Below are 72089 nucleotides of genomic sequence, written 5' to 3'. Positions count from 1 at the left end.
GAAGCAAGCAGAAGGATGGAATGTCGCTTTAGCAAATCTAATTTGCAGAGAGCAGGATAGATGGAGAGTACCCACGAAGGCTTTAAATAGCCTCAGGTATTAAGACGGTTGAAAGCTAAGGACAACCAATGGCCCAGATCGAAATGAAGCTTCAAAATCCGCAGAAAGCAAGATCAATGGTCGGAGGGACGCCACATGGAAACATGTGGAGGCGAGCACTCGATGCAGGGATACCTCCAATCGTCGCACCGCCATGGTAATAATGGATGTATTTCTGATTCATTGGAAACAGTGAATGGTATAACAAAGCAAGGAAACGTTTGGACTTCGCAGATACGAGAAGGGAAACGTGTGGACTTTGCAGTAAATGAAGTAGTGGGGAAGATTAATGCATCTTTCCAAAACGCATCTTCACAATATCTCTACAAGATTATTATTTGTCGAAGAATGTGAAGTTAAGTGATAAGTTTTATCATTTATACTTTGATATTCAAGACAAGAGTTCAGCAGGAGACAAGGAAATGGAAAGGCCAACATGAAAAAGAAGTGTCTATTCATTAGCAAGGAGGTCAATCTTTACAAAAAAAAAAAAAAGATAACTCCGAGGGACCCTGGTCGGGAGGACTTTTCTCAGGATCTTGAGAAGAGCCTTCCTCAAGAATGACATTGTCAGAGTCCTCTTTAGCAGCAGCTTGAGACTCGGCTTGTGACTTCTCCTCGGGAAGCGCCGGCTCGTCAGCCAGGTATGCCTCATATTGAGGGTCACTGGAAAAGGATCATTTTCTTCCCGAGCCCAGTCTGGGAGATCCATGCCTAATTTCCCGAAGACCTCTTTATGGCACACCTCACGAAAGGGAGCAGTATCGAAGGAAGGGATTGATGCGAGAATTCGCTCCCAAACGTCATTCTGCCCCAAGCGATAAGCTTGAATGTTGTAGGCACCTAGCAGCTCGGAGAAAGGTACGTTGTTCGGGTATTTTCGAACACACTCCTTCCGAAGCTCTGGCTTGATATGCTCGGGCTTGCTAGGGACCGCCCACCTCAGATATTCTTCATTCTCCCTACATTGAAATTCAAGCCTATCACCGAACAACATGGCAGCTTCTTTTTGCTTCCTGGCCTCGCGCTCGGCAGCAGCGGCACGAGCCTTCGAAGCAACAAGGGCATCCTTGAGGGAGATCACTTCTTCCTCATACTTTCTCTGCAGCTCCTCAACAGCTGCAGTCAGCCGGTCTATCTCAGAATTGGCCTTGGCCAAATTCTCTTCACAAGTTTGCAGCAAGGAGCTGTTGCGGCCAACCCGGCTCAATGCTTCCGTGTGTTGATAGAAGCTCCACACAGCATTCCTGGGAAGGCGGAAAATATCAGAAGAAGTCATAATAAATTATGAAAAAATAAGTAAGCAAGAAGACCGGTACCTTGTGGATTGACTAACAAGGGCAACGTCATCCAGGTTTTCAAATTCCTGGCGATCAGAAGGAACAAGACTGAGGGAGCTCCACTCTGCAGCTTTCTCAAGGTCCCGAGTCACCCTGTCGGTCAACTTCAGGGTCCACTGGGGGGTGAAGACCTCCTCACAATCCGTTGAAGTTTTGGATTTTTTATGGGAGGAAGCATCAATTGTATCATGCCTCCTTTTGGTTCGGGTGGAGGAGGAGACATTAGACCTCTCCACCATTGGCTTCTTCCCTTTACCCGAAGCATCAACCACGGGCCTGATATTCCTGATACCCCTATAAGAGGGGTCGGGAGAGGGAACAGAAGCCTCTTGATCTACAGTCAAGGCTTTGGGTGATTGTTGCTCAGCTGTCACAACGGCCCTAGCGGCCTTCACTCGCAGGTTCTCGGGGTTCATTCTTGGAGGCACTGCAAAGAAGAGCAAGAGTCAGAATTAAAGACATATCACTTCAGTAAAATTAAAGGATGATGGTTGGAAGCTCACAATGAGCCAAGCCCCAGTACTAAAGAATGGAGTTATACTCCACCTCAAGTCCATGTATCTCTTGATACCATGGAATGGATTTGATCTTCCTAATGGCCGCCTCGTCTTCTTTGGATAAGAGAAGGCCTCGGTTATTCTCGGAAGAAGAAGTACACCGCCTCCAAGCGGTTGGGAAGTTAAGATCCGATGGAGGCGCTCGACAGAAAAAGTATCGTTCACGCCATCTTTTGTGGTTAGAAGGGCAAGTTCCTTTGGCAAGGATGCTGCCCCTCCAATCAAGTTCAACCTTATTGCGTTTGGATAGAAAAACCCATCCGGGAGGATGGGAGATAGAAAGAACATGAAAATGTACAAAGAGAGAAAGAGATGGCGTAATACCAAGTTCAAAACACAAACCCAAGAAGCCGACGATGAGACGCCAACTATTGGGAAGGAGCATTCTGGGACAAATGTCCCAATGATTCAGAACTGCAGAGAACAAAGGATCAAAAAAGGGAAAGCGAACCCCACTTTCCAGTGCATCTATGTACAGAGAAAATTCACCCGAAAGGGTTGAATAAACCCTCTCATTAGGATGGGGAGCCCTAACCTGACAAGAGGAAGGAAAATCAAAATCTTGGATGGCTAAAAGAAGGGTTTCCTCCTTGTAAATGGAGGGAACAAAGCCAGGTCCACCATCGGACCTGGAAGTTTGAGGCTGCCTAGAAGACTCGGCAATCTTGGAAGATCTAGACTCGAGGAGGACAGAAGGAGTTTCGGTTTTTCTCTCTAAACCTTTTTGAGAAACTTCAGCAAACTCGCGCCAGAAGACAGTTAGGGTTTTGTTATCACTATCTGACTGTTCGAAAGGAGGAGAAGCAAAAGCTTCATTACCATTACTATTACCAACACTAGGTACCAGAGAAGCCCTATTATCCGCCATTACTTGTTTCAGTAAACTACAAAAAGAAAAAGACTAGTAAACTTACTGATTCGGTGAGGCAAAAGCTTGAGAGCAAGAAGGCGGCGGAGAGGGACAACAAAGGTTCAAATTCCGGACAGGAAGAATGAAACCTACGAAGACAACGAACCGCTTTTAAAACACCCGCACGAGTGTTCGGGAATCTGAAAGATAGAGATTGATTCAAAATCGACGATCGAGATTGGAAGACGTTTTGAAAGTTTGAACTCACGAATCCAAAACAGGCGTTCGGAAACCGTCGCTTGGATTACGTGAGCCACGACAGATCGACTGCAAGGAGACACATGGCCTTACCCTCACAATGCTCGAGGAAAAGTGACCACCGCATTAAATGTGATATGACATTTAATGGAACACGTAGAGACTATCGTCTGACGAAGAACCCAGTTAAAAACCAAGCCCTCGGGATCGACTGAAAGCTTGGTCTCGGGGGCTCGTGATATGGAGAAATTATGATCAGACCGGGTTCATACCTGGTTCGACCCTCGACCCTCGACCCCAGTCGAGACAAAGGTAACCGACTCGCTCCCGAGCGAACCGGATCCAGAAGATGGCTTGCTGAGGAAGAAAGCTTATTCAGCTACAAGCATGCCCTAATCCTACTTATGAATTAGGTTAATTACCCTAATGATAGCAGACTCGAATTGACGGTTGCGGCTAATCATTATCGAAGGGATAATCACCGCATAACCGAAAGGTTATCTTAGGAGTCCTCTACTAGTCCAAACTAGTAGAAGTCTATTGCTCAACGGATCTAACTGTTAAGATCCAACGACTACCCGAAGAAGGCTCAAGTGCATCCAACGAAGGAGATTCGAAGGTACACTCTATATAAACCTCACTGCCATACGTGGTGAAGGACACACAATCTGAGACTCAAACTCAGATTCAGATAGATACGGATAGACGTAAACTATCAGCGGCTTACGATCTAGATCCCCTTTCCCAGTTCTTTATTCCTTAGCTCTGTGCTTCTAGCAGAGCCGTTTGTGATTAAGTTCATCAACTGACTTAGCCTTCGGAGTTGGACTCCCGACCCCCGCGGTCGGGCCACATCTGACGCTTTCGTTTTGCAGGTCATCACGAGGAGATCTAAGGGCTGAGCAGATTTTGGACGCATCAGGTGGTTAGGAAAATGTTGGAAAAGCTTGCACACATTGGAGTTTTCCTAAATCATCTCTCTCTGTGTTTTTTCTATTATTCTTTGTAGAAAACAAGGAGCTAATTGGATTTTTATTTTTTTTTAAGTTTAGTTATTGAATTAATTGTTTTTCTATCATTATATATTTGTATAGCTGTATTGAACTAATTATTGAAGTAATTGTTCTATTAAAAAATTATTGAGATAATTAAATTAAAATATAATAAAATAGACCACCTAAAGGAGATTGGTGTCCAACTTAATGCATGTCTACCATAGAGACTTCATAATAGAATTAGAAGCATAACATCATATTCACTCCTTAGTTTTATCATTATCATTATTAATCTTATATGTGTGATGTAGGAATTTGTGAATGAATGCAATGAATGCATGATATGTTGTTGAGTTGACCTCACTTGAGTTCGTTGAACTCATTCCTTTTTTATATATGTTCTTTTAAATTTTATTGTAGGTTATGAGAAATCCATTCAAATGGAAGATTTGTCGCCGACAAACTATTTTGAAGGAGCAACTTGCAAGGAGGTGGACTTGCATGGAGCTCTATGTCTATGCCAGGATTGCTCCTTTGGAGTTGGATTCCAATAGGGAGCTAGCGATGCTTTGGGATTCGATAGTGTCCTTTATGACACTATTTTACTTTCGAGAAGGGCGACGGCGTTTTCTACCAAGACACTTCCATTATTTCCATTGCAAACCATTCTTTCCTCCAAACTTTGATATTCAGTTTCAATTAACTTTAGTTAATGGATTATTGTAACATATTGATAAATTCAGATTTTATAACTTTAGTATTTGAACTTGATTTATTCTTGTCCTTGATTATGCTATGTCATATTTTGTATGGATTTGTCACTGAACCTTGGTATTGTAGTGTATCACCCCAACGGTATTTAAGTGTGACTGAATTTGGCTGGGTGAGATGTGACAATGAGAGTCTAGAGGTCTCCAATGAGACATTATGGAAGGTGGCCTTGCTCCAACTTCAAAGAGATTTAGTACAACATTTGATTTTCTGTTAGAGCTAGTAGGTTGGGGATCCTAATCTAGTGGTCATCCATCCTTGGTTGGCTTGACTAAAGAAGATCTTGATGGTCTTCCCATCTAGTTTCATAATGAAACCTCATGGGTCTTTTATTGTGCAGGTGAAGAGTTTCCTCTATAGGGGTATGATCAGACCCCACCACGGCAAACCGGTGTCCCTGGATAATCCCATATATATCAAGAAACTCTACATTGACAAAAGCCCTATCTAGACAGTCCTTCACTAGATCATTCCCATGCCTTTTATTAGACCTTGAGAACCTAGGCCTGATGCATTTAATTTCCATCAAGTTGCAATTTTCTATGGACGTTCTAAAGGCATCTATTTGGGATTGAGGTTTCCAGGGTCCCTTTAGTTTATCTTGATGGCATAATGTTTTATTAAAATCACCAAGTACAAACCGAGAAGAACTAATAGATGAGCCTAGTTGTGATAATTCATGCCGGATCCTATCACAATGCTCAACTTAGGGATGACCATAGACCAATGTTAGCCTGAAATCTGCACCAAAGGAGATAACATTAATATGTAAATCCACAATATGTGGAAGAAGAAGAAGAAAGAGTTGTGACTAAGAGACTACCATTCCAAAATATTCCAATTCCACTTGATAAACCTATATAGGTTAATGGAAAAGTGATCACTAAGGTGTAACTTCCTTGAGACTCTAAATTTCAGCATCCCCTTGCTTTGTCTCCATTAGTAGGCCCATGCTAGGCCGAGCTTTCCTTCAAACCTTCTACAGGTATTGCTGAGTTAGGGGTTGGCCAAGCCCCTAATAGTTCCAAAATAAGAACTTTATAGTGACCAAGGAGGCTGAATAAGGGCAGCTTGCCTCAACCAATGGGGAATGGTCCCCAACCCGCAGGAGGGCTCTATGTCCTCCTTCCTTACTTCCACCAAATTTAGAAAGTTGATCCCCATAATGGTATATGACCTCCTCATCTCCCAATTTAAGTCTCTTCAACATAATAGTCACAACCTCAGGAGATTGCAACGCTCTTCCTATTATTTTTGTGGAGGGTATCTCATGTTGCTCCTTAGAATGTTCAATAATTTCCTCAATCTATAGTCTTGGTGTCACACCCCACCCGCCGGTCTCAGTTACCCGCCCGACAACCCATGGGTGCAATCCCTCACAGGATCCACGATCTTACCCATCAATAATAATAAATGCAAGTATAGATAAATCAAGAGCACGAGCAAGTTCAATAATTAATAAAAGGATTACAGGAGTCCAAATACTCCAATAATATGATAAAGGAAAGAATCAATGTTCGAAAAGAATAATGAGTTTAGTGGAAGCAAAAAAAATAAACTAAATTATCTTCTTTCTTGTTTCTTTCTCTAAAGCTAAAAACTGCAATTCATGTTTAGCAAGGAAGGGGGTTCTACAGTTCTTCTCCAGATGGTCAGCAAAATGTCTGAAAATCTGTCTCATCCGTCCATCAATGGGTGCTATAAGTGCTCTCCGTGCATCCGCAAGAGCTCCCGCACAAGCTATCTCCATCTCCCATTGACGGTGCCACATCTTCTTCATACGGGAGGGGTCTTTCATACGGATCCACTCCAACTTCCGTCGTTGGGCAACCATCTATACAGTTTATATAATACATACAAGGAAAATGAATGAGTTCTGACGAACTCAGTAAGGATAACACATTTCTCATCCATATGTCAACACAATCAGCAATGCATATATGATGTGAATGATATGCAGTAGTATGAATGCTATTAAGATCTAATTATGCAAATCCCTAGACGGCTAACATGCTTTAAGATATGACACCAGCCCTCTTCTAGGTAGATCTAGTCACTCTGATCCCTCACTGTCACATCCCCCAAGCCGGTACCCTAACTGGCATACCCGGGAGTGTGATCCACAGCCCCGAAGATCAGGTATCGAGGAAATCATCCTCCCACATATACAATAACATAATCATAAACAAGAATAATCAAGGTTTAAATATTATAAACAAAAGATTAAAGTCAAGAAATGAATAAACAATATAATCAGAGTGCGGAAAATGATACTAGATATCCGAAGATATCAAAAGAAGTAGAGTGAGGCGGAAACTCACTCCATAGATACAGCGGAACGTAGCATAAGTCTAAAAGAAATAACAACTGAAACAAAAGAGAAACAAGAAAGACAACTAAACTAAAAGTCTTCTATTCTATAAATAACATCTTCAAAATAGTGGACTTCGTCAGTCCAACAGAGATGCTCCAACTCCACATTGCCTCTAATGGTAGTACGTAGCTTGATCACTTGAGGGTATCATCAACGTAATTTTGATTGTCGCCAACACCTTGCGTGTAGTACACTTCATCGGCTTGCGCTTCATTGTACTGTCCGTCATAGTAATCAAGTACTGTAGAATAGTCTAACAAAAGATTGTACAAAAAGGAATGAGTTTCGAAAGAAACTCAGTAAGGCAAGTTAACTCATAACAGTATAGATAACATATATCAAAACATAACAAGATGCAATGCAGTATGAAACAAATAATGTATGTATGCATCTAAACTCTATGTATGTTGGTCTCTATTGGCAGACATGCTTTAAGTCATAGCACCATACTTCTTTGGGTAGGTCAGTCACTCGGCTCCAGTTGGTAGTGGGTCCGGCATCCCTCGGGACAATCCATGGCTGGGGGTTAAGTCACCTCTCTCTCACATTACCATTTGGTCTAAGTACTAGCGCATGTCAGGGTAAAGCCTAGCCCAATGCAAGTCATCTACTCAATTACATCAACTTAGGTCTAGATACCTCCATTCTTCGCCCCAGGAGATCCTTTCCGGTATCCTTTCCACTAGAGTCCTAATAGTCCCGGACTACGGACTCATCAACCCTATTGGTTATCCACATATGGTAAACGGGAAGCTCTCACGTCCCCTCACGGATCATTTCACCGGTCTTGAGCGCCCATGAGCCCAAGTCTAGCCATATGCAACCCCACAATAAATGGCCCCCACAATATGATTCCCGTCCTCTCCCATGAGCCCAAGTCTATCCATATTCAACCTTTATGGCTCCCCAGGAAAGGTTGTGATCTCAGGATGAAAGGGAATGATTGCAATCAAGAACATAATAAGAACATCATAGAAAATCTAGTTTAGGTTAATAGAAACATTACCCATGAGGTTTCCCTCGCATGGGAGGTCACCAAAGTTTTCCAGAAATCAAACAAGGGTTAGGATTTCAAGAAAAATATTAGGCTAGGGTTGAGATCATGACGATGATCATGACGATGATCATAGATCTCAAAGAATCGAAGGAGATCATGGAATAGATAGTTGCAAGATTGTAGCATCTTCTTCCTGATCTCAATCAAGAATAAGATTAAAGAAAAGAAATTTGCAATGTGGAAGTGATTACTAACCTTGAATTGTCAGAACAGTGATTAGAGGCTTCAAATCTGCAGAGGAGTCTTCGAAATCACCAGAGAGAGTTTCGGAGAGGTGTTCTCACGTTCACAAAGTGTTTAGGAGGCAGCCGTAACAAAGAAACACGAAGTAGGGTTTAAATAAAAGTGAAAAACCCTAAAATTACAAATTCTCGGATTTCACACTCCTTTGGTCGAGTGCTTGGTCGAGTGGTCCACTCGACCAAGGAGTCGACCAAGTGAGACAGTAAGGCCAAAATAGGGAATTGGAGGATCAAATGGGCTCTAAACCTTATGGGCTTTTGCACACACATCAAGTGACATGTCAAGTGTAAGGAAATACCTTCAAACCAAGTCAGATAATACTCCAAGTCCTTCAACTAATCTCATCTTCAGACAGCTGCAGTTTCCTTTCCAAATCTGCACAGACTTCCAAGTATGGAACCCCATCATCAACATCCATGGGTTCAGAGTCAAACACCATGTCTTCTACTGAGATGGCCCATAGTTGGCTTCTTCCTTTACTCCGGGTCTTCGGACCTAAAAACAACCGGGTCACCGGGTCAAGGTTAGGGTCAGGTTAGGGTCGGGTTTCACACTCACGGACTGGTTACCTCTGTTGGGATCCTAGGTAAAGGGGTAAAGTCCACACCAGGCAATCCATGGTTGGGGATTAAGTCAACACTCTCTTACCACGACCATTGGCAATAAGTACTGGTGCATGCCGGGGTTTCTAATCCAATGCAAGTCATACTGGTAACACACTACATGAAGTCCAAATACTTCCCCTATGGCACCAACCAACTCGGTTCCATATCCTTCGTAACCTTGGAATAAGAACCCTCACGGACTAGTTACCACTGTTGGACTCCACTCCCTAACCCTATGGCCATCTACATATTATTGGGGCGGATGCTCTCATGACTCATCACGACACCCGGTCCGCTCCTTGGACATCCATAAGCCCAACCCTAACATATGCATCCCTACCATTACATGACCAACAGTGGACCACTGAATCTCCTCATGGACTGGTTACCGTTGTAGGATGAAATAGAGTCACGTCACCATCGTCACGAGTCATCCGGCTTTAATTCCCCTACCGAAAGGGTAGTAGTATGTGGGGTACCTAGCCATGTAATTCTAGACTCCCTAGGTATGTCATCCAGTAGTTATGATAATGCTGGAGGCATCAGTGAGCATGTGTCCCATACCACAGCCCTTTGATATCTCAAGCCAAGATATCCCAATGGAATACATTTTTCATCTCAACTACAATACACCAATCACCATCATATCACAACCAGTTGTTCAATATCATAAATGATAAAGTACATAAAAGAACATCACAAATAGCAAGTATACAGTAATATCATCATGCTTAATACCGTTATAGCAAGGTATATGATTAAAGAACAGTAAGGAAAACAACTGATCTAGCATGTTCAAGTCATTGCATAAAGACAAGAATGTATGTCCTTACCTATAATTAGGAAGAAGTTCTTTAGAATACAATCCAATAACAATTATAAGACTTTCCGTAGAAACAGAGAACACCTATAAATAGGGTTACAAGATTATATAAGACAAATGAGTCAAATCGAGTAAAAGCCAAAAGCCACATACTTACTGTGACCCAGCCAAGCGACCGCCTTGAGTAACCGCCCCAAAAACAGAATGTTTCCAATCCGAAACTCAGGCTTTTGATCATCCGATTCCAATCCGATTTTGGGATGATCTCAATTCAAATTTCGAACCTAACATGTCTATAACCAAGGGGTAAATCAGAACCCTAAATTAACACAGAACTGTCACCCAATTTCCTACCCTTGAATAGATCCATCCTTTGTACGAATGCAGGGATTCGTTTTTGGACAGGATCCTTTCAAGAACATTAAAAAGGGAATACAGCAACAAGGTTGGTTACCACAAACACAATGGGGATAGATATACACTATTCAAGAGTTGAAGAAAGAGAAAAAGGTGAATGAGAATTAACTTACCTCAACCAGAACAGCAAGAAACAGAGGGGGAAAGATTCAAGATCTCAATCCACACTTTGCTCACCTTCCTGCACGTCTCCACTGCCACCTAACCGTCCAAAACAGCAATCCCAAGTATAATAATATGTTAATAGGGAGAGGGTTGCTATTTATAGAAATTAGGGGCAAAATTAGGACAAAACCCCGCAATTAGGACTTGGGGGTCGCTTGGGGCAGTCGATTGGTTCAATCAACCGCCTTAAGCAACCGCCCCCTAGTACATTGCTATACTTGGGTGCTTTGCTCAAGGGGTTGACACCCAACCTCAACCTAACCCTAATTAACACATGGGGGAGGTCTTACCTTCATTCCGAACATCTCCAAATACCACTTGCCTTCCACCAAAGATCCAACTTCCCAGTAAGGCAGGTTCTTCATCAAGAGAATCCAGATCCATGATTTCGGAAATGGATCATGGACTTCTATCCGGACACTCCACAACTTAACTGTGAAACCCAACCCTAACCTAACCCTGACCTTGACCCGGTAACCCGGTTGTTTTTAGGTCCGAAGACCCGGAGTAAAGAAAGAAGCCAACTATGGGCCATCTCAGTAGAAGACATGGTGTTTGACTCTGAACCCATGGATGTTGTTGATGGAGTTCCATACTTGGATGTCTGTGTAGATTTGGAAAGGAAGATGCAGTTTTCTGAAGATGAGATTAGTTGAAGGACTTGGAGTATTATCTGACTTGGTTTGAAGGTATTTCTTCACACTTGACATGTTACTTGATGTGTATGCAAAAGCCCATAAGGCTTAAAGCCCATTTGATCCTCCAAATCCCTGATTATTCCTTACTGTCTGCCTTGGTCGACTGACTGGTCGAGTGGGCCACTCGACCAAGCACTCGACCAAAGGAAGGTGAAATCCGAGAAATTGTAATTTTAGGGTTTTTCACTTTTATTTAAACCCTACTTCGTATTTCTTTGTTACGGCTGCCTCCTAAACACTTTGTGAACGTGAGAACACCCCTCCGAAACTCTCTCTGGTGATTTCGAAGATTCCTCTGCAGATCTGAAGCCTCTCTTCTCTGTTCTTACAATTCAAGGTTAGTATCTCTTCTGAATTATTAATTTTCTTTTCTTGATCTTGTTCTTGATTGAGATCAAGAAGTTGATGCTGCATCCTTGCAACCATCCCTTCGTGATCTCCTTCGTTTCTTTGAGATCTATGATCATCATCATGATCTCAACCCTAGCCGAAGATTTTCTTGAAACCCTAAACCTTGCTTGAGTTCTGGAAACTCTTGGTAACCTCCCATGCGAGGGAAACCTCATGGGTAATATTTCTAGTAACCTAAACTATAATTCCTATGATTTTCTTATTGCTTTTGGCCAATTATTTATTTTTCTTTCATTCTGTGATCTCAACCTTTTTATGGGAACCATAAGGTTGAAACCCTAATTTCTTGGGTCAAATCAAGAACCCAAATTTTAACCATGACTTGATGATTTTATCTTCCCATATGATTCTAATACATCCTAGGAAGTTCCCCATCGAATTTCGGATCATTCTGACTTCAAACGAGGAAGTTATGGCCAAAGCAGTCTGTACAATTCCGTACTGACTTGCTTGGTCGACTGGGCTAGTCTACCAAGCACTAGACCAAAGGAGTCAGTAGCTTCGTTTTTCGCCCGATTTGATTCGTTTGCTCTCTGATCTTTTAGGCATCTTCCCTAATGTTGTATCTATGATTGTTAGGAGTATATTTGCTAAGTTTGGAGTTGCTCTCTTTGATCTTTGGATCATCTTCTTCGATAATCAAGGTAAGGACAGTTGATTCCTTAACTACATAGATTGCTTGTTCTCTGGTTTCTACTTTATGAAACTATGGTATTACCTACTGTTATTGTATTTTAATTCTGATCTCCTACTGTGAAAATAGTAGCACTTGTTTATGTTATCCTTTTTATTATTCATGTTATATGAGTTAATTATTACTGCTTAATCTGATTTTGCTTTTACATTCTCTTGTATATGATGAACTGTTGGTTGTGTATGTCATGACTGATTTGAGAATGTGTTTGCCTAGGTATGGTTTGGGATTGGGGAGTGTCCTTTTGACGCTTCTGTCCTTGGACATCGGAGGGAATAGTATGGGATGTTCTCCGAAGATGCCCAAAAACGCTTTCCCGAATCATTGGTTGTCATACCTAGGGATGTCTAGTAGTGTTTGGCTAGGATTTACCCCTGTTATATCAGACCCGAATCGGAAGGGTATTGAGACCGAACGACCCGTGGTAGCGAATGTGATTCACGGGCGCTCAAGACCGGTAACCAACCCGTGAGAGGACGGGAATCATATTGTGGGGACCATTTATTGGAGGGTTGCATATGGCTAGACTTGGGCTCATGGGTGCTCAAGACCGGTAACCAACCCGTGAGAGGACATGAGAGCTTCCCGTTTACCATATGTGGATAACCAATAGGGTTGATGAGTCCGTAGTCCGAGTTGGTCGGTGCCATAGGATACGCTGACTCTAGTGTGAAGTATACGGAACCGAGTTGGTCGGTGCCATAGGGAAAGTATCCGGATCTGACATGATATAACTGACTAGATGACTTGCATTGGGCTAGGCTTTTCCCTGACATGCGCCGGTACTTATGCCAAATGGTTGTGAGAGAATGTGTTGACTAAATCCCCTACCATGGTTTGATTAGGACTGTGAAACCCAGCCCTAACCTTGACCCGGAAACTTTGTTATTTATAGGTCCAGTGACCCGAAGTAAAGTAAGAAGTCAGCTTTGGGCCATCCCGGTGGAGGACTTGGTGCCGGCTTTGAATCCATGAGAGTTGATGATGAGGTTCTATTATGGAAAATGAATCTTGATGAAGATCGGATTAGTTGATGGACTTGGAGTGCTCTCTATCATGGTTTGAAGGCATTTATACCATTAGGTAAGTCACTGATATGTGTGCAAAACCCCTTAGGATTGGATTGATATGGGCCTTCAACCCGTTAGGAGTTCGAACCGATGGCGACCGATTGGTCGATTGGAACAGCGACCAATCCACCGACCAATGGGTTTCGCTTGGTAATTAGGTCTTGCTTGCTCTATTTAAGTCCAATCTCGAGTCTACCGATTTTCGCCTCCAAACTCTTTGGAACGAACCAAAGACCTCACAAGTCACTCCTGCATCCTTGGTGTTTATCTTGACGGATCTTCGTCAAAACTCTCCCTTGCATCAAAGGTATGCACACCCCTCTCCTCCACTCGCTCCTTTGAGTTGAGACAGAGAGGAGAGCGCACCGGCAAACATCTCCGGACTGCTCCAGATCTTCCTAAGGATTAAGGCAATGCAATGATCTTAACCATGATCATGCAAGCTGAAGGAATCATGATCAAACATGATCTTGCTCTGCTCATCTTTGATTTAAATATGATCTCTTAAGATCTACTATATTGATCATGTTAGTAGTCAATGTTGTGTTTCTTACATGATCCAGATCATCAATCTCTAGTTGCTCTCACCATACCATGCTTCTCATGAACAGACAGTACACATGGTAGGTTTGTTCCATTTAGATTATGCCTTAGGTCTATTTTCTGAAGATCTAAGTATGCCTCCATGATATCTTTATCTGAATCAATGATCATCTCCTATTGTTCTTGTTTATGATTTCAATCTTGAATTCTTCAAGAACCAGATTGATCTAATTATGGTAACGTTTCCTAATTTGAACTGAAGACTTGATTCGATTAGTGTTTTGAGGTCCCATATGTTAGGATACTACTAATGTAGTTTACCCCTTGTTTAGTACCCTGAACCACCAAATAGGATCTATCTAAAACCGATTTTGTAGGCCACGCATTGGTCGGGGCGAGAGACCAACAATCGACCAATGAGTACAGAACTCCGATTGGTCGCTTTGGATGTTTTGATATCTTTCGTAGGGATCTTCCTAATATGTTGTATACACTGTTTAGGACCCTCTCAAGTTTGTCAAGATCTTACTTGATTTCTAGGATTCCTTTGCAAGTTATAAAAGGTAAGGATGGTTACCTAACAACATAAATTGATATCTTAGTTCTATATTTGAATCTTGTTAATTTATCTTTAATTAGATCTTATAATGTTATACTACGTGGACGCTTGATATCAGTAGCATTACAATATTGAATTGACTCATGTATGATTTACACCAGTTATATACAAGTTGATTGTAATTATTGACCCTCCATGTATGAAGTTACCAATATGTGATGTTATGAATTGATGCTTGTGTATGCTAAGTATGGTTTGGAAAGGAGAGGGTCCTGACACCGTCCTGGACACTACGGGAATATATGGGATGCCGGAGATGCCCTCCGGACACCCCAAACCGTGGATGACAATAGGACTGCAGTAGTGTGGCAGGATGCCCGATGTCGACCCAATCGGAGGGGTATTGAGACCGAACGACCCGTGGTAGCAATGGGGATCAGGGCGCCAAGACCGGAACCAACCCGTGAGAGGACAGGAATACATGTGGGGCAATTGGTAGGGTGCAATGGATAGACTGGGCCACGGGCGCCAAGACCGGTAACCAACCCGGAGGGGACGGAGAGCCCGACCAATGTGGATAACCAAAGGGGATGAGTCCGAGCGGGGACATGAGGACCTAGTGTGAAGGATACCGGAAAGGATCGCCGGGGACGAGGAATGGACGATCCGGATCGACTTGATGTAACTAAGAGAAGACTGCAGGCAGGCAACCCCGACATGCGGGACAGACCAATGGTGATGGAGAGAGGGTGACATACGCCCAGCCAGGAATGTCCCGAGGGATGCCGGACCCAACCAACCGATGATGAGTGAATGAGACCCAAAGAAGACGGGCATGACTAAAGCATGTGCCAATAGAGACCAGCGAATAGAGTTAGATTCATACACAGTGTCTATACCATATGAAATGTTGTTGTAAACCGCCAATGTTATATGGATTTAACCACCGAGCGAAACAGTACAATGTTGTTAGACTACACGGGAAATCAGAGCCAAGAAGAAGCGCGAGGAGAAGAGGCAACGAAGGTGATGGGACGACAAACACGAAGATCGCAGGGAGCCGACGAGCAGCCGACCAAGAGTGGAAGGGTGCCAAGAAACAACAAGGGATATGCTATAAGATTGAGAAAAAGACCGACGAGGGATAGAAAGAGAACACCACGGGAGAGTGGGAGACACAGAAGAACGAAAAGACGAAATATGATCATCTCCATTGGATCAGGTTACTGAGAGATATTATTGTCATGATTATGTTATTGTTAGTGGGAGGTTGATTACCGATACCGACTGGGTGGATCACACTCTCGAGTATGCCAGTTAGGGTACCGGCTGGGAGGATGTGACAGACTTTACCCAATTACCCGGCAGACCCAAGATGCCAGGATGGCTGAGGGGGAGTGACTGACCTACCCAAAGAAGTACGGTGCTATGACTTAACGCATGTCTACCATAGAGACCAGCATACATAGAGTTTAGATGCATTCATACTTTATCTGTTCCATATTGCATTGCATCATGTTATGTTTTGCCATATGTTATCTATGATGTTATGGATTAACTTGCCTTACTGAGTTTTGAAGAAACTTCCTTTTTGTACATTTTCTTGTTAGATTATCCTGCAGTACAGTAGTATTATGACGAGCAAGACAATGAAGCACAAGCCGATGAAGCGTATTACACACAAGGTGCTGGGCGATCAACTTCTCGATGATCCCCCGGCGGAGCTGCGTACTACCTTTGAAGGCAGCGTAGAGTTGGAACAAATCCGTTGGATTGATGAAGTCCACACTTATGAAGACGTCATCTATAAACTTGAAGACTCATATTCTTAGTTTATTTATTAGTACATTGGTTTCAGTTGTATTTCATTTTAAACTTTCATTCTACGTTCCGCTATGTTTTTGTGAAGTGAGTTTCCGCCTCACTTTACTTATCTTGATATCTTCGGATATCTGGTATCTTTTCCGCACTCTGATTATATCATTTATTCTTTTTTGAGTTAAATATTTTGTTTATAATGTTTAAACCTTGATTATTTCTTGTTTATGATTATGTTATTGTATATGTGGGAGGATGATTTCCTCGATACTTGATCTTCGGGGCTGTGGATCACACTCCCGGGTATGCCAGTTAGGGTACCGGCTAGGGGGATGTGACATTAACCCTGCTAGACCTTTGGGTTATCGGACCTGCAGTACGGATTTTGGGTTAGAAATATGGGGGTTGTTACACTTGGTCCCAAATTGTTTGTATTCATGGAGGTTGTCCTGATGATTATAGACCGAGCCCTCGTAATAGTCTGAGATCTGTCTAAAAGCCCATCAATGCTTAAACCAACCTACAATCCCATGTTGTGCTACCTAGACAGATGAGTTTCATCGAAGGCCACCATAATCCCATAATTTCTCTAGTTTCTCTCCTAGACTAACAACATTTGCAAGAGTAGTCAAGAGGTCTAAGATGTTCAGCCTTGTCTCTTGTTCAATCGTCTGAGACATATTAGAAAGGGAAATGGGTGAGGAGAGAGTGTGGATCTTGCTAGATTCCCATTTAAAAACTCATCGGAGAGATCGGATTTTGTAGAGATAGTAGAAGAAATAACAAGCTTAGAAGTCACCTGATTTTGATTTGGAAGCAAAACACTAGGTGGGCCCATGGTATCAAATCCATGAGAAGTAAGTGAAGTAGTTGCGCGTAGCCCAATGTCTTGATTTGGCCCATGAAGCAACTATAAACCCCGCCCCATCCTGCTCCTCTCGTTGGGCTAGATATATTGGACCTAGAGCGCATGGTCACACCTTCTAGCACTTACCAACCATGAACCATGTTCTAATTCTTAGAACCATACATGTTTAATAAGGAAAAAAAATATTGATTGTTATGTTTGCCTTCAATTCTAGTATCTGACTTGGCATATTTTGTTGATGTCACATCCCCCCAGCCAGTACCATAATCGTGATACCCGATGGTGTGATTCCACAAGTCCCACGGTAAATTAGTCTAGGGAAACTATATAACCACATAACGCAATAATCATGAGCAAGGAATAATCAATGTTTACCTTTATTAATCAATCAAAGGAAATAATCTTGAAATATCATCAGAGTATAATCAGAGAAAACAACTATAGAGTGTAGCGGAAAATAACTCTATAGGTCCAAATGCAGAAGAGTAAATCAAAACTAAAGTAAGTATAAAGCTATTAGAATCGGAAAAAAACTAAGAGCACAAAGAAAATTGTTCTATTCATACAACTCTTTAAACTCAAATAAAGTGTTTTCATATTCATGAACTTCTGAAATCAAAATCAGTCGCACAAACTCCAAGATAGGACTAATCCTAGTACGCTTCATAATCACACAAGGCACCTTCATCGTTATCTTCGTAACAGCTAACACCCTACATAGAGTATCGGTCACTTGTCGTGGCTTCGCAGTCTTGACTTTCCAAGTCATTGGTACCTTCAATAAAATCTAAAAACATATCCCTCGAAGGGTGAGCTCAAAAGAACTCAGCATGTAGTTCAATTCACAATAAACAACTACAAGCAGTTCAAAGCAAACATGATGCAATGATATGAGACAATGAATGCAAATATGTTTCTAACTCTAAGTATGCTAGTCTTTATTGGCAAACACGCATTAAGATACAACACCATACTCCTCTGGGTGGGTCTCAAATCACTCTCCCTCATGGCTCTGATGCACGTCTTTTGGGTTCTCCAGTGGTAATTGGGTCCTGCATCCTTCTCAGACATTCCATGGCTGGGGTTTAGGTCAACACTATCGCTCACCACCATTGGTCTGAGTACTAGCGCATGTCAAGGTAAATACCTAGCCCAATGCAAGTCATCTACTGAGTCACATCTACTTGGAATCGGATATCTCCCTTTTGTGCACTAGACAGTCCATTCTGCTATGATAGCCTCCATTCCGTGTTTATGTAGTCCGTTCTGATATCTCCCTCCCTAGAGTCACCGTCTACCATGTAGACTCTCAACCCTATTGGTCATCCACATATGATAAACGAGAAGCTCTCATGTCCTCTCACGGGTTGGCTACCGATCTTGAGCGCCCATGAGCCCAGGCTTATCATGTGCAACCCTACCAATGAATGGCCCCCCCAATGTGATTGTGTCCTCTCAAGGGTTGGTTACCGGTCTTGAGCACCCACCAATCCCCATTGCTGCCACTGGTCACTCGGTCTCAATTCCCCTTCCGATAGGGTCAGATATGACAGGGTTTTCCCTAGCCAAACTCATCTAGACCATATCCTAGGAATGTTAACTATTAATTAGGGAAAGCGCCAAGGGGCATCATAGGAAAGTGTTCCATACCACCTCCACTAATGTCCAATGATAGAAACGCTAAAAGGGCATTCTCATTCCCCAATCACAACTTAGGCAATCACATCATATCATAATTTCATAGATATTACAACATAGTCCAACTCACAATCACATCATTCATAATCAATAACAGTATGTAAATCATATCATGGGTAGACTACTATAATTACAAGAAGTAAGACATTATAGAAAAAGTAAAACTACAGTAGCTAACACATGCATATAAGTCCTAACATATCAAAGCATGTATTTGTGCATATTGTGAGTGAACATACTCACCTTATATTCCAGCTTCGTAACTCCAAGAAAAAGATCAAAGGGCAAGTCCAAAATCAGCAAAATAATCCTAAACAAACATGTACAAAGTATAAGGAACAAACCCTAATGATCGGAGACGAAACAGAGTTCAAACGGAGCAAAGTTGTTGTTGGATACACCCTTGGTCGATGGCCTTGGTTGATGGTACTGACCAAGAGGATCGACCAAGCATTCTGTGTACGGACAGAAACTTCCAACTTTGGTCAGAAACTCTTCGAATCACATCCGAACACTCCAAAATTAATAGGAAAATTCGAAAAAAACATAGAGAGACAATCTATGATGATCTAAACATCAAACAAGGTCATTGGAATAGAATCCTAATAAATCACCTAATAGGCTTAATCCGCAGATTCTCACAGAAAGGCTAAAATGAATGGGGATTCATTCTAAAGGTAAGAGAACAGTAGATCATGCATAGAAAACAACTTAGGGATGGATCTAATACAGGTTGAAATCAAATAACTACAGTAAGAGTAAATCATAGTCTCATGCTAGATCAAAATATAGAATAACACCATATGGCTTAAAGAAAACATAGAGTGGATGAGGATTCACTCTAAGGCCATAAAGATCAGAGACTAGGCCATTACAGTAGTGTAATACCTTCCTCACAATCAAAACAAATAGTAAGAATAGTAGAGAGGATAGATCAATGAAGTATAGGATTGAATAATAACCTTGTAGAAGAATAATCAAAGGAGGAACTTCTCTTGGATGCTTGGAATCAACCTTGGGCTTGAAGAGGAGGTTCTAGGGTTCTTCTTACGTTCTCCAAAAGTTAAGAGGCAAAGTGTTTAGGTTTAGTCCGAAGTTACATATAAATAGGACTTCAAAACCGAAAACTTCCAAAAATACACTATTTTGTCCGGAGGCTGCCTTGGTCGATGGCCATAGTCTATGGAATCGACCAAGAGGACTGACCAAAGGGTTCTCCCTTTGAAAATTTGCTGAATTTTGGTTCCCAAAAGCCAAAACTAACACTTGGGTCTATTGGAAAATGTCATGTCAGCATTTTGCCACATCGGCCTCCATTGGTTTTGATGATAACAAACATGAAACTTGAATTCACCATGGAAAAACATGTAAATAACATGCATATGAATGAGTGTCTATTTTCTATTAATTATCATTCATATTTTCCAATCACTCATGTGTTTATCATCATCAAAAAGGGGGAGATTGTTGGGAAATGCCATATCAGCATTTGCCACATCAGCCTCTATTGGTTTTGATGATAATAAGCATGAATTACTAATGGCTATATTGAGTTGTGATGTTTTAGTTCAAGATGAGAACAAGTGGACCAACTCCAAGTCAAAGCTATATGCTCAAGTCAATGCCAAGATCATGCCAAGATGGACATGAAGTCTAAGTCAAGATGACCATGCCAAGATGGACATGAAGACCGTTGCACAAAATCAAATCGAAGATCAAGTCTAAGATCAAGACTTAGGCTGAATTAGGGCTTAGGACACTCTCGCATACACATTCATGTAAATGCATCAATTATATGTAATTCATATTACTAGAGTGACCTAGGACATGTTAGTGAGGTGTACAATGCTTAGGGTTAATCAAAAAGTCCAAAAACCCAAGCCATGTCCTAGCCCCAACTTAATTCAGCAAAACAGAGCTCAGACGGTCTCAGACGGCTGACCGTCTGGTTTGTGTTTCTGATTTTTTCAGAAACAGAAGCAGATGGATCTCAATCTAAGCTAGTCAAGCCAGAAAGATGACCGTCTAGGCAGACGGCTGATCGTCTGGCCCTGACTTAGCCAATAACGGCTAGTTTGCAACGGCTCTTTTCCAGACGGCTGACCGTTTGAGACAAAATTCAGTATGGGCAGACGGAATTCTGTCTGGGTTAATAAATGCCTACAACGGCTAGTTTAACGGATCTTTTCCAGACGGACGACCGTCCGACCAGATGGACAACCGTCTAGGCTGAAAATTGGACTTAAAATGTGTCCGTTTTCTATCCGTTGGGGATTGGGTTTTGGCACTCAAAAGTGCTCTATATAAACCCAATTCACCTCATTTGAGAGCAAGAGCACTCACACTTGATCACCCACTCCCCAAGTGATCCTAAGCTCTCAAATTGCAAGAAAGCCTTGTGCTTTGCCTTTCACCTTCTCCCCAACCTTGAAGAACATTCCAAGGTATTAAGCAAACTTGTGGAAGCCAAGCTTGAGGTGATTGAAGGCGCCGGTGGTGCATACATTTCCATTTGAGCATACAACTCACATTGCATCACATTCACATAAGAGGTAAAGTGTCACACCTCTTGTAAGGTAACATCCTTCCTTTGTAACTATTTCAATTATAGTCTAGGTTGGTAGATTAGAATTGGTCATTGGGTGCTCTTGCTCGTGAACAAAGATTGCTTGGGTGCTCTTGCCTGTAAACAAAGATTGTTAAGGGGTGCTCTTGCCCTACTTGCTAAACAAATATTGTAAAGGATTCTCTTGCCCCGTAACAAAGATTATTGTAAGGGTTTGATCTCTACCCATTGTATTGAAAGAGAATCAATAGTGGAATACTCTCTTAAGGCCAAGAGAGGAGTGGACGTAGACTTGTATAATCGAACCACTATAAATCCCATGTTGTGGTTGCTTGAAATTGTCTAATTCGTTTGAATTTTCAATTTACATTGTATTTCCGCATAAACTGCAAAATAGGGATATTGCACTAGTTGCAACCGAGAAGGACCCCCCCCGAGGTTGCACCAACAGAGTCCTCAACCAACTTAAGGAAAAATCTTACTTGACTCCATAGGGCCTTCCAGAGATGTCAACATAGTACTCAAGGTCCATTTTCCAAGTTCATTCCAATATAGACTACATCTTCTTCCAAAATCACACAAGATTTCCAAGATGGGATCTTCACTATCAATCTCCATTGGTTCTAGGTCAAAAGTTTTGTTGGTTGGTTTGGTCACATTTTATTCATGAAATGGGTTGGATTGATATTATTCTAGATACGCCAAAATCATTTTATCAAATTGAATGTACTAATTTGATCTAAAAAGGACCTTGTGTCAAAATTGAGAAATTGTATGGCTCGAATATTTAGTATTCTCTTATTTATCACATGTGTCTACTATTTAGGCAGAATGCCGTCACCTATTGTCACTAAGAAACTGAAAGAAACCTCAAAAACGGAAGAAAGGGGGCAAAGTGAGGAAGAAATAGATGTAGAAATAGAAAGAACTTCTGAAACGAAGGGGACTAAACAAGAACAAGAGGGATCCATCGAAGAAGACCCTTACCCTCCCCTTTGTTAGGAAGAAAAGGAGGATCCGGACAAAATAGATGAAACGGAAAGAGATCCAAGTGAATGGAAACAAAAAAAACAAATGATGGATTCCACTTTAACTTTAAAGAGACATCCTATAAAAATAACCCTATTTTCAGAAATAATTCAAAGTTAGAAATACTTAAAGAAGAAGAAGAAGAGAAAGACAATTTGTCAATGGGTTCAACAAAGAGGGTCCACAACTGTCTTCTACCTTGGCTTCGGGTCTTCAGACCTACAACATAGATTTCCGAATTAGGGTTGGTGCGGGATTTCATAGTTGATGACATAAACGATTAGTTTTCTAATATCTGTAATTGTGTTGGTCAAAGTGTATGCATCATTCATCATTGTATGGTATGATCTGACCTGATGGATCAAATTTTTTTTTTCATTTGGAGCACTATTTGTATGCCCCAAGTTCTTTTATAAAGTCAGTGTGAGATTTGGAGTTCTTAAACCTAGGGTTCTAGGTGGTGGGTCTATAACTTCATTTTGAATGTTCATGAGAGATCTCCATGTCATCTTCTTCCATACATAGTGTAACTTGCTTCTTCGGTGGTCTGAGCACATCATGTTTGCAATAATCCTACTAGACCGTAACTCGATGCTATGATGTAGGGACCCGAATTCGTAAAATCAAGCACTCATATGTCATGGTCCATCCAAGTGGACAATAGTGTACTTAGAGTTCAGATCCCTAGAATATAATGGAGTAGACCCTATAAAGGTAGGAGTAATGGAATCTAAGAGGAGGAAAAGACACCAATAGAATGGGCTTAGCAATATGGATTGCACACTTCCAACGGATTCACATTATAGAGACCGAGGATCAGGTAACACAAAACATACTTGAATATCCTGTCACCAATTGTACAACTATGTTCACAGCCAAATTAGGATAGGTTATGGGTAAAATTGAAACTCAATGCCTTCTGATGGAATGAAGCCTTTAATCCTATAAAACAACTCAAAAGAATCTAGTCAACCGGCTTGGTATGGAATAGGTTGGGACTAAATAATGCGTAGGGCCAAACCGTGCCGCTGTCAAGGGAGTGGTTGATTGGATTGTCAACCAACTGGTTGATAGCCAATTCATTAATGCGTTTGTTTGCTGGAATAAAGGTGGGGTGGGAAAATTCTTGAAAAAAATGTAGATTTTTTACTTTTCTCTTAAATCCCAAAATGATAGATTGTTTGGTTGTTTGGGGTGGAAAAGTGAGAGACAAGAAAACTTGTGTGGTGATGTGGCAACCCAACTTTTCCATCCCAAACCATTTTAAAACCCCACATATTTGGTGGGACTTTGTAAGAAAGTTGGAAAAAGTTAAAAGTGGGATCCACCACTATCACTTTTTCACAAAACCCATTCATTTCCTTTTCTTCTCCCTCACTCCACTACATATGGGACCCACATGTTTTTTTTCCACCTCCTTTTATCCCACCCCACCTTTGCAAACAAACGCAGCCTATTACCTTAAATACCCTCTAATTAACCTATTAAAACCCTATTTAAACCCCTAATTGAAATTCATACTTGGGGAAGAAAACAAGAGAGGAAGAATAATCTTGAGGCAAATGAGATCAAGAAAGCTGCCTTCTTACTGAAAGGACACCTAGGGTTGTTGGTTTCAGGTGAACTTTTGAATTAAGGGATGTCTTGCTATCTCCCTCATTATCCTATTAATCCCATCACATCTAATGGATTCTAGCTCTATAATTCATCAAGTTCAACCCTCAAATTAGCATGGAACACAAGGACTGTGGGATGTAGGAATTGAATATAGATTCTACCCATCCAAGGAGAGCTAATGAAGCTACCTTGTTGTCCTCTTGCTTCTCCTATATCGATTTCAATGAGTTCAAATCCTAGGATTCATTAATTCAATCCTAGAGTTAGAGTGGAACCTAAAGGATCTAGAATATAGGGTTGGGAATGCCTTCCTTTCATTAAAAGGAAGATGAAAGACCTAATTAATATAGCTATGATCAAATTCCATGATATAATACAATTGCCAATGCCCTAGCCATGGATACCTAGTGAAGTATACCCAATTTGGAAGGTGTTCATGCTTAAAAGTCTTGAAAAGAGATGGTAGGATGAGAGGAACCTTCGTTGGAAGTCTAAGATCAAAACAAAAAGAGACTTAGAGCCTCCAGCAAAGTTGCCACACGTGTTTACTAACACTTACAAGACACGTTTAGGGAATGAGAATGACATGATAGCAGTTTGGCCTCAAAGCTCATTTAAAGTGAACTCGAAATTGTTATGGTATTAGTGTTGGAAGCCAGATTTTATTGTTCAGGTAACACAACTTTCATCAAGCTAGTTTGTGTTCGTTTATTGGATCTTCCAATGGATTATTGGCATGAAAAAAAATTCCCTAAGATGGTGGGTCATCCAATTACTCTAAATAGGGAAACTCATGAGGGAGCACTGGACAATTTTGCTTGTGTCTTGATTGAAGTGGAATTGGATGCAGAGAGTAAAAGAGGTGCAAGTAAAAAGATATGAGCCAAGATCCTCCACAGTGTTCAACTTTCTATAGAAGGTGGTGTATGAGGATGGGCTATTGAAATGCTTCTATTATAAATGATTTGAACACCATGCCAGTAAATGCAAGTCAAGGAAAATTTCAACTCCAACGGAAGCACACCCAGTTAGGTTGACAGACAACGAGAAGAGGGTGGCGAACACTAGCAATCTAGAGGAGAGAGAGGATTTGAGTGATGGAGTAGGGAGTCCTTCGTATAGGAAGGACTCTAGGGGCGGTAGACTCTAGCAATCTGATAGAGAGAAAGAGGATTCTGTTGGTGGGAACTTTAGTTCAGCAAGGACTTTAGGGGCGGAGATGTTAAAGGTGGTTGAGACTCCTTTCAGCCCTTAGTCTTTTTGTTATATATTGGGACATCAACTAATGTTGCAGAATTGAGTATTTTAGTTCCTTGTATTCTTTATTTTCTTATATTATTTCTTAATAAATTCACTTTTTATTAAAAAAAAAAACAGATAATTAAAATACTAAAAAAAATGAGAGGAATGAGATAAGACCTCTAAAGATGTGATTTGTGTGAGATTTTTTTTTTTTTTTTTGGTAGAGATTTGTGTGAGACTTGGTTGGACATTTTTACTTATGGTCACATGTCAGGAGATTAGAGAAAAGCATTTAAAATGGATGGACAAGATAAGCTAGCCTTTAAAATTAGTATGTCCACATCATTATAAATAAGTAGAAGATAAAAAAACTGCTCCATTTTCATTTTTAAAATGAAACAGAGTACAGAACGTGAGTAGTTGATGGCCATGGATTGTTTAATTTAATGTGAATTTGGGTTTTTTCTTCTCGTTTCCTAATTTGATTTTGACCCTAAAGAATCACTACTCTTTCACACTCAGGAGTGTAAATCCAAGTCAAACGCGTGCCCCCAGCCACTAAATGCAATTTCAAAGTCAAAGATCTTGGAAGATAATTTTCTTTACTCTGTCAGTCCTTAGGTATTGACCTAGCTAGTGACACGGCGTGACGTTATGGTTAGTTTGGAATAGTCAATAGAAGTAATTTATGTAAACATTAAACAAAATTTTGTATCATCACACATGTAAAGAAGTCTGGCAAATGAGACTATTTTACCTTTATGAAAGATAGAAATCCCATTCCTATAATGATAATTCTGTATTTCTAACTTTTTTTTTTTTTTGGCAAATAGTGTTTTCGCACGAGCCAAGCATGTGCATAACTACTACGTCACCCTCACACAAGCAAAGATATCGATTGATTAAATATGACCAAATTGCACTGACACCCCAAAATGGAGGCCTTAAAGCACTGTTACTTCCACTTTATATTTAAAAAGCACATAGACCCAAAATTAGATTTGTATTGAATATATTTGTCAATTTATCACTGAAAATAGTTAAATCACTGTTTATTTTCAAAAATATCTCTACAATAAATAGTGTCTAAAAGGTTTTCAGTGACAAATTGAACAAATATATCCAATGAAAATCCAATTTGGGGGTCTTCATGCTTTTTAAACATAAAGTGGGGTGTCAGTAGTTTTAAGCCTTTATTTTGTGGTGCCAGTGCAATTTGCTCTTTATTCTTTATGTTTATATTTCCTATATTTTAGATTATGTACCAACCACAACCTTCTTGTTAGAATAATGCGGCTAAGTGATCATTTAGCATCTACACTATTTTTTAAATTGCAACCTTCTTTTACCTTCAAACATGTTTCGATCATGGAGGGTGAAGGGCAACCACAACTGACTTTGAAGTATATTTCATTTTTTTTATATAACTTGTGAGGAGATTTAGTAAGGATAAATGTCTTTTTCTATTAAAACTGTAAGTATTAGGCATAGGAGAACATTTATAATAGAATATATTTAGGGAATGTAAACATAAAAACTGGTGAACATTTTTTGTTTTTTTGGCAACGAGCAGTTTTTTATATGCAAGGGTCTTTGTCTTTGACTCCAAGGAAATTTAAATTCTTCACATCATATTATGAGGCATTGCTCTTTGTTAATTGAATCAACCCCTTGGAGTCAACTACAAAAAGATTTTAGAAATTTTTCAACACCACCCCATGAGTTAAACCTAAATATTAATGCCACCCCTTAAGTTATCCAATTTATCTGTTAGAACCCTTATTACTAACATTGTAAGTCTCAGTTAATTTTTAGTCCATTTTTAATATTATCCCCACATTCTAAGGGAAGACGATGGAAAAATAGGGGGGGGAAAAATATTTGTCTGGAGAATAAAAATCATGAAGATCCAAAAATGGAAGAAGAGTAGTTGTAGGTGATACACTAAGATGAAGACGCGTTGAAAGTAGGCTTTTTCATTCAAGGGTAGTATTGTCTTTTTAAAAAGTTTAACTTGCTTACATGGAACAACTTCTTGCTGAAATTCGCTGAATTTTGGTCGTTTCAGTACCAAACCGAAAACAAGGTCAATATTTGGAATTGCGAGATATCACCGATTTTTCGCGATATATCGTCGAAAATGGCGATGTTTTCGACGATATATACCGAAAATTCGCCGAATTATCTACAATTTATCGTTGAATTTTGGGATTTTTCTCTTTCTTCTCCAAAGCTCCCCTATACCTTCTTTCTCCTACTTCTTGGCATTCTTGCCATATTTTCGTTCGATATTCGACTTTACAACTGTAGGTCTGGCATCATTCTTGATAGGAATAGCATTGTTTGCGACTATCAAGCAAGATTTCACATAGATTTGGGTGTTTTGTGAAAATTTTCATATGAGAGGTAACTATTGTTCTCCAAACTTTTTTTTTTTTCAAAATGCATGCCATAATGATGTTTGATAGGTATGAAATTAATATGTTGAATATAGTAGGCTGATCTACAGACTCACGGAGTCGGAATTTTTTTCGCTAAGTAATTTATTATTTATTTTTATACGTCAAAAATCGTATTTTTCTACACTATAAATGCTTACTTTTTGCATGATATATGTGTTATATTGTGATTGAAAATTGATCTCTATGGGCCTATCTATAGACTCACGGAGTCGGAATATTTTTTCATCAATAAATAATTATTTTATTTTTTGAAAACTATTAAAATATTTATAAATATAAATAATTGTGGAAAAAAGAGAAGAAAAAAATTAAGAACAAAGAAAGGAAATGATTTTGAAAATTATAGGAAATTATGGAATAGCTATATAAGTATTTTCAAGTACTGCTCATGTGGTTTCGTTATAGTTTTGATATGTTAGCCTTTTCTTTTATCGAAAAACTTTTAAATATTCATTTTGTAGAAAATATTATTTTGGTATTGTTTAATTGTTTATGCAATCATTTTCGATGCAACAATTATCATGTTTGGCAATGAGAGAGGAGCAGGTTTACAGGGAGGACAGCAGGGATAGGGACATGGACAACCATAAGGAGCTGCATCAAGGGGGAGGGTTGATCCAGCATAACAACATTATATTGCTATTGATGGCAACAAGAGTAGGACAAGATGCAACTTCTGTGGTAAGGAGTTGAACTCAAGTAGCATTAGCAAGTTTAAGGCTCACATTATTGGTTGTTCGAAGGGATGTGGCCAAGTGCACTGAGATGCATGTTGATGTAGTGAAGGCAGCGTTAGAGAATTGGAGAAAGAATAAACAAGAGAAGAGGAGGGTGAATGTTGTATTGGACGAGGCAGTGCAGGCACCATCATCTTATAGAGTTGATTCAGATTTTGATCAGGATATTGATCTCGTTGATATCAAAGAGCAGGAGGAGAGGGATATTAAACGGGTGATGGCTAAGAGTAGGGAGATACAATACTAGGAGCAAGAGAGGGTCAGAGTTAGATTTACAGGAGTTGGTCCCTCTAGGGCTGGAGCATCTTCATCTAGAGACAGGGGTGGTATACATGGTATGTTCAGCCGATCACAAAGTCAAAATGCCACTTCTACAACATATCTACTAGGACCACATGAATATCCACAAAGGAGGGATCCTATCCTAGAGAAGGATCTTGACACTTTCAAAAGGACGGGGGCCACGCAACCCATGATTACAGGTGCATGGAAAGGGATGGCTAAGAAGGTGAACAAGGCAGTGGCGAAGTGGATGTACTACAGTTCTATTCCAACAAACACAACACATGGTCCGTATTACAAGAATATGATTGACACTATTGCAGAGGCAAGTCTTTGATATACTGGTCCCACTCCTAAATAGGTGATGACAACCTTACTAATTGAGGAGAAGGAGGAGCCGTAGGAGTAACCGGTGGTTTGAGATCGATGTGGGGGTCATATGGATGAATCATTATGTGTGATGGATGGACCAGTCCGACAAAAAAGTTTATCATCAACTTTATGGTGTATTGTGACAGGAGGACCATTTTTTAAAAGTTTGTGGATGCTACTAGCCAAACAAAAGACCACAAGTATATACTCGGACTCCTGCAGGATGTTATTGATGAGGTTGGGAAGAATAATGTGGTGTAGATTGCTACCGACAATGGCTCAAACTTCAAGAAGACAAATGAGGTATCGATGAATACACATGGATATAATATCTATTGGACACCCTACGTAGTTCACTCTATTGACCTTATGTTAAAGAAGATCAGTAAGATCAATATTATCCATACCACAATGGAGAGTGTCACATCCACCCAGCCGGTACCCCATTTGGAATACCCGGGATGTGATCCACAGTCCAAGGATCAATGATCTGAGGTCCATGCCTCCCACATACATGGTAACACAATCATGAACAGTAATAATCAATGGTAAAAACAGTTAATACTAAGTATCATGAATAAGATAAGATTAACTAAATGAGAGTGCGGAATATAGATAATAATAGAGTGTGATCAAAATCATAAAGGGTGAGAAGGTGTGGTAGCCACCCTCTCAGAGCAACGGAAAAGAAGTAAATCAAGTTAGTTACATATCCAAGTGTCACCAGCATTGTAAAATCCAGCTTTTACCTAACCTTGACCCGACCCGGTCATTGTTATGTTTGTAGGTCCAAAGACCCGAAGTGGTGGTAGGAGGGACTTATGGGCCCTACCGGTTGATGACGTAATGTCGGGATTCCAGCTTATGGACATTGATGATGCCGCTCCTTCCTTGAGCACATTACCGGTGCTAAGTTAGAATCTGCACACCGATGAAGAGCGAGACAGTTGAAATAGCAAACGGACTCCTGTGCATAATCCGAAGGTACTCCCTGAAACTAGACCTCTTGAGTGAACTGTAGGAGAAAACCCCATGCAATTTGACCTTGTATAGCCCTCCAAGTCCGCACCTAAAGTTGCTGAACTATTCTGTAAAATTTCTGCAGAGATTGTTTTGGTCGATACCATCGACCAAAGGTATCGACCAACAAGTCCCGAGCTCGATTTAAAGATTCTTGGAATATTCTTTTCTATTTATTTATTCCTCGAGACCGGAGCCCTATTCTCGCGTTTTAACATCCGGGAACGTGAGAGAGCCTCCCAAGAACTCCTCCTTGGTAGTGGTGAAGCATCTTCTTCATCAATCATTGCCAACCACTCATTCCTACTTTCTTGTTCCACTTTAAAGGTATGACTCTCTCTCCTAATCACTTTCTCACTCATCTTTTCTCTATTTTATTGTTGGGACCATGGCCAAGGTGCTGCAACCTTGCATACACCTTGCCATGAACCTTCTAAACCCCATACAATGATGTTTTCACCGATATGACTATGATTGATTCACCTCATGATCATTGACTACACATTTCCATGATTTATTGCTTACCAACTTGCTTTATTTACCAAAACCGAGATGAAGCTCATGATTAACCTAATCTATACCTTGCATATGTACTCCATGTTACTTCTAAACGATTCCCTACCTAATCCCCCATGTTTTCCCCTAATTTGCATTGAGATATAGCCAATGCCATGATCTACAACTCTTAACCTTAATATGTCAATTTGGGGATTTCCAAATGGACCATTGGATTATGAAAGTTTCTTGATAATTAGTGTCCCCATGTTGTGCTTAGACTATCCTCCAAGTTTCATGTCAATCCGAGACCCGGAAGACCAAATCCGGGCAAGAATCCGAAAAGCCCCTTGCCGTCTCGGAATTGATTTGGTCGATACTATCGACCAAATGTATCGACCAATAGAGTTGCCGTCAGAACTTTTGCCCGCTTCGATTCGTTTGATCTCCGATTGTTCCGATTTCTCTCTAACCTTTCATATATGCTTGTTTAGGACTTTAAGACTATTTGGGCCACTCGCTTGTGATCTTGGACCATTCTCTTCTCCGATTCAAGGTAAGGATAGTTATCGATGTAATTACCTAGGATATGGAAATCTTGACTTGGTATTCCTAACCTAGTAAATATAGTTTCTATTTCATATTCTTATCGTGTTAGACTTGCTACATATGTCTTTTAACAGTAGCTTTGTGTTTACATTATATTACTTCAATGTTTTATCATGTTTATCAATTTCAATATATGATGACTTATGTCAATGTCATGAATTGAATGTTTATTATGACGTTGTATCTTGTGAACTGATATGATAAACTTGGGCATGTGATTGCTTAAGTATAACTTGGGATTGAGGGGTACCCACGGTGCTCGCCTTGGACATCGGAGGGAATAGTATGGGATGTTCTCCGAAGGTGTCCATTGACGCTTTCCGGGTTATTGAATGACATGCATATGATTTGTCTAGATGTATGGCTAGGATGTCCCTATCATATCAGACCCGATTCGGAAGGGCATTGAGACCGAACAACCCGTGGTAGTAGTGTGGATTTGTGGGCGCCAAGACCGGTATCCACTCCGTGAGAGGACATAAATTGCATTACGGTTACCCGAAAGGGGCCATTTATTGGTAGGGTTACAAATGGCTAGACTTGGGCTCACGGGCACTCAAGACCGGTGAAATGATCCGTGAGAGGGACGGAGAGCTCCCGTTACCATTTGTGGATGACCAATAGGGTTGATGAGTCCGGTGAGTAATATCCGTGACTCTAGTGTGAAGGATACCGGAAAGGATCCCGAGAGGGGAGGAATGGAAGTATCTGGAACTGGCATGATATGATTAAGTAGATGACTTGCATTGGGCTAGGCTATACCCGACATGCGCCAATACTTAGACCAAACGGTGATGTGAGAGAGCGGTGACCGAAACCCCAACCATGGATTTGTCCGAGAGGGATGCGGACCCCATTCCCCCGGTGATGAGTGACTCATGTCTACCATAGATGATCAGCATACTTAGAATAAAGTCATATTGCATTATATGCCTCATATCATCTCGCATCATTTTATGATTATCTTGTGGTTTATGTGTGGTGGGATAACTTCCTTGCCGAGTTCTTTTGAACTCATTCCCTCGTTGCAATATTTTGTTAGGCTATTCTCGGTGATTACTCCGATGGCACCCCCCGAGGCGGACCCAGATACCTCATACTACCATCCGGAGGCTGGCTACGTTGAAGACTTCGGTGACCATACCGAAGAAGATTACCGGCGACCGGGTTAGCCCCGGAGTTGTATGGGAGCAGCCATGTTGGGTCTCCATGGTCCTCAACTTTGAAGAAGATATATTTATTATGGAGGAGACTTATGAGTAGTTACCCCTTCTTTTGTGACAGTATACTTAGAAGAATTGTAATAACTTTAACTTACCTTTATAACTTGAGACTTGTACTTAACTAAATTTTGACCCACTCGTTTGGTGAAGGAGTGGATTCCGCCCACTGCCTTCTTAATTTATCTGATTTGATATTTATTTCCGCACTCTGATTATGTCTGACACCTTATTTCTGAATTCCATGATCATTCATTGTTAGTTTATGATTATTATCTGTTCATGATTGTATTATCGTCGATGTGGATTATGTGGTCCCTGAACTATGGATCTTCGGGGCTGTGGATCACATCCCGAGTATGCCAGATAGGGTACCGGCTGGGTGGATGTGACAAGCATAATCCAAAAACAAGTTAATTACAAGATCCAAGGTTCCACAAATACACCAGGGGAATGGGGCACTATGCTAGGGTTTCTTCTATACTAATGGTAGTCTCCTCAACAGTATGGATGAAGTAAACCCAACGCTGCCGCTCCCGCACAACTGTGGGGCTAACCCTGGTGCGGATAGTAATCCTCCTCGGCTCCAATATACGGATCCTCACCGACGCCACTACCCGGAGGGTAGTATGTGGAATCATAGTCCGCCTCATAGGAGGTGCCATCGTAATCTTCGGTACCTGGAATGTAATCTAAGACATTTGCACAAAAAGGAATGAGTTCGAAAAACTCAGCAAGGAAGTTATTCCATAATTAGAAATCATACACATTCAGAACATATAATAATGCAATGCGATATGGAACATATGATGCAGATATGAGCCTAAATCTATGAATGCTAGTCTCTAGGGTAGACATGCTTTAAGTCATAGCACCGTACTTCTCTGGGTCATCAGTCACTCTCCCATTTCCATATCTTGGGAATGCCGGGGAAGATCGGTAAAGTCATCAAAAAGCCGTGGTAAGGGGATCGGTCACCACTCTCTCACATCACCATTTGGTCAAGTACTGGCGCATGTCACAGTAAAGCCTAGCCCAATGTAAGTCATCTACTCGATCGGTCAAGTCAGATTCAGATACGTCCATTCCTCGCCCCCGGCGATCCTTTCCGGTATCCTTCACACTAGAGTCAGCGAAATCCCGGATTTCGGACTCATCAACCCTATTGGTCATCCACATATAGTAAACGGGAAGCTCTCACGTCCTCTCACGGATTGGTTACCGGTCTTGAGCGCCCGTGAGCCCAAGTCTATCCATATGCAACTCTACCAATAAATGGCCCCTTTCAGGTATCCGTAGCATGGTTTATGTCCCCTACCGGATTGGCTACCGGCCTAGAGCGCCCATCCAACCATACACTACCACGGGTTGTTCGGTCTCAATGCCCTTCCGATTCGGGTCTGACACGACAAGGATGAACCTAGCCACACAACTAGACAATCCTATGTATGTCATCCAATAACTCGGGAGGGTGTCGATAGGCACCATCGGAGAACATCACATACTATTCCCTCCGATGCCCAAGGACAGAAGTGTCAGTAGGACACCCCCCAAATCCCAAGTCATACGTAAGCAATCACACATCCAATCTCATCATTTCTCATGCATCCAATGCATATTCATAATAGTAATCAAATCATGATATTGAAACGAATCATTATAAACATAAGAAAATCAAAATGATAAAGTAACACAACAAGAGTATAAAGATTTAAATGCTACTATTCTAACACATATGTAACATTCTCATAATGATTGAAAGGAAATTTAGGGATTTCATTCTTTAAATAAAGCACAGTTCAATATTTGATGACTTATATGTTTATGGATATAACCATCCTTACCTTGGATGAATTGATGATGAATTGAGAATACCAAGAATAGTCCAATAGAATTGTTAAGGCCCTAAACAAACATCGATAATAAGTTAGAAAAGAAGTAGGGAAGATCGGATTTCATTTGGGTCAAAACTGACCAAGGTTGCTGTCAGCAACAACTTTGGTCGATGGTCTTGGTCGATGGTATCGACCAAAAGGATCGACCAAAATTGTCTTCAGGACAAAATAATGGATTTTGGGGATTTTGGTCCGAAATGAGTCTTCCGGTGTCCGGATCAATTTGAAACTTGGAGGCATACTTAACAACAGTAGTAGGACACTATAAATCAAGGAATTAACCCAATCCAATGGTCTAATTAAAAAGCCCCAATTTGAGCTATCAAGTTCAAGTGATAAACATCATGGCATGAGTTGGAATTGATTGCATTGATGAGGAATAGCATGCAATAGTTAGAGGAACTAATAGAAATTCGATTGGAATCATATGGCAATGTTAAACATGAACATAATACACTCTATAGCTTAGTTTGATATCAAATGGCATGATGTTAATAGGTAAATCATGGAATACATATGCTAGGCATGAGATAGAAGCATAGCATCAATGAATAGCTAAGGAAATCATGGATTGAACATGAGTAGGCACTTGGAGTGGTGGTTGCAAGGTTGCAGCACCATTCCCAATGTCTCATCAGCAAGGTGACAATAGAAAAGAGTAGAAAATGGTAGGGTAGAGAGTGGAGGAGTCATACCTTAGTGTGGAAGATGAAGACAAGAATCAATGATAAACTAAGTGTCTTTGATGAGGTACCCTTCACACTAACCAAGGAGCTGCTTTGGGAAGCTCTCCCCACGTTCCCAGGTGAGAAAATGATTGCACAAGGCACAAGGATCGAGGTTATATTAAATAGAAAAGGAATATTCCATGGAATCATTAACTTGGCAGACTTGGATATTTTGGTCAATGGTCCTTGGTCGATGGTATCGACCAAAAAGATCGACCAAAATATTTCCAGCAGAAAACTCAGGTTTAGAACAGCAACTTCAAGTAGGGATTTGAAAGGCTATACAAGGTAAAATTGAGTGAGGTTTTCTTCTACAATTCAATCAAGAAGTCTAGTTTCGGGGAATACCTTCGGATTGTGCACAGGAGGTCATTTGGTACATCAACCATATTAATCTTCTCCGATGCACAGACTTTCCTTAAACACTGACAATGCATTTAAGCAAGGGGTATCATTGTCAATGTCCATGGGCTCGGTCTCCGAATCATGATCATCAATCAGAATGGTCCATAAATCTCTTCTTCCACCGCTTCGGGTCTTCGGACCTGAATACAACAGTGGATCCGGGTCAGGGTCAAGGTTAGAATAGGGCTGGATATTACAGAGGGTCAGGCTGATAACTAATTTCATCTATAATCATAGTGTTGCTCTAGATATGATGAGACGAGCATGCGAGGGTGAGTTAGTGCGACCCAGTCTGATGAGATTCTCCACGAATTTCGTGACCCTTAGCAATATTTAGGAGAGGAAGGTGGGCCTCAGATCTATGCTTGAATTAGAGGAGTGGTTCTCATGGGTTGGATTCAAGTAAGTACTTTTTTTTCCCCTCTACTATTTGATTTAATAAGTTCTTATACATTTATACTATGAATATCTAGTATGTAGTATTTATTACTGACTTAATGTGTTTGTGATAATTTAGTACAAGTAGTAGGCGGACATTGCAGATGACGATCTCATCTGATGAGTTTTGGAGGAATGTGACTATTGTGTTGGAGACCTTGGATCCCATAATCAAGGTCTAGTGTATAGTTGACTCCTCCCTGAGGGGACCCACTATGCCCCACATTTATGCAGCCCTTGAGTGCATGAAAAAAGCCATTCAAAGAGCTAACACCAGAGGTCACACCGCTTACCTAATATTGTGCATGCTAGGTAGACCTCTCATCTAATGCATCCGATTTGGGTTATTAATTTGTATTGTAGACTTGCAGTAGATATTAGTAATTCATTTAATGACTTGTCTAAGTCTCTAATTGTGAGTTTGTGAATTGTGCAGCATATTATCTTAATCCCAAATATCAGTATAACAAAATTTTGGGGGTTAAGGTCAGACCTGCTTAATGCCGTCATGCAGGTTATCTCGAAGTTGGAGCCGTGCCCAGTGGTCCAGTCAAATTGCCACATGGAGGTTAGAACTTAGTACTTGTTTTTTATTTGTGAAAGAATTTATCTAATTATCAATACAAATGATTGTAGATAAAGATGTTTAGGGATGCATTGGGGGTCTTTGGTTCAAATGCTACTATCCATAATTGACAAAATTATGATCCATGTTAGATGCATGATTATTACTATTTACATATAACGATATAAGTAGGATTTTTCATTAAGCATTAAAGTATTAACTTAATTTGTTTGTGATAATGCAGCTGAGTGGTGGGTTTTGTATGGGGGCGATGTAGAGAACCTCTAGAGAGTTGCAGTGAAGATCCTCTCCCAAACTTACTCTACCTCTAAGTGCGAGAAGAATTGGAGTACATTTAACATGATTCACTCCAAGAGGAGGAACAGGTTGGGAAGTTAGTGCCTGAATGACCTCGTGTATTGCCACTACAACATGAGGTTGAAGATAGAGCATGCCAAGATACATGCTAACCGTAACATGGATAAGAACATCCACCTCAACGATATCTTCGAGGTCACTGTAGATGAGTAATATGCCCTCACAGATTGGTTGTTGGAAGGGGTGGGCCAATATTAAACTACCTGGAGGTAAGCCAGATCCAATCATTGCTCATGTTGCGAGAGTTAATGTAGATGAGTACATAGCATCTCGAGAGGGGCAGACACATGCACAGGCGGCTGCCGCCACTATGGATGAGGATTGGATGGTGGAGCCTGGTATGCATGAGGATGATCCATATGACACCCTTGATTCTAGTCCTAGTCAAACTTGGAGGGATGATGATGATGACAACGATGGTCTTAGTGGTGGTGGAGGAATACATGAGCGATTACATGTTTCATTACAAGAGACACAACATCCCCCAGAGAGATACACTAGAGAGACTTAGTACACTCAGTATGACAATTATGGTGGTGAGCTTTATTGTGGTAGTCCTACAAGCTACACTTGTTTAAGGAGGGGGGAGGGGGTCATGGGGGGTGGGGGTGGGGGAGAAGCTGCAACACATGTATGGCAATGGGTTATAGTGACAATACTCGATCCTATGGCTCAAACGGCAATTTCGATCCGACAGGCAGTTTGTTGGTAGCAATGGGGTCCATGAGCTTGGAGGAGTCTGGAGGCTCCACATCTGTTTATAGCTATAGGGCTTATGGTTATGGTGTCCCTACCGCTTATGGACATGACGATACATACCCATCTTCTAAGAGTTCGCATTACTATGGGTATAATGATTGATCATCCATGAGCTTGGGTTCACAAGACAACAACAAATCTACTTATAGGGTTTATGATGATTGGGATCATCATCATCATAGTGTCTTGATTATGTCTCCCATAGGCTCAGAGACAACTGCTAGGTTGGAGACAGTATACCACTATCATTTGGATGTAACCCTACCATCATATGAACTAACACCAGCACCACAGCACACTAAGGTTTCTTGACTCTCTTCTATATCTCTATTCACATTCCCCCTTGATTGGAGTAGTTTTCCATCCATAGATGGTGCTAATTACAAAGCTCTGGTTTCTTTGTACGTCAACAACAATCAACATAAAATGACATGGAGTGACTTTAAAAAAATAATGAAGGAAAAGTTCATACTTGTAGCCTTTGGGCCTTGTACCACCGTATCACAGGGCACACAGCAGATGGATCCACCAAGACATAATACTTGGTATTGACATGATACATGTGGAGCCAGCATATGTATATACTTAGTTGTATTTGTATACTAATATTTTATAATGATGTTTATTATCTTTGTACATATTTATTTTGGTTTAATGATTTAAAATAATGTTATAGAATTATAATTTTACCCATATACAGTCGTGTAAATTAAACGGCATTCAGATGGGTCAATTGAGTGCTATAAAGCGCGTTTGGTGGCAAAGGGTTATACTCAAATTGAGGGGGTTGATTACCATGAGACATTTGCCCAAGTTGCTAAGTTGGTTACTATCAGAACACTTCTTGCCATTGCTGCCATCAAAGGATGGTCCTTGCATCAATTGGATGTGAACAATGCTTTTCTCCATGGCGATCTTGATGAAGAGGTATATATGACACTTCCACCTGGTTATCATCGAAAGGGGGAGAAATTGGTTTGTTGCTTGCACAAATCATTATATGGGCTTAAGCAGGCATCCCGTAATTGGTTTTCCAAGCTTTCTGGTGCCCTTATTGATATTGGATATACATAATCTAAGGCAGATTACTCTCTATTTCTCTACTTATAGAGTCTTCATCTACCTTTGTACTTGTTTATGTTGATGACATTTTAATTGTTGGGTCTGACACAACTGTGATTTCCAACTTAAAATCACTTCTTCAACAACGTTTCCGAATTAAAGATCTTGGATTACTTAAATATTTCCTTGGTCTCGAGGTGGCACGTTCCAAGAAAGGTATTTTCATCAACCAATGAAAATACACATTGGACATCTTAACTGATGTTGGTTTCACAGGTGCTAATTCGACTCAATTTCCAATAGAACAACACCTCAAGTTAACTACTTCTGATGGTGATCCCTTACTTGATCCAACACCATACCGTCGGTTATTGGGAAGACTTATTTATCTCACAATTACTCGTCCAGATATTGTTCACACTGTGAATGTTCTTAGTCAATTCATGCATGAGCCTCGTAAACCTCATATGGATGCTGCTAATCGTTTACTTCGTTACCTCCATGGCACTCCAGAACAAGGGATTCTTTTATCTGCTAATAGTGAGTTATCTCTTCGTGCTTATTGTGACTCAGATTGGGCAAGTTGCCCTATGACTCGAAGATCTACCACTGGATATTGTGTGTTTCTTGGTTCTAGCCCTTTATCTTGGAAATCTAAAAAACAAGCTACTGTGTCCCGCTCATCTGCTGAGGCTGAATATCATGCTATGGCTGTCACTACTTGTGAACTCATGTGGTTAAGTTACATTGCTAAAAGATCTTGGCGTCATGGTCCCTCGACCAATACCTTTATTTTGTGACAATCAAGCTGCTTTACATATTGCTGCGAACCCAGTCTTTCACGAGCGCACCAAGCACATTGAGATTGATTGTCATGTGGTTCGTGATCAGGTTCGACATGGTCTTATTCAACCCACCTTCACCACTAGTGCTGCTCAAGTTGCACATTTTCACCAAGGCCCTTGGAAAAGATTTATTTCTCAGTCATAGAGGCAAGTTGGGAGTTCTTGACATTCACTCTCCAACTTGAGGGGGAGTATTAGGCGTGATAAGGATGATTTCTCATCCTTTCCCTAATTGTCTCTAATTTGAATTCTTTCCATATCATTTCATCATCTCATTTGAATTCCTTCCATTCATCATTCTTTACATTTAAATTCTTTCCATACCATCTCATCCTTCCATTTCATCTTTTTTTTTTTGGTTAAACATCCTTCCATTTCATCAATATCCTAATTTGGCTTTGGCTTGATTAGGTTTCTATAGTAAATCATTTCCATACAAACATTTCCATGTATTATATTTCCATACAAACATTTTCATGTATTGTATTTCTATGTTTTATATATTTCTTTTATTGTTCATAGTTACCTAACAGCATGGGATGTATGCTGCCTATACATTTGAGGTTCTCTCATATGAAATAATTCAACAATTTTTCCCATTGAGATTGTTTCTTAATAGGTATGTGCCGATCGAGAACACCAATTTGGGCGAGGTTTTAGGAAATACCTGCACTCCCCTGTATTTATTGGCATCAAATTAGTGTAGACACCAAATTTGGGTCCAAAATGACCAAAAATACTCCCCAAAATGGGGGTTGAATTTGCCGAAATCAAGCCCGAAATTTCGCCAGTTTAAATATATAAGTGACATCCATTGCCATTAGGAAATCAAAGTTAAATGCAAAATTTCACCGGTTTGCCTGGTTTGCCAGGTAGCAAACAGGCAAAATTTCGCGCTTAACTTTGATTTCCTAATGGCAATGGATGTCACTTATATATTTTTTCCCTATAGGGTTGAGTAACTCAAGGAGTGTCATTAATTTTAGGAAATAACTCGATGGGTGACACTTGGAAACTTCCCTTTTTTTGGAATCATAATTTTATATAGGGAGGGGAGAATAATAGCAAACTTATAAGAAGGTGCATGTATTTTATTCAATTAGATTAGGTTTTGAAATCAAGATTTAAGTGACATTAAGATGGTATGGTTTGGTTTAGTATTTGGTTTGACTGTCTGGTCAAAAGAGTTTAAGATTGTGTTGGAGCCTGATCTTCCCCACCCAACTAGCCCCAAATCTTATCCATAATTGACCATTAGTAGAAAAGGAAAGGGGTCCAACTTTATATTAACCCAATATTCTTTTTGATGGTTCAAACTTAGCTACCCATGAAGATACAAGTCTAAGAAAGAAAAAAAAAAACCAAATATAACGGACACCTCAACCTCCCAAGCTCCTGTAGCAAAACCTACTTTATAACAAATATTGAAGGAAAGCATTTCCTTTTTCATTTTCTTATATGTTTCCTAGTTCCTTTTTTCATTCTTTACCCACTCCCAAAGCATTTGCATAAGGGTAGTTTTTCTTTTTATGGTAATGTAAACATTAAATTAGTTAACATTCTCATGCCTTTTCAACCAAAATTAACACATAAAGTGGAATATTCAAAAAGGCTTTTACCCTTAAAAGAAGTTTTTCATAACTTGCTCTTACATCATAATGGATGAGATTTGTTCTTTGTAACTTTTAAATGATGTGATTATCTCGAATTTCAAAAAAGAAAAAAATTAAGTCAAAATTTAATTAAAAAAGTTTTTTATTGAGTCACCATGATGGACATAGATACTTTCATGAATATTCTTGATGTATGATTAGATTTCACTGGTTGATGCTTAATTAAATGACTTAGGATTCTATTAGTTTACACTTTAGTCGTCATAGTCATCGTTACTATCATCAATTGACTAAATTTTGTGGAAAAAAATAAGATAAAAATATGAGTCAAAAGTTACTTATGATGTTAATATCGTCCAATTAGCTTAATCCAATTGATTTGATATTACCCTATAAATTTAGCATGGGGACCATGACTAGTAGGATTTAATCTTAGTTATTTTTGTGGTAACCCATCTATGAGAATCATTTTTTTAAAGCTTATTTTAATAAAAATAAAAAAAGCAACAAAACAAAGTTTTTTTTTAGTTTTAAATTAGGTAACACTACTCTTCTTAAGCATGCCACATCTTTTTCACATGTCATATACTATTTCCAGTGGAAGTCTCTCTCATGCCATTTTAGAAGTCAATCCATGGTATGGTTGGATGATCTACTTGGGTTGGTTCAAATTTTGCGTTGGATTTCAACATTGAATCACTTTTGATTTGTATGTAGTCTTACTTTATTGAAAACTTTTGATTCGTACATAGTACAAAATTATGTATTTTCAACATTTGGAAAAAGATAAAAAAATCGTTTCTTATACATGTTCATGTCCATCCAATATAGAAAGTACAACCATGTCTATATCTCTTCCCCATACTATATTATATGAATTATAATTTATTGACGTATTATAAGATAATATTTGTATAATTTTTTCATGTTTTCATATTGTATAAAATTTATTAGATGATTCGGTTTATTCTGATCAATTGCAAACCCGGTTCATATTTAAGATTCTGATTTCATTCCGGTCCAGCTAGTTCATGCTTGTGTTTTCAAAAGAATATTCCAGAATTCTAATAGAAGAGTCAACCACATTGACAACCCAATTCAAAGACCTCGATCCTACGGCTAAACTTAAAGGCACGACCACTTGTACATTCAACGGCTCAGATCGATCACCACGTGTTGTAGATTCCGCATGACCGAGAAAATGAAATTGTCGTTGCCAGCTGGATGGGTCGTTTGGTTCCTCTCTTTTAAACCTTTTTCTCGTTGGGAGGGCATTTACGACACGTGATCAGAAATAAATATCTGATTTCTTTTTTGGCATTTTCAATTATAGGAAAAAAAAGAAAGAAAGTAAAATGAGATCTCTAGGGAAAAGCAAAAAAGTTAGATCGTACGGTGGATTTTATTGCTTAGCTGGAAGTAGCGGAGTACAGCTGGCAAGTACGACTGGAGTATACGCCGCTACCGTCGCCGTTCGCCTGTCGAGAACAGTAGCCGCGCTGTCTCGAATATAATAGCAATTCATCAACACATGTAAAGTAATAAAATTTTTTCCTCTCCATTTATTCTTTTGACTTCTACTGTCCTTATCTTTTCCTTTAATACCATATAGGTACTCAATAGCTTTCGCTTTTTATTAGTTGACCAAATACTCAAATTTTAAACTCCCCCTTGGACTAATAACCCTAGGGTCCCTTACCTAGCTAGTCAAATTACTAGACTACCCTTATCAAACACGTTAAACTCCAAACGTGTTAAAGAATGTTTCCATTCTATAACATAAATTAATTATTACTTATAATCAAAGTTTTTAAAGTATCCCACTCTTATCTAAAAAAAAAAAAGGAGTTTAAGGTATCTCGTATTATGATCCATATTTATATTGAATAATAAATATATATATTCATACGTCTCTATTATACTAAAATTCACAAACTAGTATAATATAATACTTGATACAAAATAATATGTCTCCCAAAACCACCTATGTCTTAAACCTTGATTATAATTTTACACAACTTCATTATTTTTGCTACAAGTATATGCATGGATGTAACCACTTGGCTAGTGGGGATAATTTTTATACAAAGGATATTTGTCTATTCTTGAAAAATAAATTAATTTAAAATTTGAAGTTCATAATTTGATTAGTGGTTAAAAAAAAAAACCTATCTAATCAAGTGTAGTTTTACAACATTTATGACCTAAATTATTGTTATACACTTATACCTCAAAGAAAATTATTGCTGCTAGTGGCAAAATCGTAGTTTAATTAATTTAAGGGGTCAAACTGTCAAACGACCTTCGGTCACAAGATTGCTTATCTATGCTTAAACCGACATTAGTCAATAGCCACCATGAGACTGATCCGGACCATTTTAACAAATAGATAGAGACAGGGGAGAACGGTAACAAATCAGGAATTTAGAAATAGAATCAAAGGCAAATCAGTCATTTCGAATTTAAAATATGCAAACGGCAGTTTCCTTTCCAACACTACATAAAGGCCACCGAAGAACTCTTCGTCTTCCTCTTTCACCCTTCTCTTCTTCGTTCTCTGTTTTTTCTCGGCAAAAGGACAATTCTTTCCGGCATTTAGTCGAACAGTTGGCCGTCACCGGACTTCTTTACACGGCTCTCTGAGTTTATCGTCTGAAAAACCGGTCCGGTTGGTCTCAGTTGAAGTGAAGAAGACGGCGAGGGGGTGGAGTATTATATTGTCTTTTCTTTCTGATGACGTGAGTGGGGTGAGTGAGTGTGAAAGAGTTGCAGAAAGATATGGGGAAGGTAGGTTTTTGTGTGGCAGTGAGTTGTGCAGTGGCGTCGTGTGCGATCGCTGCTATACTGGTGAGTCGAAGAGTGAAGAGTACACAGAAGTGGAATCGTGTGATTGGTGTATTGAGGGAACTAGAGGAAGGATGTTCGACGGCGATAGGGAGGTTGAGGCAGATAGTTGATGCGATGGCTATTGAGATGCACGCGGGATTGGCATCTGAAGGTGGAAGTAAGCTCAAGATGCTTCTCACCCACGTCAATAAACTCCCAGATGGGTAATGAGTTAGTTTTTCTCTCTTGCCTGGATTTCTGATTTGTGGGTTTCGTTCTGGACATGGAGATGAGAAGATTTAACGAATGGTCTGGCTTACTTATTTTCATTGTTCTTCTCCGTTCCCGTTCCGCTTAATACTTTATCAAATATTTCTTTTTGGGTATTAAAATTTCTTCTTTCCTGGGGTTCTGATAGTGTTGGTTCTTTAGTGGTTTATAGTGTTTCTTCATTAAGGTTTTACATTCCTGGTGCTTTCCCCTCGCTCCCTGAGATGTTGGTACGAGCCTCATACGGTTTTAAGAAAATATTTAGTTTATCAAGAATTTATTGATATTGCTTGTGGAGTTGCTGTTGATCTTAGCAGGCTATTATCTTTTTAATATGAAGGTCTTTCAGGATGTTGCTTCACTGCCTTTATGGTTGTTGTTGGATTTGGAGTACAGTTTTTTTTCCCCCTTCCTTCATTCCTTTTATGCATTTTACTGTTGCATTTGCTTATGGTGCTATTCTTTCTGGATTCTCTTGTTCCTTTTTTTTCCTTTTTTTCTTCAAATGGGATTATGAATTTACTTTTATCCTCGCTTTATGTATTGTTCGTTATGTGTTCACTGTACAGAAACAATGTACCTCTTGCGAATTTCCTGGTCTCACCTACTGCAAGTCTCTGCTGTATGTTATACTGTTTTGTTGACTTGAAGCAAATGATCAAAGACGATTTGTCACTTGTGTAGACATTTAGGATCTTGTCATATACTTCTAGATTCTTGTACTGCATTGGTTTAATAAACTATATATCTCCTTTGCTTTTATTGCTGTTTTTTTACCGATATTCGTACACTCCTGTTTTGTGTTTATATGTCCACATTGGTTAATCGATGAGTCAAATGATTTGTACAAATTTTGTTCAGGAATGAAGAGGGAACTTACTATTCGCTTGATCTTGGTGGAACCAATTTTAGAGCCTTGAGGGTTCAGCTAGGGGGTAAAGAGTTAAAAATAAAGGGACATGATGTGAAACGTCAACCCATTCCTCAACATTTAATGACTGGTACAAGTGAGGTAGTGGAATACCTATTAAGTTTACCTTTTGAGATGCTACTTTTGAAATGTAATCATGTTTTCACAAGCAATAAAAATGGATATGTTTCTCGCATGCAGGAACTCTTTGATTTTATTGCATCAACATTAAAAGAGTTGGTTGAAAGCGAAGATGGTGATGGAAGGAGAGATCTTGGCTTTACGTTCTCATTTCCTGTGAAACAGTTATCTATTTCTTCAGGTCTGCTTATTAAATGGACAAAGGGATTTGATGTTGAAGACATGGTAAGTGGATGATGTTATAGCCAATAAATTAATGTTCGTACATGCTCCAGAATTGTTGCAAGTTATTTAATTTTTTAACTGGTGCTGACTTTGGATATTGCAATGTTTGGCATTCAATGTTATGGTCCTAAAATTTCATCTTTATTGTCAATACATTTTCGTTTAGTGTCTTCTACCTCCTCCCCCCCCCCCCGGCCCCCCCCCCAAAAAAAAAAAAAAAATAATAATAATTCCCCCAGGTGATATTTCCAATGGGCAAAATTTGTAATTTACAAGTAGAAAGTAATCTAGGCTTCTTGTGAGGGATGAATTTTCATGGCATCATGTTGTTTGACTACACCAAGAGATTCTTCTTGTCGCCCGTCAACAATGAATTTCATTTTATGCTTGTTTTTCCTTAAGGAGCTCAGGGAAAAGGTAAAAAAAAAGGAGAAAAGAAAATAGAGTAAGAGAAAAAATGAATATTTAAATTTGTGACCATCTATGATAAGATTTCATGCTTGATTGATCACTTAAAGGGTAATTTTTCCATGTGAACTACTAGAAACATACTTTTGAGGGGATATGTCATTTCAATTTGTTGTAATTTACATATTAAGATTAGAATTGAGTTTTTCCATTTTAAACATGTGATGTGATGGTGCATATATATAGATATCTAACTTCCAAAATGATCATTTGTTTTGTTAGCACTGGGTTATGGGGTTTTAGAGGAAGACACAAGTGTGTGAACTCTTGAATAAGCTTGCAAAGTGATTTGATCACATATGAACCTTACCTTGTTAAGTCTTTCAAAACAAAGAAAACTTTGGTGTCTACACTGGATAGTAACCACAAATTTGTTATTTGAACCTAATCAGGCACTCTTCTTCGTTGCATTGTGATGACACCAACTATGAATATTTATATGGATTAGGGTTGCCTAAGGAAAATAAAACAATTCAATGGACAAAAATTAGTGGTGGCAAATTAGATGTGGATAAAGAGTTCATGTCCAATGCAGTGAGTTTAGAGAGATGTAAGCAAATCGAGTTAAGAATAACAGGACATTTCCATATCCACATTTGGTTATATTTGGATGAATTTAGATAATGTTCTATTAGTTATTGGGCAGATTTAGATATTTTCCAGATAGTGTTGTTTTTTTTTTTTGATACATGCTCTCCTAATGCAAATTCTCGACTACATTTTGACATCTTTACCATTTTACTGATGAGGATTAGCATTGAGAAGTTAGGGTTCAACAACTGCCCTTTATTCTACTCTTCTTAGTCTTTGATTTTCTTAACCTTTTTATTTTTTTTAATTTTTAATTTTATTTTAAATATTCATTGATGTTCTTTTGTTTTTTATTTTTGTAGAATGTCTGTGAAAATAATCACTTCATCTTAACTAATAGAATTATAGAAGTATGAAAAAAATAATCTAATAAGGTGACTTAATTAGATAATTTTAAGGGTGCATAAAAGGAATACCATAAACAGCCCAAAAGGGAAAGATACAAGGGATTTAAAGGCTAACAATGCCTCAAAGTTAAAAAAGAAGAGTCTAGGCCCCATGTAACAACAATTTGTTTGTTCCTTTGGGGGGGGGTCTAATAAAGGCTTGGGAGCAAGAAGAGAGTGGAGTGGACATCCTTATAGATGGCCTTCCATTTCTGCCAACCACAACGAGCTTTGGGGGTCCATCTGTGAAGTTCCTTTCCAATAAATGCGGGAAACAAAAACACCAAATAGTAGCTTTTTTGCTGTGTCTGCAATAACATAACCACCAAAAGAAGAGGTGAGCTAGTGGCACTTAGTCCCAAAGGGTTGACGGCATCTACATCAGGGTCGGATAGAAGCAAGGACATGAGTCTAAATGGATCTGGAGAAGGGGCAGCCAAAGAAAAGGTGGTTAGACCCTTCGATGTTGGGGCAAAAGATGTAGTAGTGGGAGCTTGGATGTTTCAGCTAATGCAGAGGAATTGGGTTGGAAGGCAGTGAATGCTTGGGGGGGGGGGAAATATGGCCTCTAAAGCATACTAGGTTGCTCCCAAGCAAAAATTGAGGAGAAGAGCCTTTCTCAAAGGAAACCTAAAGGAGTAGGGGTTGGGCATTGGAGAGAGGGGAGTAGGGACCAAATCTGGTCGAGCTTAGGGGTTTGATCAAGGGGATATCCTAGACTCCACTGGAGATGAAGGAAGGGTGGGGGATTCTACATGATTGATGAATATACTAAGTGGATACAATGGGTTGAGCTAGAAGGAGATGTTAGAGCCATCAACAATGGAGAAAGAAATGGCAGAAAGGGCAAAGGTGTGGACGGTGAGTGTAGATTTCCAAGTCTTGGAGGGATTTGGGGAGGGATGGTCCATATAGAATTTTTCTTGAGGAGGTAAGAATAGACCCAATTGACCAAAATGAAGTTCTTTTTGGATGATATTTTCCTAATGAGCTTGAAGGGATTGATAGCTTTGTAGCATGGCTTAAGAACTCGCTCTCGATACCCATCTCTCCAAGCCAAAAAAGAGAAATCTCACTCGAGTTGGTGAGATCTTGCTCAAGATGTGGTTTTTCCCTAGCCAACTTAAGTGAACTCAACTGCCCATCGCAGGGGGTTTTAAGGGCTAGGTTGGGCTCAAAGTTGGTATTCAGCCTATTTTAGGCCTTATAAACACACTGGTGGCCTTAGATTTGTGAGAAAACAACCCTAAGTATGAGTCTAACTCGACCATAAGTTTTAAACTGAAATGTGTAGGAATGAATGTGCAAAGTTATAAAAGATGAAATATATAACCATTAGGACAGATATATGAGAAGCAAGTGATGAGATACATTAAATAACTTAAATAGCAATAGAATTCCATCCATATGAGTACAATAGAACATCATATTCTCGACTTTTTGAGAATACAATAATACAACCATTGTGAATTCAATATAAATCATAAGTTCAGAAAAGAAGTGTTGGGTATGGCTCTTGCTTCACATTTTGTTGCCGACTACCTTCCCCCTGACGCACATGGGGGGGGGGGGTTGCAAAGGCAGCACCCCTAGGCCTGTTGAGACCTTATATTACTTTAGACCTCAAGATTTCCTTTGTAGTTTGGGCTTGGGCCCATTAATAGCTGTTGTGGGGGAAAATGTTGCCTTGGTTGAAGATCTACTTGAAATGGGACTTGATTGATCTTCCTTTGGTATTGTAGATGTGCTAAGAGTAGTTGCAATGGAAGATCCGACTAAAATCCGCAAGAAATTCAACAAATTTGAGAGTTCTGGTGAGATTTGGCAAGAGAAAGTGAGAGAGGTCGAGAAATGACCTCTCTTGTTTGAGATAAGGGTCTTAAAAGGGTGTGGTTGGACCATATCTAGGTCCAACTGAGATATCTTAGTGAGAACTCGAGATCTGAAGAGAGTCGTGAGAACTCTGAGACCTCACATTCTTAGAAAAATGAGATCTTGCTGATATCTCAAACCATGCTTGTAGTCCCTGATCCTCCAGATGCCAAGGCCTCCTCTGAATTTGGGTCTATAGATGGAAGCCCAACTAGTATGGTGGAGAAACTATTGGAGTCCTGACCTTCCAAAGGAAGCTACAGAAGAGAGATTCCATGGCATGATTGGTAGATTTTGGGAGAGCAAAGATCCCTCACCAATGGATGCAACATGGCTCTAACCACGTAGGATAGGAGTTTGCCCTTCAAGAGCTGACGCGAAATCTTGCTTGAGATCTCAAACCATGCTTTGTAGTCCCTAATCCTCTAGATGCCAAGGCCTCCTTTGAATTTGGGTCTACAGACGGAAGCCTAGTTAGTATGGTGGAGAAACTACAGGGGTCATAACCTTTCCAAAGGAAGCTTCAGAAGAGAAATTCCATGGCATGATTGGTAGATTTTGGGAGAGCAAAGATCCCCACCCAATAGATGCAAACATGTTTCTAACCACATGGGATAGGAGGTTGCCCTTTCAAGAGCTGAAGCTTTTCATTGATTTGGTCAAAAAGGGTAGTGAAATGGTGGGCATGAATATGGGTGACGGTTAGAGAGAGACGAAGGTACTTGACAGGAAGGGATCCAAGGGAGAAGCCAGTGATTTATAGGAGGGAGGAAGAGAGGGTATCAGAGGCACCAAAGAGAGAGAGTTTGGACTTGAGAAGGTTGATGCGAAGACCAAAGAGGGATTCAAACAGCTAGAGGGAGGGCATGATATAGAAATAGAGGGAGAATCATCTTTACAGAAGTTCTTGAGATTGTCGACAAAGGCAAGGTTAATAATAAGTTGGAGGGTTTGCAGATTGGTTTTGAATTGAATGCTCTAAAAGAGGATTTTACGAGCAAGGTAGAAGAGGTAGGGGAGAGAGCACAGCCCTATTGGATGCCAATGTGGCAGGAAAAAAAGCTGGCAGGAAATCCACAAGCACAGAGGAGGGGGAGGAGATAATTTGTCAGTTAGATTGGAGACTACCATATCATAGCTGATTGGTTTGGGTAGGATTTGTAACCTTTGAAATGGCTATGGGTGTGTATACAGATGCAGATTTGGGCTTTTTATTACATCCCTAGGTGAGATAAAGACACAGTCACTTGTGTTGTTAACTTGCTGTATTTTGGAATCTCTTGGACTTCTGATTTTCTTTGATCACTTCGTATTTTAAGATCCAGGTCTGGATGTGGTTTGGTTTTACTGCTTTTTGAATGAAATCAAACAATTACTTTTTGAACTTTTGCACATTATGGTTCTCTTGCTCCTTTAGAACCTGGTTCTTCAGTTGGTTGTTTGGCCAGTGAGTTTTGTCTTTTCTGAAGGCAAGTGGCATATATAGTTTGACTTGATTGTTGTGTTCAATTCTTTAATGAGCCCTTGTGTTTCTAGTTGGAACTCAAATTCCCCTGTATAAGTATAGTCACAATTTGACTATATAGGGAACCAAATTCTTCTCATGATCGAAATCATTGTGCCGTGCTTACCAGCTACTTGATATGGCATGATCCTACAATAGTCATATCATCTTCTTGGGTCTTTTGTGTTGAAGGATTTCTAGTGCAACAGTCAAAATGACTAATTTGTGGTGGAACTGTAGGTGGTTGCATTTCCTTAAGACCTCTAGAGCCAATTGTGTTTTTTCCCCATCCATAAAGGGTTTGTTTTTTTCACTTGGGTTGGCTTGGTCTCCCTGTGTATATATAGATGACCCACTCTGAACCTCTATGAGGATTGGCACGGATTGATTTGACATAGCAAGGGATCCTAAAATGTTTCTGTGTTGATATTTTTGTTACCTGATCTATCAGTCACCCACATAATTAAGTCCACACAGGTGCAGGCCCATGATTGTAGTGGGATTGAAATGCCCCTGAGTACAACGGTCTAGCCAAGTGATGCCTCAAAGACTCCCAAGACCCATGACTAGGGGTTGCCTCTTTTTTTTTCAAGCCTAATTTGCATGCTGCAAGTTATAGTTAGTTCTTATTTATTTTAGAAATGAGTAGAGGAACTAATGCCAAGGCACACAATAAGTGATTAAAAGGGTATTTGCTGCACAAAAAAAAAATTGAAAATGTTTTCATTGTGAAGGAGGGTTCGAACCTGACGTAGCGTAGCCCTAGAAAGTAGAGGACCTACAAGGCTTTTAGGGTAGACAACAATTCTTGGTTGGTGGTTAGGAGAAAGAGGTTGCAGCAGCCCTGATCTGATTAAACATGCAAATAAAAACAATTAAAGCAGAGGAAGAACAATTTCAGTCCTAACTAATGAACATAACTAAACAAGAATATAATAGGGAAACAAGGGGATAGGGATCATGGCATCGTAACCCTAATCTGAATGCAGGATTATCAAGATTCCTAATCAAGAATAGTTGCTATCCTAGTCAAGATCAGAATTCTAACAAGAAGTTCAGCAAAGAAAAATGCAAAGACACCTTAGACATTTATCTTCATGAACCTCCTGCCTGAAAAAAAGGAAAAAGGAAAGAAAGCAATATAGGCTAGGATATAAGTTTACCTGATGGCTCCGATGGGCTGCAATTGGGTTAGAGAAAGACAAAAGGAATAAAGGAAAAAAAAAAAAAAAAAAAAAAAGAATTTATGGGTAACGACTAACGAGGAAAACAGAGGAGCTGAAAATTGGAACAAGGAAAAAGTTACGGGACAACTGGAAAGGGAAGACGGAAGGGAGCTTGGGGTTGGAACTAGGCACAAACAGCACAAGAATAGAAAGAAATATTAAGAAAGGAAAATTACAGTAAGGCTGCCGAACAGGAAATATAGAAGAAAGAAGAACAGAAAGGAAAAAAAAAAAAGAAATAAAGAAAGGATGCAGCAGTAAGGTCTGCCAGATAGAATAGGAAAGAAAGAAAAGGAATAAAGAACCAAAAGAAGAAAGAAGGCAGTAAAATATGCTGGACAGAATTATTTCCCCCCCCCCCCCCCCCCAGAATAGTGATAGGCGAAGGAGAGAAAGGCAACAAGAAGGCTGTTGGACAGAAAAAAGAAAGGGGTGGGGGACTTGTTTCACGCAAGGAAGAGAGAAGAATAGAAGAAGAGACTTGCCGTGAGAAGAAAGAAGAGAGAGACGCCATGAGAGAGAAAAATGTGGGAAGCTTTTCATTTAATATTTCATTCATCTAATTCACCCACTGATTCACAATACAAGGCTTTAAATACAAAAAATTTAATCCATTCCAACCCTACAACTGAATTCACGAGAAAAAACCTAAATAACTCGCTACCCAAATCTAATTATAGGCAAAGTTGAAAACGCCAAAATGTAATTAAAAAATTGACCATCAATCCAAACCCAAATTGGACTAACAATAATCCATGCTCAACCCACAAGGACTCAAAACATATCAATTTAACAAAAATTAATATCAAACCATACCCAACCCGCTAGGACTCGAGAAAAGAAAATAACAAACTGTTTGTGGGCAATGCTCCTCGTTGAACCATAGGACTCTAGCATTCTGATAGCCTCTGAACTCGTTGTCCGTCCACATAGATGTTGTCATGGGATGATCTCCACGCTGGCGTCACTGGTAGACTCGAACCTGTCGACTGATGTGCTCATCAGAACCTCAAAGATGGACCTGGGTGTGGCTGTAGAAGTTTTCCAGCTTATGCAAATGGACAAGGAGTGTTGATGTAGCCTCAAAGTGTATAAAGGCTAGTTCTTCCAAGATCTTTAGATGATCAGCAATGAATAACCTTGGGTTGAGTTGCAATTTAGGACTAAAATAGAATTCTGACTTGGAGATTGAACTCTCAAACTAAGCTTTCTTTTCTGATTTATAAATCTGAACTGATTCTTCAAATATATTCTGTGTCTGTCTTGTATCACAAACTGCTGATCTGAACTTTTCAAATATGGAATTAAGGTTAGGGTTTAAAGGGGACTTTAATTGCCTTCACTTGGTACTTTTAGAGCTCGTGGGTGGGCTGTGAAGGGTATGGGGTAGGGTTCTTGAAAGGAAGCTTTGTAATTGTGGAGCTAGGTTTTTGAAAATATATTGTTAGGGTTTATAGTTTCAGAACTATGGTTTTAGGATTAGGCTTCGGGACCTAGGACTAGGTTTTTATAGTTTTAGAGTTAGGGTTCTAAGGATATGGGGTTAGGGTTTTATAGTTTTAGTGTTAGGATTCTAAGTGATGTAGGCCTGGTGTAGGGCTGTTATGGTGGCTGTAATGGAGGGAAAAATTAGAAGAGGAAGAGGAGGAAAAGGGAAGGGAGTGCTCACACTCATGCACCAGCGACATAGGGTCTCACAAATATAACTCAATCCATTCTATTTAATCTAATTTTTTTTATCCTAATACAATATATTTGAAGGACATAAAAGACAAATCCTAGTTGAAATCAAAATAAAAAATAGAACCCTAACCAAAGTCTAGAACACTCTTATGTAGGAATACTAAAACAAATAAAAGACCAAGATCAAAACTACTTGTTTTAAGTCCAACTCTTGTTGGACCAAACCCCAATGGACGAGTTCTTTTGGTTTGGACCAGAACCGATTGAACCGGTATGATATTGCATCACTAAGGATCTACGGCTAGCCATGGAATAAACAGTCGAAATGTCGACCGAAATCACTGCATTTTCGAAAATCGAAACTTAACCTTCAAACACCTCTTTTGCCTCCAAACACCTCTAAAGCCACAATAGCTACAAAGGAAACTTTGGCAGCAATAGAATGTAAAGCATGACCCATACCCAACAGTCCCAAACTTCCCATTTTTTAATTTTTGTTTTGTTCATGCCTTAAATGATCTTGTATTGCCTTGAAATTAATATATGTTTAGTCTAGGACTATGATCTATGATTGTGTGGTGCTAAACTTATTTTTTCTATATTATTTTATACTATTTTAATTTTTTGATTTTAAAAACTATTTTTTGAATTATGTATTTTTTTCATGTATACATGATATATAGGTGAGACACCATCACTTGATCTAGTTGGTCATTGTATTTTGTTGACTTGTTGTATATGTAACCATTCTATCAGACAATTCATGTATATTAATGATTCTATGTCTGTATGCAATACAATTTGTACTTGTCGAAACTAGTCATTTGTTAGTATACTTGAATGATAGATTTTCAATGGAGTTTTTTTGGGTAAAATACTAGTTCCATTGTGTTTATTATCCTTTAAATAGGTAGGAAGCAAGAAATTAGATGAAATTGAGGTCATATAAGGCCTGAAACCTAGGGTTGAAAAAAGGTACCAGGTTTGGACCAAAATTTCGGTTTTTGCCTGGCTCAAAACTTAGGTTTTGACCCAAATTTGTACCTTGGCTAGGGCTTCACAGTTTTAGGGTTAAGATTTGGGAATATAGGATAGTAAGGAATTAGGGTTTTGGAAGGGTGATTAGGGCTTGCGATTGGGATTGAGTGGCAAGAGAGTAGAAGGATAATACATTTGCAATGGGGTGGAATTCTGATGGAGAGATTAGGAGATGTGGATTCTGGGTTTATGATGAGGAAGTGGTTGAATGGGGTAGGGTTTCCAAAGCAGAAACTTAAAAGAGTGGAAGGAGAATGGGATAAATGTTGACTTGTTACTTACCTGTAAGGCTGTAACTCATGTCTAGTAATGGCTGAGATGATGATGGAGTAGTAATGTCTGTTGAAGGAGAATCCTATAAAAAAACCCTAGGTTGCTTACGCGATCATATGGAGATCACCACTCATGAGAAGCTCTAGTGACACCTTGCTCTTAGGCAGCAACACTCATCTTTATTAAATGCATTCTGAATTCCGTGTTCTGTTACATGCAGAGGTCTTCTATGTGTAGCCTTAGTACTGACTTTCTTAGTTGTACTCAACATACACACCAACTTGAATTCAAATAGGACTCTTTCTCACTAACGTGAAATGACTCTTTATCATGTGTCTATAATTAATAACATTATCCCTCATTGTCCTGACATATCCTAGATTGACTTAGACTCTTAAAACTAAAATAAAACATAATAAAAAGACTATTCTACCCTTTCAACTTAAGTTGGGCAAATTTACATTATTGGATCATTAAACTAAAAGAAAAACCTATTTTCGTACTTGGCCTAAACATTGAACTTATGGGCTCATAGAAATAGGCCCATGACTAGGTAAACCTGCTGAATGAAAGCCCAACACCCCTGTTTATCAACCCTCAGTTGATTTCAAAGCAAAATTGGCCAATTTGGTGCCAGACCTACATCAAGTTTGAGAAGGAAAAGCAGGTTCAGGTTCTAACACCGTTGATGGAAATGAGAGAGATGGAAGGGGAAAGAAATCAGGTTGGAGAAGAAGAAAGTGATTTAATTGTTACCTTCTTGAAGTTCCACCAAGAGCAAATTCTTCACCCTTTCATTTTCCCTGTTTTTATTTTTGGGGGGGGGGGGGGGTTGTGCAGAGCAGAAGTTGTTTGGCGGACCTAAGATTTTCACCTTCAAAGCAAGTACTAGTCCACCGGTAAAGTTATTCCAGTTATTTCTTTTTGTCTTGCTCTCCTTGTCAGCATTGACTGTAGATGACTTTAATTCTTATATACATTGGAAAACCTGTCCTATTGATTGTATACGGTCAAGGAGCCTCTTCCCTCATGTCCGTGGTTGATCTTTTGTGCTCTGCTTTAGCTGGACTACACTGAGCATTTTAAGGGCTGCCCCCCCCCCCAAAAAAAAAAAAAAAAAAAAAAAAGAAGACTACCATTGTAGGGTGGGAGAGTATCATTAAGCCATCAGCTGATCTATGTTTCATGGTTTCTACTGGCCACTGGCCATTGGATCTCTCACTTAAAACTTGGAACTGTGAAAGTCCTCATTTTTCTGGTGGTGGTTATTTTGCTTGTTACGCCTTTATGGTGGTACAAGCCCCCTTTGGTTGAATGTAAATATTAAAATAACCATCAAAGATGTCTCATTTGATAAGTCTGTCAATACTTATATTCAATAAATCTTTGCTAGGTTCCTTACTGTTGAATGCTCAGAATGAGTATATGCATGATGTTAAAGGGTTAAACGTTTTATGGATGGTGATATCTTTCCTGTTACTTACTGTCAGGTTGGAAAAGATGTTTCTGAGTGTTTACAGGAAGCATTGGCCAAGAAAGGGTTAGATATGAGGGTGGCAGCATTGGTGAGTACTGACTTAGTGACGGTTCACTTACTGTGCTTTTGGTGACTTGTCATATGTGTGAACTGTCTTATTAACCATTTAATTGTACTTTTCTTGATTACTTCTGTAAAGAGTCCTTTTTATTTATTTATTTATATTTATTGTGGGGTTTCTTGATGACCATGTGTTATGTCCAATGGAATGTATATGACATGTTGTGTATGGATGAATATTGAAGTGCATCATCAATTACATGAAATCTAGTAGTTTAAGAATTGGCTTGTCTACTTTTCACTAAGAGTACTTGTGTACTGATCTGGATATCCAATCATTACATGCAACACAGAGCCTTTTAAGCATTGGCTTGTCTACCATTTGCTTTTGATTAGTTGTGTCTTTTGACAAGAAGCAAACCAGAGAACCAGCAAAATGGCAGGAGGAGAAGAAGAAGAGAGAGGTGGGAGAGTAGTAAAATGTGGATGAGTAGTAAAAGAAAGTCTTTTCTGGAATCTTGAAATTGTAGCTGTTTAGTGAGGCCATGAGGTGGGATTTCCGGCATTATGAGAAAACCCATGTTGGTGGTGGCTTTCCGCCTGCCTCTCTGCCAACCCCACCCTCTTCTAAGTCTCACAAAATCAACTGGACTTTGGAGAAAAATTCTGGGTTAGATGCAGTGATCATATAAAAACTACTGAAAAAATGTAAAGCTGCCACAGCCTTGTAGCAGCAGTGGTGGTTGACAGTGAATGAGGAGCTGTGTTTGAGAATGTCTAAAGATAGACATGGAGTTGGGTATTAATGTTGGTACCTCGAGTCACAATTCAAAACTATTTTTTAATAAACTCAACAAGGCGACGGACTGTTTAGAATGTTTAGATGATGGATCTTAACATGCAGCAGATTCATCGGACCTTCCACTGCCATGAGACAAATCTGCTTACAGTTTCTGCTAAACAACCCCCCCCCCCGGCACTGCGGATGAGGAAAGAAAGAGAGAGAAGAAGAAACAGTAAAGATATAGAGGAAATCCAAGGATTTAGAGGAGCTTAGTGTCACAGAATTAGTCTTCTACTGAGCTAACCATTTGAGCACTTAGCACTCCACAAGTACTAAGTCAGTCTACAATGTCTCCAAGAGAGTTGGGAAGAGAAGGTAGGAGGATTGCATGAGATTTTGAAATAATGAAAGTTATATTAATACTAGAACTCACAAGCTGGGAAACTCGCTTTGTGCCTTATCCCAATGAGACTATTTCTATTTATAGGCACCTCAATGTACGATGAGTGGTTAGTTAGAGTCCGATTGTAAGTCTGTTTCCTTTATTATCTCACTTTCCTAGTCATGTTTGTTCACCTAATAGGTTAGGGATGTGGTTGGGTTTTTTGTTTTTAGCGTAGCAGTCCATGTCTGAGTCTTCCATGTAAAGTTGTAATTGTCCAATATTAAAACAAACTGGACTTGTGTTTTGTTTATTGCTGTGCTGAGGTTTCCCTCTCCCCTCTCTTTAGGAGTCCTCTCTTTCTTGTGCTGTAAATTTTCTAAGTATCAGACATTTTGCTGGTTTTTCATCCATAATAGTAAGTTCTGATCTGAACATATGCTGTTCTTCTTCTTCTTACCTAAATTCCCCAATACTTAATTTCCCCTCTTTTTTCTAGTTTCATTTTTGCTAAACCCAGCCATTAAAATCCTTCTCTTGTCCAAACTAACAATTGTAATCCATCGAAAATCTATCTCACAAGTCACAAGTCACAGCCTATACATCCCCTTCATCCAATCTAGAGTGCAAACCAAATTATCACCCAAGATCTAAGGTTTTAGCCCACTTCTTTTGGATTTCAAAATCCCATGAAACCCAAAATTGAAACCTAGATCAATCTTACCATCAGGACTGTCCTAAACTTTAGGGATCAGCCCCATACACTAGAGTTCCATCCAACCACTACAACCTATGTTGTTGTGTATCTCTAGAAATCACCCCGAAAATCTCAAAACCTGTATTTTTTCAAGAAACCTACTTCTCCACATATGATTTGTTTTAAACTTGAAACAATCTTTTATTAAATTATTCCATACGCACTCTCCAAATCATGACCAAACAAATCACCCATGACCCTAACTGGTACACCCAATCTTAATACCCCAACCATCTCAACCCAGCAAAATTAATAAATATCTCCATTTCAAGTGACAAACATCTTAACCATCTTATTGCACAAGCAGTCTTTCAATCTTTCACCATCATTCTTTAACATTGAACAATAGTCATTTGAGTTGGTTGTTGACAGATCCTGTTATTGGCTGTTAGTTGAACTTTTTCTTTTGAACCCTTAGGCTACATCAAACAAGTAGCGAACGGGTTCATCCTTGCCTTGTTCCTCTTAAACTCTGAAATTACTTTGATTCTGTCGGAGAGAGTTCCAGAAAAATGCTGTTAGCTATTGTCCATAGACAAATGGTGCGAAAACTCTTCTCTATCCATAGGACTTAAAATCTAGCTCTTCTTTCTCTGTGTGGGTGTGTGTGTGTGTGCCGGGGGGGGGGGGTAGATAAACATAAGGGCTCTCAGGGACTCAAGGTTACAGGAATCACATTCATTGGCCATTTCTCAATAATTGTGGAGACAACTAAAAGAGAATCTGTTTCAAGGTGTCTACCTTTGTTGGGAGCAAGCACTATAGTCTAATTTCCTGGTCTAGATAACTTCCTAACCAATCATAGTTTTTATTCCCTGTGTGTTGCTGCTTCACTTTTTTATTTTTATTTATTTATTTATTTTAATCTCATAAGCCTTTCTTAGGAAGTGTTCATAGTCTTGCTTATGCTCTAGCTGATTATTTTGGCCCCTTCTCATCATGAGTTCATGACATCTCTGTGGTTGGTTGTAAAATTATAGGCGGCATATTGTTTAGCTTTTGTGGAAAGTATTTCTGGCTGAAAAGGGCATGTCAGTTGAATATGAACCTTCAGATAGGAGCTACAAAGTACCTCAAGGCCTTATCATTGTGACTTCTTGATTGCTGTGAGGCTTTGTCTTTTTTCATGGAAATGCATTCCACCATTCCTCAGCGAAAGTGCAAAATATTGATGTGATTACGGAAAATTGGTCTTTAATCTGCAGATTCGTCCATATGAACATCTCGTTTTTTTGGTGGAAAATATGGACTGGAAACCACCCAGTAGCTTTGGTATTTTCTTTGCTTCTTGCACATAAGGAACTGTTTGACTATTTTCTGACGGCCAAATTGCATCCTCAGTTGACTGTGAAAATGGCCCGACAATGACAAAAACCCTCCCCACCCCCAAAATGAAAAAGGGGAGCAGAGACTGGTTCTTCTTGAAGAAAACCTCTTGTGATGTCTCTTCTCAGTTATCTTTGGTACAATTCTAGAATGCACCTTGGACGTAGGGTTTCCGAGTTGCTTAAATTGTCAATTTCATGTATTATTTTGGAACTAATTTGTGCCCCTAAAGGATGAGCACGCACCTGAAATATTTGATAGGTCATTTGCAAGTACTTGATTTGATAGACTGGTTGAGTTGTCCTCATTTATGCTTACTGCATTGAGTTAAACAGTTGACTTATTTTCTTGGTTTTAATGTGTGGATGACGTAAACATGTAAAACGTTTGGCTTTTCAGTGCTTGAATGAACACACTTTTAGCTAGATGTCCTGATTAGTGATTTAGATGAAGTAACATGTAAAACTTGGCTTTTCAGTGCTTGAATGAATACGTATTTAGCTAGATGTCCTGACAATTTAGTAATGTTTTGAATGCAGGTGAATGATACTGTGGGAACATTATCTCTTGGGTATTATGATGATCAGGATACTGTGGCTGCGGTGATTATTGGCACGGGAACTAATGCTTGCTATGTGGAACAGACAGATGCAATTATTAAGTGTCAAGGTTTTCTTACAAATCCTGGAAGCGTGGTATCTTTTCTACGGCTCCATTGATCTTAGAATATTCTTTGTTGGTTGTTTCTGAAGCACTACTCTTTTTCTGGTTCTCTTTCTATATTAAGTCAATTTTTATGGTCAGGTTATCAACATGGAATGGGGAAATTTTTGGTCATCTCATCTTCCAAGAACATCATATGATATGGATCTGGATGCTGATAGTCATAATCCAAATGATCAGGTATGTCTCAACTTTTGATAAATTCTATTTGTTGCAGTGTTCTCCAATGATTCTGTAACACAGCCTTGTGATTTCATGCTTCAGGGATTTGAGAAGATGATTTCAGGAATGTATCTTGGTGAAATTGTAAGGAGGGTCATTCTTAGAATGGCACAGGAGACTGATGTTCTTGGGGATGTTTCGTTCAGGCTAACTGTGCCTTTCACCCTAAGGTATGGTTCATGTATGGAATTAACTACTTCCATTCTCTTCCCCCCCCCCCCCCTCATTATATGGATCCATGGTTCTAGATCTTGGTTTTTGGTGGCCACCTTGCTAGGCCAAAAAAAGTAGATCGCAGCGAATAGGGATAATTTCCCCCTCCCAAATTGTTGGTTTTTTTTCCCTATATAAAAATAAAAAAAACGCATTGGGTTTTAAATCTCTTTTGAGACCAACACTTGCTGTCCAGCCTGTTTCAGGCATTATAAACATGGTGGCCTCAGATCATGAAAATAGTAATGCAAATGTGAGTTCAATTTCGGACCCCAAGTTTGAAACTGCTACTCTGGAGATGCACCCTGGAATGGCCTATTATTGTACAAATTATATACTCATTATGAATACATCGATTGAAGCCACTTGTTTCTTTTACCATCTGTTGTCCTTTCTCATATTTATTTGGAAGCCTTGATTTTTGTAGGCTTAAACTGGCAGAACTTGCAAGCTCTTGATGGGATAGAGTTAAAATTCTCAACTCGGTCTAGTCAGAGAGCTTTAATACCTTAGTTTGGGTTGAAATTTTGGTTCAAGGAAGATGTCGAATTGAGATCTTGACTCGACCAATATGAGTTCTCTTCTTTTTTACACTCGCCTTCCATCTCATCTCAGGGTCTTGAAAAAGCGAGATACATCATGAGTGAGATCTAGCCTGTTCTTGAGCCATTTATTGATTGGAATCTCTTACCCGTATGAATATTTATCCAATTTCAATTTAGGTTTCAGTTTGGTTGGAATCCTCTTGCAACTGTTTTTAAGTTTCGTCTGAAATCAGTTTCATTCAAAATGTTATATAAATGTTCCTTCCTACAATTTTAAGCCCGTATGGCCGTAACTGATACTGTCTTGGTTTCTTCAATGACTGTGCTCTCATTTAGAAAAGTCACCTACGTCATTGACATTGTTTACCTTCCGGTACCACCCAGTCTTATCATTTGCTTGATTTGTATCTGTATGGTGCTGTGGCTGCAGCTCTGTTTAAGATCCCTTGCCCTTCCTTTTCTTTCTGAAGTTATAAAAACTGGGTGTGACGGTTATGTTTGTGAGGTGCAATGATGCAGTCTAAGCGACTGTTACTGACACCTTAGGTGTCCTGAACTGTACTCTTTTTCATGATAGTTCAGTTTTTCATCTTTATCTCCATCACAGTACATGGTTATTTTGCTCTTAGCCTATGATTTGTGGACTTTAGACAACTTATACTTTCCAAAAATTTGCCACATTGTTGCTACTTCCATTTACTGGAAATTCGAACCATTGGGGATAATGCAATAGTATTTTTCTAGATGAGTTGTGGTAATGGTTTATTACATTGCTATGTATTGTTTATTGGTTCCCGGATGCATGTGTCGTGGGGAGTACTGATATCTGACCCTGTGTGAGACTGGAACTGGGAAGCTAGACATTGCTCCTCATTGCATGAGAAGCTTCTGATTCTTTTTTGCGTTATATGATCATGTGATGACATTTAAGTCCATCCAATCGAATATAACTTACGAAATATATGAGAGCCTATATATTCTTCTTTACAACTTCAGAAGCATTAGATGAAAAGCAATTGCAGAAAATTATTCTCCATGGTTATTGATGGTGCTACAATCAATTATTTATCATGCCTTGTAAGTCATAGAGGGTGGGTTTTGGTGCATTAGTAAAGGTTTGATCTTGTGACCATATGTCGTTGGTTTGAGTTTTGAAACCGCTTCTTTGTGGTAAAGCATGTCATCAATGACATTGTGAACTTATTTCTGACATCATCAACATACTTTGTAATATGGTTTGACTGTTGTAAGATCAACATATTTTTATATTCTCCTTGGCCCTGTTTATCTACTGGAAAATAGTTGGGTGCAAATGCGGCGTAATTGTATGGTTTGTCCACAAAAATTTCAAAACAGGCAGGCATAAGTGTGAAGACACTTGAAACCATCCCACTCTTCTCCAAGGTTGAAACCGTCTTGGTTTCTTTCTATTGAAGTTTTTTTGGTTTTTTTTGGGGTTGGGGTTGGGGTTGGGGGGAGGGGGGGGGGGTGTCCCCAACAATGGCTGAGTGCAGTTTCTAGTGAATGAAATACATGGTTAAGGCCTTACTCCTAGTATGACGTAAGATAGAGTTATTGTTATGTGCACACTCAACATTGAGCACACTGTCAGACAGTTACAAAGCGGTGTGTAGCTAACAAGGTTTGAAAAGCTAGAGTTTGTTTAGATATCTGTTTGTCTCTCATATGGGTGTGAATCATTTGCCTCTCTTATTGGATCCTTGTTGTCGACCTCATTAAGTTGTGAGTTGTGACTAGACTAAGATGATGACGATGTTGGTTGAAATTGAAGGCTTCTTACAGTGCCTGAGTGCAGTTTCAAGAGATTAAGGAACCCCATTTGGAAATTGACAGCAGAGGGGAGGGGCACTCATGAACTTGGTAGTGTGCAACTTTTTTGAGCTAGCTTCGTGTATGGTTTCCCATGTAATGGGAAATTCCATTGTTTACAACTATAGCCTTCTCTTTCTTGCTTTGTATCTCCATTATATATGGGGCCATAACTTCTCTTTCCCAATCTTTTTTTTAGCCAAACAAATGACCCTCAATGGAATGAGAATAGACATTTTTAATGTATAATATGCTTGCTAATTCCAGTGTTTGCTGCCAGCCCTGAGCCTGGGTAAAGGAGAGTTGATGCGCCAGGTTGATTGCTGGCAACTGAATAAAAGAAAGAACCTAGCCTAACCCTTTTTACATGAATTCTATAACCTTATATGGACATCATAGGCCTTTTATCTAATATGCCCTCAACTATAGCTGATTTGAAGGCAAGGATCCATGTTGCTGACCTTATTTAGTTGTGACAAGGCTTCTTCTTCTTGTTGTGTATGCTGGATACGTGAAACCATCTTTATGTATATTGTGTGGTTTTTATTTTTATGGATTTATTTCTATTATTAAAATGAATATTTAATCTAAGACATATAGTGGTCCATGTCCCTTTTTCTCTGTTGGGGACCTGGGGTTGCTTTGTCAATTAAATTTTTTTTGGGATGCTTCATGTATATTATCTGTATCCTATTAATTGCGATTTTGACAATTGGAGATAGCTTCTCCTGCAAATCAGGGGGTTGAGGCTGTATGCATTTGCCCTTTTCCATCCCTACCAGCTCCAAGAGCCCCATGCACTGGAATGCTTTTTATTTTCTTATGGAGCAAGAGCAAGGCTTACACACTTCATTCGGTTCACCTTGCTTTCCAGTCATCTAATTTTCCTGGTACTAACATTTGTGCTATTACTGATTTACAAATCCAGGACTCCATTGATGGCTGTCATGCACGAGGATGATTCTCCTGACTTGACAGAAGTGTCCAGAATATTAAAGGATACTTTCGAGGTAAATAGCAAGGTGCTTCAATTTGGATGAGTTGGTTTCTCTGATTGACATGGGATCCATTGGTTATTCTAGATATGAAATACAATGAGCGGTTTCCTCGGTTTTGTTTTCCTTTACAGATAGATGCTGTTCCTTTGAAAGTAAGGAAGCTAATTGTGAGAGTATGCGATGTGGTGACACGCAGAGCTGCCAGACTGGCAGCTGCAGGCATTGTGGGTATCTTGAAGAAAATTGGGAGGGATGGAAGTGGCGGCGGAAGAAGCATGGCTGTAGGTGAATCAACCAAAATGAGAACAGTTGTAGTCATTGAGGGTGGACTATATTCAAGTTATAATATGTTCAGGCAGTACTTAAATGAAGCTGTTGCTGAAATCTTAGGGGAGGAAATGGCCCCACACGTCATACTCAAAGATACAGAGGATGGGTCTGGAATAGGTGCAGCTCTTCTTGCTGCTGCCAATTCATCCTCCAGTGTGGCTAATGATAATGTAACGTTGCTATAAAATATATATTTATATAGAAGTAAAATATATTTTTCCATGTAAAATGTAGAATTCTTTTTCCATATTCCATTCAAATATATATAAAAAAGCATTGGTGTTGTGTATAGCCCGAAGGTTTACATACTGTTCCTGTGGGTACAATTTTTTATGTTTTTGTTCTTAATCCAGCATTGATTCAGGTTCGAGTTCACATTATTTTCTTCATGTTTTGGTGTTTTGAATGAAATGTGGTTTTTTGGCAGATGAAGTGTGATTTAAGTGGAGAGAAAACCGTAAAGGCTGTCCTTTGCTCTGAATATACTTGTTTGCTAATCCCTGAAGGGCATTCACTTGTTCCTTCAATTGATGGACGCTTTGGAAAGTCTCTAAAGCTCGGTTCTTCTACCAGTGGTGTGTAACTCTGAACCTGATATCTCTCTTCCAAAAGCTCTATCACGGTTGACTCTGTGGACCTTCAGAGGTGGTGTGTGCCAAGGCCGTGAACAACAGGTTGTTGCAGGTGGTGGTTCCCAGATCTGTTGTCTGCTTGAAACTGGTTGCAGCAAGATGCCAATTACATTTCTTGCGAAGCTGTATAGTGGAGGTGGTGGTACTGGTGAGTACACTTGTATGGGATATTCATGCGGCCAATGATTGTGACTGGGCCACTATGATATGTTTATGGGCTGAGGGCACAGTGGCTAAGTAATTCTTATATAAATGTGCTGAAAGCACTGTGACATACGTGATGTGATGATTTCACTCTTAAGCATAAATTAAGCGGCTTTTATGCTAATTTTGCTTTGATACTATTATTGCACAAATGGCCTTTAGTACGATTATGGTATGAGACATAAGTTATATTCAGATCATGCATGTCATCATAGTAAAATCCATGGGTAGGCATTCTCAATGTTGCACCCCTTGCCAACAAGGAGAGAGGTGTTGGTCGGCTAGTGTGGGCTAAGTGATGAATTATGATTAGATGTGATATAATATGTTTGGCCACATTGTTGCTCTTGGGAAACATGAGTACTCCAAAGGGGAAGTGTGAGTACCCCCAACGATCCAGTGGTGTCATTGTGTATGCATCAGTCGCAATGGCACCTTGGATGACAAGGTAGGACTGATGCAACATAACCCTCATGCAACTTAGGCATATTGTTTGCTAAAGCATATGAATATTACATCATGGCATGATATGTTATTATGTTGTAGTTGTGCATTAGTTATCCCGGGCCGGTGGGGCCCCCCCCCCCCCCCCCCCGGGGATCTCTTTGGCTAGTGGGGGTCCACTGTGCGGCGTAGGTGAGCATTTAGCTATTGATTTGTTGTAACTCGAGATTATGGGGAGGTGTCTCCATTCTTGCGGTGATGTTCAGGTTGATAGAAGCAGATTTCCTAATGAGGTGATCTCTTTGCTAGTTGTGGTGGATATCAAACATGTGCAGTCATCAATTCAGCCGCGCTTAATTATCTTTTGAGTTCTATGGTTTGAATATGGTATACATATGGTCGCAGCAATAGGATCCTGGATTGGCTGGAGATACTTGATGAGGGATCTTAGTGTTGCACTCAATCTAGAGAGCTAGATTGGGTGTGACAATCAGTGGTATCAGAGCATGGTTGCTCCGGATTGTTCCAAATTCCTCATATTTCCTGATTATCTTTGTTAGGGTTAGTTAAAAGTTTGATGCTAAGGCAATAGATTAGAACTAGAGAATAGGTAGATAGGACTTAAAAAAGCTATCGCATTACCAGTATAGCTATAATTACAATAGCTAATTTCAAGCCAAAATGGTGAGAGGTAAGCACAAAGTGCAAAATACATTAGCAGGATACTGTGTAGGTTCGTAGAACTTGATACATTTGAAATAGAAAAAGGGGGATTGGGATGCTGCTATAGCTAAAGTTGAGTTGGTCCGGGGTGAAGACCTATATAGTCTTGATGCCTCTAGTCCATCTGAGCAAAGCTTGTGGAGCCACCTAGGTAAGCTTGAAAATCCTGTCCTTGAGAGTGTGAGATGCAGGAATGGTGGTAGAGGAGCAAGCATCGACAGTTGGAGTAGTTAGATTCAATGGTGCTAGATGGGCAGCTATAGACTATGTTGCCTAGTGAGGGATATCCTTGGCCCTAGTCTCTGAATGTCTTGCTTTAGGCTGTCCCTTGGTTTTGGCCTCTCCACTTTGAACCTTTTAAAGACAAGCTGTTGATATTTTTCTCTTATATATAGGGGGTTTGACTGAAATGGGTAATTCAGGAGGTCGCATTAATTTTGGGGAATCTTTCAACGATCGCCCTAAGTTACCCTCTAAAATTAATGTCATCCCCTGAGTTACCTAGTATATCACTCGAAACCCATATTAGTAAAACTGTATTATGGAGAAGATGCAAGAATGGAAAAAGAGAAGTGGCTGCAGATGGTAGATGAATACGAGTTAATCGTAGAGTTTTTTTGTTTAACGATATTTGTTTTTTCTGAGCTAGGAGCTTATTTAATAGTATTCTTGTCTTTTTTTAAAGTTTAACTTGCTTACATCAGCAGTTAATTAATTTTCTAATGATAGAAGGTGTTGATATATTTTCCTCCTATAGGGGGCTTGGTTGGTAAATTGGGTAACTCATGGTGTCACAACCCGGTACCCTTTCTGGAATACCCGGAGGTGTGATCCGCAACCCGAAGATCAAGTTTAGGGCGATCATATACTCACATAGCACAATAATATACTGTATTAAAGTAAATTAAGGAACAATCAAGTATAGATCTCAGAAGGATCATAAGAGAATATCAGAGTGTGGAATAAAACAAAATCAGAGTATAGAGTATAGTGGAAATAACTCTAAAATCGAAGCGGAAGGTAGATCGAATTCTCTAATTACTCCAACTGATAAAGGAAACTAATAATCATTCTTAAACTGAACATAATATCTATGTCCATCAGATAGTGTCTAGACTCGAAGACTGTGTCTAGACTCAAACGTCTTCGACTCCAACACAGAACACTCTAGCTTCAAGATTTGACTAATTTTAGTATGCTCTGTCGTCATACAAGTATGCTTCGCTATAATGTTCGTAATCGCCAGTATCTTGGAAATCATACGAGTCACACGCCGTGGCTTGGTAGTTCAGGATCTCGTAGTTATCAATACATGCAACACAATTTAAAGAAAATATGTCCCATAAAGGGTGAGCTCAAAAGAACTCAACAAGCAGTTCAAACACAATTAACAATTATAACAATCACAATCTCAAGAACAAGAACAAGGCATAGATGCAAATGATATGTAACAATGATGCTAGTATGCTTCTAACTCTATATATGCTGATCTCTAATGGCAGACATGCATTAAGAGAGAACACCATACTCCTCTGGGTAGTCTCAGTCATTCTTCCCTCAACCTTTTTGGTATCTTCGGTTCTCCGCGGTTAGTCAGGGCATCATTCTAGAAACTTTTCATGGTTGGGGTTTAAATCACCACTCTCTCACCCCACCATTGGTATGAGTATTGGCACGTGTCAGGATTATACCTAGCCCAATGCACGTCATCTACATCTATTTTAGGGTCGGATACGCCAATTCCTCGCTTCTCGTGATCCTTTATGGTACCTTTCCCCTTAGAGTCACCATCTCCTTCTTGGCTACTTAGACTCTAAACCCTATTGGTCATCCACATATAATAAACGGGAAGCTCTAGTGTCCCCTCATGCTCCTCGCCTTCTTGGGCGCCCACGAGCCTAAGCTTATTATGTGCGACCTTACCAATGAATGGCCCTCATAATGTGATTTGTCCTCTCATGAGTTGGCTACCGGTTTTCAGTGCCCACAAATCCCCATTGCTGCCATGGGTCACTCGGCCTCAATACCCCTTCCGATAGGGTCAGATATGTCACATCCACCCAGCCAGTACCCTATCTGGAATACTCGAGTGTGTGATCCACAGTCCCGAAGATCAAGTTTAGGAACGATCATATCTATTTAGCACAATAACATAATCAAAAGCAAGAACAAATTATAATATTCAAGTAATTTATTAACAAAAGTCAAGAAAGGATCTCAGAAGGATCACAAAAGAATATTAGAGTGTGGAACAATAAGATACCAATCAAAGACAATTGTAGAGTATAGTGGAAATATACCCCACAACATATGTGGAAGGTAGATCGAAATTTAAAGCCAAGCTCTAAGCTAATACATGTAAAAGTAAAAGTCTAGAAGAAAAGAGAAATCTAATCAACATCTTCCATCGGTTCTTCTTCTTATTTGATCTTCATCTTCTTCACTTTTGGGTTGTGCTCTTGTAGCTTTAGGTTAGCATCAAGCTCACGATCCCATCGGCGAACAAGACGATGCAGGCTGCCATGAATAGGAGCCGTTAGAGCAATCCAAACCTGTGTGCTAGCTGGCCCATTGGTCATAACCTTCTCTAGAGACTTCCGGAGCTGCATCATATATGGAAGGGTCCTCCGTACTGTGGCACGGGTTCTCTTCCCATCCTACAAAGTCATCTAAAAACAAGTATATCCAATCACAATAAGCATCTTCACATACAATCAAAGGCAAACATAAATGCAATGATATGAAACAATATATGCAAGTATGCTACTAACTCTATATATGTATGTTGGTCTCTATTGGTAGACACGTTTTAAGTCATAGCACCATACTCCTTTGGGTAGGGTCTCAAATCACTCTCCCTCAACCATCTTGGTATCTTGGGTTTTGTTGGTTGGTAATGGGTCTTGAAACCTTCTCGGACAACCTTGGCTGGGGTTTAGGTCAACACTCTCTCACATCACCGTTTGGTCTGAGTAGTGGCACGTGTACAGGGATAATCTTAGCGCAATACAAATCATTTACTGAGTCATATCTACTTAGGGTTAGATACGTCCATTCCTCGCTTCCCGCGATCCTTTCCGGTACCTTTCCCACTAGAGTCACCATCTCCTTCACGGCTACGTAGACTCTTAACCCTATTGGTCATCCACACATAGTAAACAGGAAGCTGTTGGTTACCGGTCTTGAGCGCCCACTTCTCCCCATTGCTGCCACGAGTCACTCAGTCTCAATTCCCCTTTTGATGGGGTTAGATATGACAAGGGTTTCCTAGCCAAACACTTCTAGACATGTCCTAGGTATGTCAATCAGTAGTCAAGGAAAGAGTCAAGGGGCACCATAGGAAAGCGTCCTATACCACTTCCACTGGTGTCCAAAGACAGAGACGCCAATAGGGCATTCTCCCTTCCACAATTACAACCTAGGCATTCACAACATATCATGATTCCATACATATCACATCATAGCCCAAATCATACTCACGTAAGTCCATAGTCAATTCCAATATGTAAATAACATTGTAAACATGCTACTATAGTTACAGAAGTGACACAATGCTAAGAAAGTAAAACAACAGTAGTTAAGTCATGCATACAAGTCATATCATAAAAAGCATGTAAATAGGCATATTGTGAGTTGGAATACTCACCTCGTAATCCGAACTTAATCTTCAAGTAAGAGATCGGAGAACATATCCAAAATCACCTAAACAAGCTTGAGAAAACATGTATAGGTCATAAGAAGTAAATTCAAGAGATAGGAGTCGAAACGGAGCTCAGCCTTGGTCGATAGGTTGGTCTACTGGCCCAATCGACCACCCATCGACCAGTGTGAATAGTATGCGACAACAAACACTAAATCTGTCATAACTTCTTCGTTTTAAGTCTGATTGCTCCGAAATTCGAAGGGGAGCTCCACATAAACATACTGAGACTACCTAGCATGGATTAGACACCATCCATGGTCAAAATCAATGACTTTATAATTTGGAAACATGACTTTCTATTTTGATCAAAAACAAGGTTTTCAATGAAAACAACTATGGTTGCAAAGGAGAATTAAGGATTCACTCAAGAGGATCATTAGCAATAGATCAGAGATGAATACTAACATGAGAATGGATCTATCATGCTAGAGAATTAAGATTAAACATGCATTCATGAAGATATGAATGATCTCTTTTATAAAATCAAATATGGAGATTATAACATCAATGGAATGAATGGAGATTCATTCAAAAGGAATAGAATGTAGTAGATCATGCTTAGAAATTGATAAGAAACAAGTCTACAATAGGTTAGAACAACAACTTACAAGGATAATGAATCATGTTAACAAAACCAATAAAAAACATGGAGAATTGCCATATGGCTTCTAGGAATACATAGAGTGATTAGGGATTCACTCTAAGACACAAGGAGATCAGAGAATAGGTAGTTACAGTAGTGTAACACCTTCTCCACAATCAAAACAATAAACTAGAACAATAGCGAGAAGAAATTAGAGAAGAAAGAGGTAGAATACCAACCTTGTTGAAGAGAAACCAAATTAGAAACTAGGAGGAATGCTTGAGGATCTTCCACAACACCAAGAGAAGCTTTGAGAGAGGCTTCCCACGATCTCTAAGGGTTCTAGCAACAAAGGAGGCTAAGAAACATGAAGTCTAAATATATAGAGCATCAAAAACCCTAAACAAAAGATTTTTCTCGGATTCTGACCCCTGTTGGTCGATTGGCTCGGTTGACTAGCCTAATCGACCACCTAGTCGACCAAGCATGATAACAAGGCCAAAATAGGGACTTCAAGGCCCAATCCACTTCAAACTTAAGTGGGCTTCTCCCAACTCAACAAATGACCTTCCTAGCACAGAGGAGTACCTTCAAACCATGTCCAACTAGGCTTTAGGTCCATCAACTAAGCTCTTAAACAACAAGGTGCAGTTCATCTCCAATTCATATAAGGTTTCCAAAAAGAGAACTCCGTTATCAATCTCCATGGGTTTTGGGCCAAACACCATGTCTTCTATTGAGATGGCCCACAAGGTCTTCTTCCTTCACTTTGGGTCTTCGGATCTACACTAAGGGAGATGTCTGACTTGACTTCTTAGGACCTTCTAAATATATCCACACTGAACTTAGGGTCCCACTTCAAGGTCAAACATCAACAAGTCATCTCTTCATCCAAAACAGATAAGAGTGTCCAAGCTAGGTTTTGGGTTGGATTTCACAAGATAAGATAGGGTTTCCTAGCCAAACACTACTAGACAAAACCTAGGTATATCAACCAGTAGTTACGGAAAGCGCTAAGGGGCACCATAGGAATGCGTCCCATAGAACCTCCACTGGTGACGAAACACCAAAAGGGCATTCCCCATTCCACAACCAGAACCTAGGTATTCACATCACATGATGATTCCATAAACATCATAACGAAGTTTAACTCACAGTCCCATCAATTCACATTCATAATAGATATGTAAAACACATCATGAATAGCATATTGTAATTGTAGAAGTATAACAATAATAAACAAGTCCTACGACAGTAGTTAAATCATTCATATAGGGGCGTCAACGGTGCGGTTTGGAGCGGTTTCGGGCTGAAAACCCCCCAGCCAAACACAACCCATTTAAAAGATAACGGTTTCGGTGCGGTTTCGGTTTGGTGCGGTTTGGGCTAACGGTTTGGATTCGGTTTGGGCTAACGGTTTGGACTAAATTAAAAATCAATATTGAAACTTATTTTTATTTTTCCTCAACTCTTCACACAAAAAACTAC

The 72089-nt window shown here is 39.7% G+C and overlaps 1 protein-coding gene across 1 annotated transcript; it reads left to right on the top strand.

The window, feature by feature from the left end:
• The first annotated feature begins 43751 nt into the window (after positions 1 to 43751).
• On the top strand, positions 43752 to 64660 carry LOC149002286 (hexokinase-3-like). Its single transcript, XM_089136508.1, has 9 exons — positions 43752 to 44302; positions 45210 to 45360; positions 45460 to 45624; positions 56156 to 56230; positions 59991 to 60146; positions 60256 to 60354; positions 60439 to 60566; positions 63913 to 63994; positions 64114 to 64660. Exons 1-9 carry the CDS (start codon positions 44031 to 44033, stop codon positions 64495 to 64497), a joined length of 1512 nt encoding a protein of 503 aa, XP_088992634.1. The 5' UTR covers positions 43752 to 44030; the 3' UTR covers positions 64498 to 64660.
• The last annotated feature ends 7429 nt before the right edge of the window (positions 64661 to 72089 follow it).

The sequence above is a fragment of the Hakea prostrata genome, chromosome 10, assembly GCF_041222555.1.
Source record: "Hakea prostrata isolate BN-2017 chromosome 10, UWA_Hpros_2, whole genome shotgun sequence".
NCBI classification, from domain to species: domain Eukaryota; kingdom Viridiplantae; phylum Streptophyta; class Magnoliopsida; order Proteales; family Proteaceae; genus Hakea; species Hakea prostrata.
The sequence above is the reverse complement of the archived record's forward strand: the minus strand, read 5'-3'. Positions and strand labels throughout refer to the sequence as shown.

What these genes read in the sequence shown, in the direction of transcription:
- LOC149002286 (XM_089136508.1), top strand. Translation starts at nt 44,031, where the DNA reads ATGGGGAAGGTAGGTTTTTGTGTGGCAGTGAGTTGTGCAGTGGCGTCG. An exon ending in GTCATAATCCAAATGATCAG is followed by an intron (nt 60,355 to 60,438) that starts GTATGTCTCAAC and finishes TTCATGCTTCAG; the next exon opens with GGATTTGAGAAGATGATTTC. An exon ending in TATTAAAGGATACTTTCGAG is followed by an intron (nt 63,995 to 64,113) that starts GTAAATAGCAAG and finishes TTTCCTTTACAG; the next exon opens with ATAGATGCTGTTCCTTTGAA.